Below are 72,089 nucleotides of genomic sequence, written 5' to 3'. Positions count from 1 at the left end.
AACACATCTATCAGTGCAAGACAAAGAAATGTAGAAACATTTGAAAATGGAAATAAAATTGAAGTAAATGTCATATCTTTATTTTAATAAATTTATGCTCAAAATTCACATACACATGCCCTGATCTTTTTGTTAGTGCTACCAAGAATGACAAAGCACAATAAAAATGAACAGAAAAATATTCTTTTTACCAAGTATTTTTGTTGACTTCACTTCCACAGACTTACTGTTTATATCACTGGAGACAATACTGTTTCTATGCAAAAAGTATAAAATATTTTGTATTTAAGTAGTATGAATAATACGTCAAATTAAAACAAATGATGAAACTAAACAGGTAATTGGAAGAAGTATCTGAGCTCCATGTAAGAACATGTTTAGCCATCTATTGCATCTGTTGTGTTTTTTTTTAATTAATTGCATACTGGTACATTTTAGGTACATGAGGGTCACATTCATCAGAGGGAAGCTGCAGCTCTACCTGGTCTACCTTGATTCTCATTCCCTTCCTCCCCTGAATACATCTCTTCTTGAAGCTGGCCATTTCATAACACACAATGGGAATATGGAAACCTAGTTCCAGAAGAAGCACAAGCATACACACCATCAAGCAGCTTATTTGATAGATTCTTTGTAAAATAAAAGTTCTTCAATGCTTCTGCATTGCAGAAAATAGAACTTCAGCACAGTGGACATGTGGAGAACGGCATCTGTGTGGAAGTAGTACCTGTTTGGCTGGTGCTAAGTATGAACCTGACTTTAGCAATGTCATTAGGCAGTAATGGTAATGATCTGCTGTTTTCTTTATGCTACTGGCTATACGCATCCACAGTGTTGTCAGCTAAACTTACTGTGAACTTTAAGACAGTGGTATCAAGTTTAATTCGTGTTATGTTAGGAGGACAACTTCCAATGGTGTATTCTGTACTTAAAATTGTTGAATAAAGATTGTACACATTATCTATAAAAATTTTATAAGAAAATCCAGCATATTGAACTTTCAGGGAAAACAAATATATTTCTATTACACTTATAAATTAGTTTAAGTATATTTCTAGTACATAGTGGTGATATTCAATATTATTAAAATGAAATATTCTAGTTATGTTTAATGTGAATACTACATTGACAGCAAAAAAGGAATCTATGAGGTTTCCACCTGAGGATCTCAATGTATTATTCACAAGTTAATATTTTCTATGTAGCACAGTTGTGATTTTTAAATTAAAAGTATGAAATATACATACTATAAATGCTAGACAAGTGTTCTATTTTGCACTGTTTCGAGTTTGTTTACAGCAAATGCTCCTAATGTGAATGAATGTATGCTATCAAATCACTGTAAAATTTTATTAAAGGCATTAGAAATCCATTTGATTTATGAGATTTACAAGAAGATTAAGAAAACAGATTAAAAGCTTGCCTTCCCAAAATAAGAAACCACCAAACCTGGATAAGCAAAGCCAATAGAGTCATCTTTAAGAGAAGCACAAGTGGTCATTAAATACATGAAGAATTGCTCCACCTGACTAGGTCTTGGAGAAGTGCAAGTTGAAGCCACACTGAGCTTTCATCTTCCCCCAGAAAAAAATGGCTATCATCAATAAATCAAATAACAAATTACTGCAATGCTGAGTGGGAAAAAGAAAGCCTTCCATGTTTTTCATGGGAACAATGCCAAATAGTAGAACCATTAGGGAAATCATTATGGGGCTCCTCAAATAAAACCAGAAACTCCATTTCACCAAGCTATTCTTCTGTGAGGTATCCTCCCAAGACTTAAAAACATCATAATCCACTGATACATGATCACCTAAGTTTGCAGGAGCTGGGTGCTAACCCTAACCTAACCCTAACCCTAAAGCTTGGAAGCAGGATATGTGCCCATCAACAGGTGAGTGCATAGAAAACAGTGGTATTTATACACAACAGAGAACTCTTCTTCCATAAAGGATAAATTTGAGTCATTTGGAGGAAAATGGATGCACTTTGCAACAATTAAATAAAATGAAGTAAATCATACACAAAAGTTTAAATATTACACAAGTTATCCTATGTGAAAAAATAAAATATGAGTAAAGGTAAACATAAAAGTTAGACAATCGGAAGTAAGCAGATCTCTCTCAAACAGAAAGTGGGGTGAAGAGATGGAAGGAGAAGTGAGAGGGAATTAGAAAGGAATCAGGTGTGCTGTGCACAAAATAACTCCCCACAGGGAGTTCAAGCATTAGGTGCTGCAAACATGGACCAATAAGACGCTTAGAGAGGAAATTACCAAATGTTATCAACTCATTAATGGGTGATTGTTCATTTCAAATTAGAGAAGGAAAGGCTGAGATATTGAGAGGACATTTCTGCAGGTGGGTGGAAAGGTTTAACCCCTGCAACTCTCTATAACTTAAACAATTTGGTTTACTTTTATTTGTTTTGGAACAAGTGGGGATGAGACCTATGAGTAGGCACTTCCCAGGAAAAAAAGCAAGCTAACTCAAGTTTAGGATTGAGTTTTAAATCATCTAAAATTCTATTTGAAAAAGATTATTTATCTTTAGCATAGCAACTTCTAGGAGAAAAATAAATTATGTTGGAGAAAATTATAGAGCCAAAATAAATATATACATCAGGAGAAGAGCAAGCTGTTTAAATATATTAATCCCAAATTTATTGAGCCATCCTGAGTACAGATTAGTACAGATTACCTTTGGCCTCTGCAATGACAGAAGATGTTCAGGAGCTTCCAGACCTTTTCTAATGCAGTGAACTGCTGAAGTGTGTGCATTATTTCGTGGACTCTTCATTATTTTTAGAATCTCACATTATTGCTAGAAACTCACATTATAATTAGAACTCTCTCCATAAGCTTTACTGACAATGCTTTAGTATTAGAAAAAGTATAATGAAGGATAAAAATATGATACTGTTGAAGATTCAGTGGTAAAAACATCAGTCGAAGTGAACCAAAAATTACCCTGAGGATGCAAGATGTTATGAAAATTGCCATCTCCCCTGTGGTGCTTCCTGCACCATAGTCTGCCTGCATCCTCCAGGGCACACTGATCTGGCTTCTGCTTTCACTCAGTCCAAGCTTGCCCTGCATGGCTGTTTCTCCCTCACCCTTCACTTTCAATTATTTCAAATCAATCTGGCCAGTGCTTTTTGCTTGTTTCATTCAATTCCTCTTTGCAGAATCTGTAAAAACTTTCTATCATTAAAATTTATGATAATTAAGAATCGTGATGAATATTTTTGGCATAGAGCTGGAACAGAGTTTAAAACATGGTACAAAACATGGTCTCATGGTACAAAGGTAGTTCCAAAAGTCCAGTGAATATATGAGGCAATTTACATTTTTTAATACCATCTTTTCCAAAAATAGTCATACATTTGACCATAAAAGAAGCCCTCTGAAAGTAAAAACAACAAAAATACTCATATAAACAAAATCATTGACATGTTTTCCAATAATAGATGATCAAAATTAAACATAACCAAAATGATAAAGGCAATAATAACAATACAAATAAAATAAATTTGAATGTGTAAATGTTTGAAAGAAAAGGAGTGATGTAACCTTAAGTGAAGTAGAAAGAAACTGGAAAGAGATGAGTACAGGTTATGGCACCAGGAAGGATGTGCCCTCAGCGGATGGGACATTTCATCAGGTAAATCTCACTGTGGCAGACACTTCAGTGGTGTGTCCACGGAGATCACTAAGGACACTGTCTCAAATTACAGGAAACTGCACACCAAGTGGTACTGGCAATAAAGGAGATTGAATATTATTCTGCTTTCAATGATGCTGCCAGGGAAATTAGCAAAATACCAAGGAAGTCCGGAGGTTACATAAAAGAGTTTTCAGTACTATTGTCACTGGCACTCAGGTTCAGGTACATACAAGTGCATGCTCTGTTTTTAGGAAATAAACGTCAAAGGGTTTAGAAGCAAAGAAGCATAACTGTCCCTTACTCTTTAATGGCTCAAGAAAAAGATGACATGCTTGTATTGAAAGTACACAAACTTTTAAAAGCATGTCCAAAAATTAAAATAATCTTTGAAGCAAATGTTTTTTGTTCCGAACTTAACTCACATTGATATGGAAAAGGAATTTTATTTGTTCCCCAAACATAAACTAGGCTATTTGTTTATTTGTTGAATTTTAAATGCATCACATCTTATTACATTTGAATTTTGACATCACAGAAACAATTCAGATACTGATTTTATTAACTAAACAAAGTCAAGGTAACTGCTAAAATGTCTGTACAGACATGAAAGTACACATGTATCTTGTATCACGTGACAAAATGAATAAGAGCTATATTTATATACTGCTATTACTTCAAAATTGTTCTTCATTCCACTGCAGTAATAAATGAAACCATTTGTTTAATAAATCTTGAAATAGAAATTGTACCGACATATATATTTTGGATTTTACTTTATAAAAATAAGGGTATAGCTTCCAATCTCCTACTATCATGCTGATTGATATTTGGTGACATTTTATTTCTTGTCTCTGATATTTTGGCAGGAACGGGCAGTGCATTGACTCAAACTAAAACACCTGAGAGAAGTGTTTTTAAAGACAGGTCAGTGATGGAGTCATTTATTACCAGGCTTCTGCATGATGGGATGGGTGATATAGAGGGCCTGTTCACAGTACTGTGCCCTTTGTCTGAAGAGGACAGGACATGACAAACTCATGGCATGTTTTTGGCTGCAGAACTGGCACTGTGGAAGAGGGTGTGACCTGCCTCGGGGCAGTACATCTCATTTGTACGTGAGAAGTAGTAAGACATGTGATACAGGACATGTTTGGGCTATGCAAAACCTGGGCTAAATCTAAAGCCTCTGTTTTTCACTTGTTGTCATGAGCATTCAGCATGTAACCCCTGATGTTTATGTTTCTAGTTTGCGTTCATGGCCTGGAGAGGTCAGGCTGGCCTTGTCTTCTCTCTCCTTGTTTTTTCTGTTCACACTCACTTGCATGAGATTACCAGCTTAAAACGCTGCCTGCAAAGCAGGTGTGCTGCATCCAGGTTCGCACACATTATGTTACACATAAGAAAAACCCAAGGTTTTTATAATTGAAAACTATAATGCATGGTGTGCTCTCCTTTCTAGGTAAATTGATTCCTGTTATTTTTCCTCTTAGTATGGAGTAAGTTCTTTCCAGTTTTCTCAGAAGTTTATCACTACAGTTTGACACACTCTAATCTCATAGCATTTAATGGTTCCTTTTGTGAGCACAGAATGTCTTTTATTTATCAGCTTTACACCAACTTTACCATTTTAACTTATCTAATAGCAACAGAAAACTGTTGTCTAATTTAAACTGTTTGTAAGGACAGGGTACAGGGATTTGTGAAGGGAGAAAGAAGAAGAAGCATAGATAAAGAGCTGGATAATGAATGCAGTGAAACAGTATCTCAAGTTTAGCATCTTCTGAAGGTTCATCTTGTGTGTGTGTGTGTGTATGTGTGTTTGTGTGTGTGTGTGTTTCTGTGTGCAGTGAGTAGCATAACAGAGAGTGGCGAAGGAGATTTTTGTTGTTTTTTAATGAGAAGAGGATTTTGCTTCTGTATGTTAGCTAGAAAGTATAACAGAACCACAAAATGCCATCTGAAATCTCACTGAACACAATTTAGATTTAAGAAATATAAAAGCATGCCCAGCTAAGTGTAACTTGTTATATCATCTGACTGTTAACATACTGAAAAGACATTATAGTAAATAAGGACAAATTGAAACCATCCGTGTATATCTGCTCCCTTCTGCAGCTCCATGGGAACAAATAAGTTATCTTTCAAAACAGGCCTAAGTCTGCAGAGTAAGAGAAGAAGCAGCACACTGGGGGTGTGGTGCAGTTCTGGAGTGATCTTTTTAGAATATGTGAGGCCTAGGTTGTAGCCTCTGCACTGAGGGGGGAAAAAAGGGCAGGATACTGCAAAATGATAAAAACTAGAAAACAATGAAGACCCAGGACAAGATGATAAATCTGGTGCTAGAGAGCTGTGAAGGTGAAAGTGAAGGGGAATTAAAGCTCAGAGATTGGATGGAACTTCGCTTGAGGAGCTGTGGCATCAGGTCTACCCAGGCTTGTCCAGCCCACTCTGCAGGACAGCGTGTGGAAAGTGGGAGAGACCTCTAGGCAGGTGATAGAATCGAGACAGGAGGTGGCAGCTGCAAGCAGTCCACTTGCGACAGGCATCTGAAGTGAAATCTAAGGCATCCTACCCACATATTACTCTTGACTCTATAGACAAGAAGAGAAAGATGCATATTTCTAACGACTATAAAAAGTCTAGGACAAAAATACTTTAAATTCAGCATAGGAATTCAGTGCATAAAAATTGTGAAATAAAAGATGAGAGAGAGAGAGGGAGAGGGGAGAGAGAGAGAGAGAGAGAGAGAGAGAGAGAGAGAGAGAGAGAGAGAGAGAGAGATTATATTATAACCCAGCACAGACAGTGCATCCGAAAGTGTACCTTGAGTTTAAGAGTAATAGTCTTAAAATCTGATGCTAGGACAAGTGGGGAGGAGAGAAGGGAAAGAGAATTGAGCTGTGTTCTGTGCCCACACCTGTTCTGCACAGGGGATGCAAGCACCATGGCCTGCAAACAGGAACTAAGAAAAAAATTGGCCAAGTGACCACACAGTGAGTCAATCAATCACACCTTACCCTAAATGCAATCCACATCAAGTAAGTCAGCTCTTCTCAGAGGACCTATCAGTTCCAGAAACTCATGCTTAAATATTGACAAAAATCACTAGAAATGTGAAATAAACCCTTATAAAAAAGGCAAATTTAAAAGCTGGGAGAAACAATAAATTAAAATACCTTGCAAAAAAAGGATAAAGTTACACACTGCTATTAATATCTTTGATAGATATAAAGAGGTATTGAATATATCAAAAAGATGGGGCTGGGGATTTAGCTCAGTGGCATAAGTGCCTGCCTTCTGCCTTGCAAGCAGGCAGTTGTGAGTTTGATCCCCGGTACCGATAAAAAGGAAAAAGACAAAAAAAAAAAATATATATATATATATATATATATATATATATATATATCAAAAATACATGTGAATGGCAAGTGATATTTAAGAAGAAATTGTGCTTCATGCATATTATTAGTATTGTTTCAGAGACTAAAATTTCAATACCAATGTTTAAAAGATAAAATTATGAAACTATGTAAGAATATTAAAAACATGACAAGATAAAGATACAAAATACTTTAAAAAATAGATTTGCTATGAGATAGAAAAATACGATGAAAAGAGAAACTATTGATGTTGTGGAAGCCATGTGTTATAATTGAAATTCCTCCAAGAATATGAGCTTGAACGAAAGATTTGCAGCCAAGGAGTTTATTCTGAGCAAGCTTCCAAAGTCCACCGGTAAAGACAGAGAAGTACCACAGGTTTGGAAGTGAAGGCAGCAGAATGTGTCCTGGAAGGCAGGTTACCTCTTTGGGAAACCCCACCCACCATCTCCCAAAGTGTGAAAATCCCACCTCAGGTGTATGTCAACTTTGGCAAGCTAAGTACCTATCTGTGCAATAGAGTTCTACTTATCCTTGGAGGAGAGCTGATTCTAGGGACGTTATATAGTAGACAACTAGACTGTGATATGCAGCTAGACCAACTATGCTATTATAACCAGGAAAAGACAAAATAAAATAAAATAAAATAAAATAAAATAAAATGTACCTCCGGTAGAATAAAGTAAGTATTCACAGGAGTGGGCTGAGCAGTAACAGGCATGAACCATGCCCAGATCACACTCACAGTGCATGTTTTTCCACACTCAGATCATTCATTCTGGTATTGATTCCAGTGTACTTTGTAAATGATTCAAGCTCTTGCTACTTTTAATGTCTTCTGCCTCCTTGCACTGTTGCCCCTGTGATGTACCACCTTGCTTTGGAATCAGCTGATTATGGACTGAAATCTCTACAAACTATTCCCCCCTGGAAGCCAAATTTGTGCAAGGTGATTCCCAGGGAATGGGAGAAGCTTTGAAACATCGTCCCCAGCTGGGAAGAGCCCAGCCAAGCATCCCAGATCACAGGAGGACACACTCGAGGTCCTCATTGGCCTACCTGGGACATGCCCAGAGGTCTCTAAGCAGATAGCAGTTGCCTACATTGGGCCCCAGGGCCTAAAAGTACACGAGGTGATTCCCAGAACATGGGGACGTATTGGGAACATCACTCAAGAAATGGAAATATAGGTAAATGACAAAACAAAAAAGCAAAATGCAACCTCAAACTGCCAGCCCATCCTATGCAAATGTAGGAGACATTAACATAGAAGAAAATGTAAGCCATACCCCTGAAATTCCTGAAATGATAACAACTGAAGTAAAGAAATAACTCCAGGAAGCTATAAAAGAATTCAGACCAGAAATAACCTCCCAGGTAAAATAAGAAATGATAGATATAGTGAAACAAACGCTGAACACATCTAAAGAAGATATAGTTAAAAAGTTAGAGGAACAGTGCAAAGAGATTGAAACCCTAAATGAACAATGTAAGAAACAAACAGAATGCCTAAAACATTCAAAGATATACAGGATAAAAAATACCCTGAGTAGGCAAAACTGCCTTAATGAAAGTAAATATACAATTTCAGACCTTGAAGACAAGTTGTAGCTAGAGAATAGGAAAAGAAAGATCCTTTTAAAATAACAAGGAATCAGGAAATAACAATTCTACAGCTGCAAAGTGATGCAAAGAAAAACAACATAAATTGATAGAGATAAATGAAAAAAGAAAGGGATAACACACATGATATCAAGAGGATATTTAGAGAAGTAATAGCTGAAAATTCCTAAACATGAGAATGGAAACTGACATACAGATCAGTGAAGCAAATAGAACTCCAAATAGCCATAACCAAAATAAAACTACACCCAGACACAGAATAATGAACATTCCAGAAATCCAACATAAGAACAGAATATTAAAAGCTGTTAGAGCGAAGAGACAGATCACCTATAAAGGAAAGCCTATCAGAATCACAGTAGACTTCTCAACACAAACAATGAAGTCAAGAAGAGCATGGAGTGAAGAATTTCAGATTCTAAAGGAAAATGACTTCCAACCCAGACTGATGTACCCTGAAATACCATCATTCAAAATGGATGGAGAAATAAGATACTTCCATGACAAAGAACAGCTCAAGAACTTCATGACCACCAAACCAACCCTGTAAAGAATACTGAAAGACACTGAAGATAGACATAGGAAAAAAAAAAAACACTAAGCAAGGCAGACAGTTAAACAGGTTGGACAGATAAAGAAGCAACAGCATAAATGTAACATGTCGATATTAAACCAATGTATAACAGTTACAACCATTAATGTAGACAGCCTCAATTCACCAATTAAAAGAAACAGACTGGCAGAATGGATCAAGAAACAACAGCCAACCATATGCTGTCTACAAGAAACCCATCTAACCCAAAAGGATACTCACAAACTGAAAGTCAAAGGATGGAAATCAATACTTCATGAAACAGAAACCTCTCAAAAAGCATGGGTAGCTATTCTGTTTGCAGACAATGTGAACTTCAAGACTAGCATTATATGAAGAGAAAAAGAAGGTCACTACATACTAGGTAGGGGGAAACTCCAAGAGGAAGACATAATAATTTAAATATATATGCACCAAATTTGGGAGCAACCAGCTATAAAATATTTTAACAGAAATGAAAAATCAAATAAACAATAGCACAATTATAACAGGAGATGTTAACATGCCATTGATACAAAGAGACACCTCAACTAGACAGAAAATCAGTAAAGAAGTTACAGAATTTAGTCACACCCTGTGAACAAATGGACTTGGTGGACATATACCGAGTGTTCCACTCAAAAGCATTAGCACACATTTCTCAGTAGCACATGAGACATTCTCTAAAATAGACCATATAGTAGCCCATAGAACATATTTAAGTAAATACAAAAAAATTGAAATTATCCTATGCATATTATTGGATCATAGCATCATGAAAGTAGAAATTAATGACAAAAAAAACCTGCAAAACCCCACAAACACATGGGAATTGAATAATACACTCCTGAGCGATCAGTGGGTCACAGAGGAAATTAAAGAAGAAACTAACAATATTTTCAGGCAAACAAAAATACAAATACAATACTGGAACCTGTGGATGCAAAGAAAGCAGTCTTCAAATGAAAAACCACGGCAGTGAATTGCTCACATCAGAAAAACAGGACAAACATAAATACACAACCTGATGTTACACATCAAACATTTAGAACAAGAAGAGCAAGCCAAGCCCAAAGCCAAAAAAAGGGAGGAAATCATGAAGATGAGAGCAAAAATCAATGCAATAGAGACAAAGAAAACAGTCCAAAGAATCAACAAAACAAAAAGTTGGTTCTTTGAAAAACTAAATCAAATTGATAAGCCCCTAGCCAACTTTATTTAAAAGAAGGAAAGAAAAACTGAAATTTATACAATAAGAAATGAAAAGGGTGAAATCACTACAAACCCTATGGAGATACAGAAGATCATCAATACCTATTTTGAAAACCTCTACTCTCACAGGCTTGATAATACAGAAGAAATGGACGAATTCCTAGAAACATGTGAACTACCAAAGCTGGGTCAAGAAAATGTAAAGCTACTGAACAACTCAATTTCTATTAATGAAATTGAATATGTAATTAAATCCTTACCAACAAAGAAGAGCCCAGTTCCAGCTGGATTCACTGCAGAATTCTACAAGAAGTACAAAGACTTAATGCAGAAACTCCTCAAACTCTTCAATGAAATGGAAAAGGAAGCAATTCTCCCTATCTCATTCCTGGAAGCAGATGTTACTCTAGCACCAAAACCTGAGGAAGACCCAAATAAAAAAGAAAACTACAGACCAATCTCCCTAATGAACATAGATGCAAAAATTCTCAATAAAATATTTGCAAACAGAATGCAGCAAAGCATCAAGAAGATTATACAAGTGGGATTCCTCCTAGGAATGCAGGGATGGTTCAATATATGTAAATCAATAAATGTAATCCACTATATCAATAAAGCCAAATGATCATTTCTAAAGATGCAAAAAAAAGTGTTGATAAGGTCCAACACTCATTCATGACACTTACAGAGAACTGGATTAAATGGTCTTTACCTCAATATGATAAAAAACATCTATGACAAACCAACAGCCAGTATCCTATTAAATGGCTGAAAATTGAAAGCCTTTATGCTAAAATGAGGCACCAGACAAGGATGTCCATTATCACCATTCCTATTCAATACAGTGCTGGAAATGCCAGCCAGAGCAATTACACAAGAGAGAGAAATAAAAGGAGTAAAGATAGGAAAAGAGGAAGCTAAATTATCATTATTTTCAGATGATATGATACTCTACATAGAACACCCCCAAAACTCCATTGAAAGACTAGTAGGTACAATAAATAAATTCAGCAATGTAGCTGGGTATAAAATCAATACCCCAAAATCAATATCACTCCTATACAATAATGACACAATCACTGAGAGAGAAATGAGAGAAGCCACACCCTTCACTATAGCATCTAAAAAATGAAATACTTAGGAATCAGTCTAACAAAAGGAGTATAAGATCTATTCAAGTAAAATTATAATAACCTGAAAAAAGTAATTGAAGAGGACCTCAGAAAATGGGGCATCCCTTGTTCATGGAGAGGAACAACAAATACTGTGAAAATGGCAATTCTCCCAAAAATTGTTATACAGATTTAATGTAATCCCAATGAAAATATCACTAACATACCTTACAGATCTATAGAAATCACTCCTAAAATATATCTGGAATCAGAAGACACCTAGAAAAAAAGGCAATTCTAAGCAACAAAGGCAAAGCAGAAGGCATTACTATCCCTGACTTAAAGTTGTACTACAAAGCTACTGTAATAAAATCACCATGGTACTGAAATAAAAATAGACCTGAAGATCAATGGAATAGATTAGAAGATACAACCACAACTAAAAACACACTCAGCCACCTTGTCTTTGATAAAGGAATCAAACACATTCACTGGAAGAAAGATAGTCTCTTTAATAAATGGTGCTGGAAAAATTGTCTCTCCATATGACAAAAACTAAAACTAGACCCATGCCTATCACCATGTAATAAACTAAAGTCTAAATGGATCAAAGATCTAAATATTAAAACAGAAACAGTAAATTCATTGGAAGACAAATTAGGTAAAAATCTTAATGATATAGGGGTAAGTAGAGAATTTATGAATAAGAATCAAACCACATGGGAAATACTTCTCTGAATCAATAACTGGGATCACATCTTATTAAAGAGTTTCTGCATGTCAAAGAAATCTCCAGGATAGTGGAAAGTAAACCCACAAATTAGGAAAAAAAATTAGTGAACTGTTAATCAGACAAAAGCCTTCTGTCTAGAACATATAAAGAATTTTAAAAAAACAGATCCCCTAAACTCAAAGACACAGTCCAAAAATGGGCATCCGAGATGAATACACAGTTCTCAGATAAAGAAATACAAATGGCAAATACATACATGAAAGAATGTTCACCCTTGCCATGGTGACCTGTCAGGGGTACTCACTACATCTTTTCATTCAGAGACATCCCATGGCATGGGATCACCAGCCAGGTCAGAGACACTTGAGATACCTGTGCTGCTTGCTTTCCTCCCATTTAGCAACACTGCTCTGTCCTTCTAACGATTAGCATCAGTCCCAGACAACACCAGAACAGTGCCCCATTCTTGCTGGTTTAGCATTCTTACAAGTAAAGACAGCAAGCAGCAAGCCTGTTCCTGGGCCTTTTGTTTTCTGTGAGCCCAGCTCTGCCCTTGGCTAGAAGATGCTCTTGTGGAGCCCAGCCATGGAAGGGAGAAGAGAGGGGAGAAAAGCGAGGAGATGGAAGGGCAGGGAAGAGAGGAGAGAGGACAGAAGCAAGAGGAGAAAGGAGGAGAGGAGAGGGCAAAGGGTAGAGGAGATGGGAGAGGAAAGGGAAGAGGAGACAGGGAGAGGGGAGGGGAAAGGACAGAAGGGAGAGGAGAGGGAAGAGGACAGAGGGGAGAGGATATGGGAGAGGAGAGGGCAGAGGCAAGAGGAGAGAAGACAGAAGAGGGAGAAGAGAAGATTGGGAAAGAGAGATAGATGGTTTTTTATCGCCAATTTTCAAAATCTGAATGAGCTGGACTTGTAATTTGAAATTAGGAATATTTAACACTTCTGCCCTAAATGTCCACGCGTTCACATTGGGGACACCTAAAACAGAGTTTACTAATGCATACCTGCACAGGACCAGACAGGAAAAATACATCTCAAAGCACCCAGTTTTTTCCACACACTCATTCAATATTTTTGAATCTCAGAATAGAAGCAGCATTGATGGGCGTGGTTCTGTGCTGTGGGCCCTGCCCGTCCTGTGTCCGTGGAAGGAAGGACTGATTACTCTAACTGTCCCAGCTTATTTATTATTATTATTGCTTATTATTTGCTTGGACATAAAATTTCTATTTCACAATGTTTAAAAAGTGTTGTACTGACATGCTCTCCATTTCACTTATTTACCTGAATTGTAGAAGTAATGATAATTCTGAGCTCCACATGAAGCTCTTACATAAGATTCCTTTAGGGACACTGAACTGGGCTTGGTGGCTCTGAGGGGGAGCTCCTGTGACAGTCTTACTGACAAACATCAAAGTAATAGCCCGAATGAAGAACACCATGCAGAGTCAGTCTCTCTCTCTCTCTCTCTCTCTCTCTCTCTCTCTCTCTCTCTCTCCTGTTTTGTTTTCTGTTTGCATCGGTGAAGTTGTCTCAGGGCTCAGCAGCAGGCACTGCAGTGAGAAAATTGGTGACTGGAAAAATTAAATGGACAAAGACGCTGCTAAATGTTCTTGGTGTTATGATGATGATCAAATATCATTTAAAATATCTCCTTGGTGCCAGGAAAAGTACCTTCACATAATTACCATCTATATTAGCTATCTCTTGCTGCATAACAAATTACTTCACACTTGATTGCTGAGAACAACAATCAGATACCTCTTCACAGGGTCTATGGCTGGGGGAAGTTTGGGTGTGGATCACTTTCCTGTTCCCCAAAGCCTTCCTGAGGGCAGTCGGGGTGTTCAGCAGGGCTGGCCTGCCTCAGAACGCGTGGCAGGAAGGACCTGCTTCCCTGGTCATTGGTGTGGGTTTTGACAGCAGTGGGCTCTGGGGTCCCCTGGTGGGGGAGGCTGTGTCCAGGTCAGGTCCACAGGTGGCTCCAGGGGTCTGCAGAGCAGTGAGTGCTGCAGGAGGTAGGGCAATGCCAGCCGGGTTTCCACCCCTTCAGCCGCATTCTCTGCTTAGGAGCCAACCTCCTGTGATCATCACTGTACCCGGGACTTCCTTAGTGAAGCTGCTGCAGTTTTATACACACTAGTAGCCGTCTTCTCCTAAAGCAGAGCACAGTGTTCTTTCTAACCCTGGTTACTCTCTGCTCTGTGTTACACTGGCTGACACTCCAAAGCTGGGTAGCAGAGGTGAGGTTTTACTTATGTAAGTAAATCTTAACCTCTGAGGGGTAACAGGCTTTCTAGTTAATCATATTGTGAATTGTATGGTTTTCTTGTTGAAAGCCTATTTTATAAACACAAAATTACTTTTTATCCCCAGTTTGCTAAGAGATTTTAGTTAGAAAGAGATGCTGCTTTAGGCCAAGCTATTTATATATATATTGGGATTATATTGTCATATATAATATTTTATGTGTAATACTCATGCAGTATTTTGGAACATTACCATACATTAAACTTCATTGATCATTCCTTTTTCGAACCCTTCTTATAGTCCTGGGATGACCTCTGTTGAGAATAGTGTAAGATCCTTTTCTAATATGTTGTTTGACCTTAATTTTTCTTTATTTTGTATCCATTCTCATAAGAAAAACAGACTTTTTTCCTCTAGAAGTGTCAAGTAAGAGGATTTTTTTTTTTTTAAACCTGAGTAATATTGGCCTTGCATAACAATTTGGAAAACACTCCATCCTTAACTTTTAAAAAGCATTTTGGTATAACTGGAATTTTTAATTCTTTTAATACTTGGTTCAATTGACTGAAGAAAGCATTTGGACCTGGTACAGCATTGTGAAGAGAATTTTTACAGAAATTTTTGCTGAGCACCTAGAAACCAATTGCTTTTGAGGCTACGATGCCTCAGCTTGCTGGGTTTATAAGAGCATCAATGTTTTATAGTATTCCCTTTTGTTCATATTAATATGCATAAAATCCATTAAATCTCATTTTTTCATTTATAATATCACTAGTTTGTGCTTTTGCTTTTCTTTTCTGGTGATCATGAATAAAGATATGTATACGTATGCTTTAATTTGTTTCATTTCATCTTTTTAAAACCCAGTGTTTGATGTAATGAATTTTCCCTATTTCTCTTTTAATTCATTTTACTCTGTTTTTCATTATTTCTTTTTTTTTACCAGTACATTGTATTTAATATTTCCTCGTTTTCTAGTTTTGTCTGATGGAAGCTAGTGTTATTAATTCAAGAACTTTTCTGTTTTCTGTCATCATAATATTTACTGCTGCTAATTTTCATGTTACTGATTTAAAGCAGTTTTATTGTTCATGAGTTTTATTATCCTATGTTTCATTTTCTCCTGTAGAATGCTCTGAAATCACTTTTGATTTCTCCTTTCATATATTGTTTATTTGATGTCTCCCAGGTAGCTGGCTCTGTATCAGAGAAATCTGGTAGTTTAATTCCCCAGCCCTTGAGGAGCTCCTTAGAGGTCCCAGCTGTCTCCCATGTCTGAGGATATTTCAGGTGTGTCTCAATTGTTTACTTTCAATTTATTCCACTATGGTCAGTGAACTTATTATGTATGACTTGAATTCTCTTCAGTTTACTAGACTTTTTCATAATTTACATTAATTCATGGCAATGTACTGTGTATGTTTGAAAATCATTTGTATTCTGTATTTTCTTGGTTTGAGTTTTTTGATAATGCAATTATGTCATTGAATATTTAAGTTAAATGCTGTACATCCTTACAACATTTCTTATGTTATTAACTATTCTTTTACCTTATTAACTAATACACAAAACTGTATATGTTTATGGGAACCATCTAGTATTTCAAAGCATATGTACATTGTGGATGTTGAAATCATGTTTACCCCTTTTAAGAAGTAATAGGTTTTTATACACTCAAAATCCCTTTTTCCTAGCTTTGAAATGATGTGCAATACTTTATCTTCAACTGTAATTATCCTGCAATGCAGAGAATGACCAGAACCTCTTTCTCCAATCTAAACGTAAATGTAATAAACAGGGACATATCTGCTTTAAAAAATATAAAGCTCCGTAATGCAACCAGGATGTAAAGGAACATAATGTAAAGGAACAAAAGTGAAGTTAGAAATTAATTATTTATTTTTAAGCACATTTGCTTTGCATCCACGGGTCTTCCAAGAAAGGAGAGACAACCCCTCATACTCCAAGAAAATAGGAAAGATTGGGCTGGTAGGAGTTCCAGCATTCTTGGAGAGCTTTTTAGATTAACAAGTAATGACAGAAAAAGTGAAAATTGTGATGGTGTGATGGGGTGGCAGAGGTCATGTGACTGTGCCCAACAAGGGGTGACATAGGTGACATCACTATTAAGCCGGACCACCCACAGTACAGCTGTTGCCACTGTAACACTCAGAAACCTGATGTTCTTAGCCACCCCACATCACCTTGCAGAGGGAAGAGGGTGGTAGTACAATAAAACACTATTTTTAATGATTTTTTCGTGGATTAGATCTAGCATGCCCTCAAGAGTCTCGTGTGTTTGGAAGGTGAATGGCTCGGGCGACACTGTGGTCATCTCTGGACAGATCCATAGATGAGTTCATAGTTAAATGCTGGGGCCTGCTTGGAAGGGGGCACTGCAGGTTTTACCAGTGTGTCTTTGTCCAAGTTTGTCCCCTCTTTCTCTGGTCCCCAGCTGCCATAGGTAAAGAATTTCCTCTGCCATGACATCCTGCCAGGTGATTTTCATTCTTTGACTATGAGCTGAACTCATTGAAACTGTGAGCCAACATAAACTCCTCTCCTTTAAATTGCAAGTGTTGGGTACTTTGTCTCATTGAGAGACACATGAGTAATGAAACTTTGCTGATTTAAAGAATAGGCCAGGGGACAGGTTTTTAGTATGAATTATTCTTACAGGGAGTCATGGCCAGTAATCTGCTTCCTACACTAAACCAACATGCTGACCCACATAAACCAGAATAAAAAGACAATACAAAAAACAAAAACAAAAACAAAAAACCAAAAATAACCTTCACACCTCCATTTGTACACACTGTGATATTGTTCACAGTCCTTTGGAGAACCAGAGACATGTACCAAGGTATGTACTCTGGTGACCTGGATCCTGTCACAGTACTGAAGTTTCCTGGGAACCACTCCAGACATACACACTCCAGACAGTTTTCGACATGTTGGGAAATTCCATCTCGCGTTTTTTGGAGAAAGTTTCACATGCTTCCCAGATGAATGTACATTCTATTGCATTGGGTGGACCACTGAGGGTATCTAGTAAGTCAATTTTTGAAGGTTTGTTTCCACTCCATTTTTGTTGCTTTCCCCCCCGCCTAATTTGTTTATGATAGTGGGGTATTGAGGTTCTCCACTATAAATGCTTTCATGTTTATTTGATCCTTTGTGTCTAGTAGTATTTGTTTTATAAAGTACAGTGTATTGGTGTTTGATATTCTATACATCTTCAAAAAGGACCATATATTACCCCACAAAACTTCCTTAAGAGAATTGAAGTTATTTATGCATACCATCAAATCACAGTGCAATGAAACTAGAAATCAATGGCAAAATGATACATATGTGGTGAACATCTTTGCCCCTTCTGAGTCTGTTCACTATTACAAGTATCACAATGCACTGAACAAGATTTTAGATTTTAAATTTCATTTATCTTATTGATGTAGTATTGATATAAATTTCCTTTGGATTTGTTATGCTTCTGTAAGAATTTTCAGTTTTGTATTTCTAAATCATATATATTCTGGATTTTCCATAAATGTGATGAATATTCAAAATTGTCAAATTTATTTATTAGGTAAAAGCTAACTATAAATGTATGTTTTGGAGCTTAAGTAGATTTCTGTTTCCTAGGTTTGTGATAAAATACATGAAGGATGATAGATTTAAGCTTGACTTCAATGTTAGAATTTGAAAGAACTAGTTAAAATTAATTTTAAATTGGTTAAGTTAAAGACTTGTTAACAGAATGGATAAGAAGTTATAAATTTAATAGATGGTTTTACTTTTTTCAACTTCACAGTTGAAACCAATAAGGCGTGTTGTATTCACAAGCAGGTAGTGCCCATTGCTGCCTTCACAAACAAGCATACCAGCTCTGCACAGAAAGTGTGCAGCACTCCCAGAAAGGGTGGCACCCGCACTCCACGACATTTGGCTTCAGTTACCACCCTGCTCAGAGTACTCACTCGCACACTCCAGACAGCGTTCAGAAACAAGTGATGGCAGTGGTTTTCAGTCTTGCAGATGGGTCCACCTCTTCTAAATTATATTGCAAAGTCGCACAAGTAGAATGGATTTGACATTTATATCATCTAAAGAGATTTCTGACAACTTAGTAAAAAGTTTTGGAAACCCTTCTGGGCTAACAGAATTCTTATTTTTTAAAGACCGAGCATGCAGCAGCACATACAGGATGTGTCTCTCGCTCAGAATTGTCATCGCTCTGAACCACTTCTTGCCAGGACACTTCTCTGACAATCCTGCAGATCCAACTGCAGCAGAAGCTGGAGCACTGACATTTCTGCTTTGTCACTGTGACTGGGCTGACTCAGGTTAGCTGCCTAGGTGCCAAAGAGTGAGATGGAGTCACAGCACTGCCAAGGTGACCGGCAGGCACACCTAATGCCTGAAATCTAACTCCCTAAATCTAAGTTTAAAAACATGCTCAAAGCTGCAAGTGGAGAAAATAAGCAAGTTCCATGCCAGAGGGAAGATTTTCATGTAAATTAGTATTTTAAACCTTGAAATAGTTTACACAATATAGTCAACCTGCTTGACAAAACATTTAACTTCACTTACACTTCAAACTGTACAAAATAAAATGCAACATTTTCTCTTGTAGAGTTCATCATTAGTTTATCCTCTGTTTCTAAAGTTTAAAGGTTATATAATTATACACCACCTACAGCATTGGACAGCCCCCTGCAAATACTGCCGACATATGCATGTTTTGAACCAATAGAGTATAAAATGGTATTCAAAAGAGTACAACGGCATCTCTAGTTTATTTATGGTCTTCTGTCTAAGACTTATTCTCCACTATTTTGAAACTCTTCACTTGTTAGATCCAAACCCTTTTGCCAACATTTTCCAGGGAAAAACAAAGTATATCAAGAAATCAACGAGAAGGTCATTAATGTAATCAGAATAACTATTTACAGTTCTCATTACAAATAGTATCCCACATGTGGAAGCTCGTTTTCAGGTTCATCCCATTGCTCTGGCTTGCATTAAGAAGAGCTGTTTTCCCTGGCCATATAAATGTGTTCTTCTCATTCACTTATTAGATGAATTTTAACTTGCTACAGTATTTATTGAAATATTTTTTTAATTTTATTTAAAAGGAAAAAGAGAAAAAACAAAACAAAGCAGTGTAAGAGTACAAGTAATACAGAACTACACACACACACACAAAAAAAGTAAGAAATCATCTGTTAATAGATTACATATTATCATCTTAGAGATAGTTGCTCAAATCACAGTATCAAAGCATACAAAGTGGACACTCAAACAGTGAGACTTCGAACAGTTGTGTTCAATGATCCAACCAAAACCATTAATATTGTCAGCTATTTAACACCCCTAAACACACTCGCTGTTGTATCATTTAGAACTCTTTTTCCCCCTCTCTTTTTTACAACAAAATTTACACATTTTGGATTTTATTACTCCTTAGTTCTGATTACTTTTTTTTGGGGGGGGGAGAGAATAAAGTCAAATATGGCAAAACACAGCTGTCAGTCAAACCAAGGATAGACATAGCACATGATGTAAAACAGAGTACAAGGTTATCAACAATGGTTATCAAAAATGTCTCTTGTTTCCTTAAAAAGAATTGTCTATCTCATTAGATATTATAAAGTTGGACAAAACAGTAGAGAATAAGACCAATAAAACTTAAGCATTGTAAACATTACAGGACTTCCAAAGGAGACAATAGTCAAACCAGAATGGGCATCTTAGTGAATCTTATTGCCTTCAAAGTAGTTGCCTATACCCTCAAACTTGATACTATCATACAGAATGGAACAGAGTCTAATCAGTCAAAACAAGATAGTGGGAGTATTACAGGACTTCAAAGCAAGTTAATAGGAAATAAAAAAAGTTACTATTATATACCCTGCTAATTTTTTTAAATTTTCCCCTTAATTTAAAAAAAAACATAAAAAATAACTAAATAATTTTTTAATGAATAAGGCAGAAATTGAGATAAAACAGAACAAAAAATATAACAATACAGGCTAAAGCATGACTGTTTCAGCAACCTAGTGGTTCACCACCAAATAACCCGACTTAATAGTAGTTACCATAGTGTCTGTCTTTTTCCTTGAAATATTTGAATAAAATTTCATATACTATAGCTTCAAGTATTTCCATATCAAGAAGCCCAGAATAAAGCCTTTCCAATTAATAAGTGAAAACTTTATAAGGCTTCAAGGCCACATAATGGGGAATCATGATTACCACATATTTTTATATATTTGAATCATTACTTACATTAGGGAAACTATTCAGTATTCATACATGCGAGATTGATTTATTTCACTTATGAGTATGGTCTCAAGCTGCGCCCATTTATTGATAAATATCTCAATGTGATCCTTCTCTATAGCTGAATAATACTCCATTGTATAGAAATACCACAACTTTTTTATCCATTCCTCAGTTGATGGACACTTGGGTTGTTTCCAAGATCTGGCGATTTCAAATTGTGCTGCTATAAACATAGGTGCACATATATCACTGTGGTATGATGCTTTCAGTTCTTCTGGGAATATGCCTAGAAGTGAAATAGATGGAATAAATGGAATAAATCCCAGCTTTTTGAGAAATCTCCAGACTGACCTCCACAAAGGCTACACCAGTCTCCACTCACACCAACAGTGTAGGAGAGTACCATTTTCCCCACAGCCTCTCCAGCATTTATTGTTGTTGGTTTTCTTGATCCTGGCCATTCTTTCAGGAGTGAGATGGTATCTCAGTGTGGTTTTAATTTGCATTTCTCTAATGACCAATGATGACGAACATTTTTTCATGTATTTATTTGCCATTTGCATTTCTTCATCTGAGAAATGTGTATTCATCTCAGATGCCCATTTTTGGATTGGATTTTTGAATTTTGGGGGTCTGAGTTTTTTTTAATTCTTTATATGTTTTAGACAAGAGTCCCTTGTTTGAGAGAGAGTTCACTAAAATCTTTTCCCTGTTTGTGGGTTTTCTTTTTACCATGCTGGAGATTTGTTTTGACATGCAGGAACTTTTTAATAAGAAGTGGTCCCAGCTATTGATTCTGGGAAGTATTTCCTGTGCGGTTTGAGTCCTGTTCATGAACTCTCTACCTACTCCTATGTCTTCAAGGTTTCTACCCAATTTGTCTTCCAATAGATTTAGTGTTTCTGTTTTAATATTCAGATCTTTGACCCATTTAGATTTTAATTTAGTACATGGTGATAGACCTGGGTCTAGCTTTAGTTTTTGGAAATGAAGAGCCAGTTTTTCCAGCACCATTTATTAAAGAGACTGTCGTTCTTCCAGTGAACATGCTTGGCTCCTTTATCAAAGATAAGGTGGTGGAGTGTGTTTATACTTGTGGTTGTATCTTCAAATCTATTCCATTGATCTTCGGCTCTGTTTTGATTCCAATACCATGTTGATTTTACTACTGTTGCTTTGTAGTATAACTTGAAGTCAGGGATTGTGATGCCTCCTGCTTTGTCTTTGCTGCTTAGAATTGCCTTTGCTATTCTAGGTCTCTTCTAGTTCCAGATGAAATTTAGGAGTGATTTCTCTAGATCTATAAGGTATGTTGATGGTATTTTTATTGGCATTGCATTGAATCTGTATAACAGTTTTGGGAGAATGGCCATTTTCACAATGTTTGTTCTTCCTATCCATGAGCAAGGGATGTCTTTCCATTTTCTGAGATCATCTTCAATTTCTTTTTTCAGTGTATTATAATATTCACTGTATAAGTCTTTCACTTCTTTCGTAAGAGTAATTCCTAAATATCTCATTTTTTTGCTTGCTAATGTGAAGAGAGTAGTTTCTCTTATTTCCTTCTCTGATTTTGCTGTTTGTGTATAGGAATGCTATTGATTTCTGAGTATTGATTTTGTATCCAGCCATATTACTGAATTCATTTATTGTATCTAAGAGTCTTTCAATGGAGTTTAGGTGGTCTTCTATGTAGAGTATCATGTCATCTGCAAAAAATCATAATTTAACTTCTTCTTTTCATATCTTTACCCCTTTTATTTCTCTCTCTTGCCTAATTGCTCTGGCTGGTACTTCCAGTACTATATTAAATAGGAGTGGTGATAAAGGACATCCTTGTCTTGTGCCTGATTTTAAAGTAAAGGCTTTCAATTTTTGGCCATTTAGTATGATGCTGGCTGTTGGTTTGTCATAAATGGCCTTTATTATATTGAGGTAAAGACCATCTATTCCAATTTCCTGTAAAGTTCTTATCATGAATAAATGTTGGACCTTATCGAAGGCTTTTTCCGCATCTATAGAAATGATCATATGATTCTTACTTTTGGCTTTATTGATATGGTGGATTACATTTATTGATTTACATATGTTGAACCATCCTTGCATTCCTGGGATAAATCCCACTTGGTCATGGTGTATAATCTTCTTGATGATTTGCTGCATCCTATTTGCCAATATTTTATTGAGGATTTTTGCATGTGTGTTCATTTGGGAGATCGGTCTACAGTTCTCTTTTTTAGTTGGGTCTTTCTCAGGTTTTGGTACTAGAGTAATATTTGCTTCCAGGAATGACTTAGGAAGGATTGCTTCCCTTTCAATTTCATTGAATAGTTTGAGGAGTGTCGGCATTAGGTCTTTGTATTTCTTGTAGAATTCTGCAGTGAATCCATCTAGGCCTGGGCTCTTCTTTGTAGGTAAGGACTTAATTACATTTTCAATTTCATTAACAGAGATTGGGTTATTCAACAGTTTTACATCCTTCTGATCTGGCTTTGGTACTTCATATGTTTCTAAGAATCTGTCTATTTCTTCTGTGTTATCAAACTTTTGAGAGTAGAGGTTTTCGAAATAGGTGTTGATGATCTTTTGTATTTCTATTGGGTCTGTAGTGATTTCACCTTTTTTATTTCTTATTGCATGCATTTGAGCTTTTTCTTCCCTTTTTTTAATAAGGTTGGCTAGGGGCTTATCGATTTTATTTATTCTTTCAAAGAACCAACTCTTTGATTTGTTGATCCTTTGGATTGTTTTCTTAGTCTCTATTGCATTGATTTCTGCTCTGATTTTTATAATTTCCTCTCTTCTTTCGGCTTTGTGCTTGACTTGCTCATCTTATACTAGCTATTTGAGGTGTAGCATCAAGTTATTTATTTGTATTCGTTCAGTTTTCCTGATGTGGGAACTCAGTGCAATAAATTTTCCTCTGAGGACAGCTTTCATTGCATCCCACAAATTCTGGTAAGTTGTATCTGCAGTTTCATTTTCTTGTAGGTATTGTTTAATTTCTTCTTTAATTTCTTCTGTGACCCACTGATTACTCAAGAGTGTGTTATTCAGTTTCCATGTGTTTGTGAGATTTTTGCAGTATCTTTTATCATTAATTTCTAATTTCAGAGTGCTATGATCCGATAACATGCAAGGGATGATTTCAACTCTTTTGCATTTGTTTAAATATGTTCTGTGAGCTAATATATGGTCTATTTTAGAGAATGATCCATGTACTGCTGAGAAGAATGTGTATTCTGATGTTGTTGGGTGGAACATTCTGTATATGTCTATCAAATCCATTTGTGTTTGCAGGTGTGATTCAGTTTTGTTATTTCTTTGCTCATTTTCTGTCCAGTTGATCTGTCCCTTGGTGTCAATGGCATATTGAGGTCTCCTGTTACAATTGTGTTACTGATAATTTGAGTTTTCATTTCTGTTAGTAGTTGTTTTATATAACTGGGTGCTCTCGAGTTTGGTGCATATATATTTAAGATAGTTATCTCTTCCTCTTGGAGTTTCCCCCTTAAGAGTATGTAGTGACCTTCTTTGTCTTTTATGATTATTGTTGGTTTAAAATTCACGTTGTCTGCAAACAGAATGGCTACTCCTGCCTTTTTTTGGATCCCTGCTGCATGAAGTATTGTTTTCCATCCTTTGACTTTCAGTCTGTGAGTATCCTTCTGGGTTAGATGGGTTTCCTGTAAACAGCATATGGTTGGATTTTGTTTCTTGATCCATTCTGCTAGTCTGTTTCTTTTGATTGGTGCATTGAGACCATTTACATTAATGGTTAATACTGTTAAATGCTGGTTTATTGTTGACATGTTATCTCTCTGCTGTTGCATCTTTATCTTTCTGTTCTGTTTAATTATCTGCTTTGCTTAGTGGTTTTTTCCTTTGTGTATCTAAACTGTCTTTCAATATTTTTTGCAAGGTTGGTTTGGTGTTCATGAAGTTCTTCAGCTGTTCTTTGTCATGGAAGTATTGTATTTCCCCATCAAGTTGGAATGATAGTTTTGCAGGATACATCAGTCTAGGTGGGAAATCATTTTAATTTAGGATCTGGAATACTTCACTCCATGCTCTTCTTGACTTTATTGTTTGTGCTGAGAAGTCTGCTGTGATTCTGATAGGTTTTCCTTTATAAGTGATCTGTCTTTTCTCTCTGACAGCTTTTAATAATCTGTTCTTGTGTTGGATTTCTGGGATAGTGATTATTATATGTCTGGGTGTAGTTTTATTTTGGTTATGACTATTTGGAGTTCTGTGTGCTTCACTGATCCTGATGTCAGTTTCTGATCTCATGCTTGGGAAATTTTCAGCTATTACTTCTCTAAATATCCTCTTGACATCCTTTATGTTGTCTCCTTTTTCATTAATTCCTATCATTCTTATGTTATTTTTCTTTGCATCATCTTGCAGTTGTTCAATTGTTGTTTCCTGATTCCTTGTTATTTTTAAAAGATCTTTCCTTTCCTGTTCACTAGCTGCAATCCTATCTTCAAGGTCTGAAATTCTATTTTCACTTTCATTAAGGTGGTTTTTACAACTTTCAGTGGAGTTTTTTATTTCCTGTATATCTCTGTGCATCTGCATTATGTATTCTGTTTGTTTCTTATATTGCTTGTCTAGGGATTCTATCTTTTTGTTTAGTTCCTGCAATTTTTTATCTGTGTTTTCTTTAGATATATTCAGAATCTCTTTCATTTATTTTATCATTTCATCTTTTACCTGGGAGATTATTTCAAATTTGAATTTCTTTAAAGCTTCCTGGAGTTGCTTGTTAATTTCAGTAGCTATTGTGTCCGATATTTGAGGTGAATGGCACATATTTTCTTCTATATACATTGCTCCTAGGGTTTCTTGAGATGGGCTGGAGGTTTGAGATTGTAATTTGATCTTTCATTTTGTCATTTTCCTATATTTCTGTGTTTCAAGTATTATTTGAAAGCTTCCTCAGGGTCTTTTGGAAATCCCCTTCTATGTTTGCAGCTCCTGAGACTCTGGCACCCCGTTACCCCAAGCCTCTGGGCCTGCAGAACCAATGGCCCTCCTCTGCTTGTTCAGAACTCTGCAGTTCCAGATAAGCTGGGCCTCAGGGACACTGTGCGCCCACCTCCCCTTTAGAAGCTCCACAGCTCTCCAAGCGCAGCTGGGATGCGGAGGTGGATGTAGCCACCTCAAACCCGCCTCTCCACTTCACTGCACCCAGAAGCCTGGAGGGTCCCAAACATTCTGGGCTTTGGGCAGAGCGTGCTGAGCACTCACCCCTGGCTGTGGTGCCTCTGGAACCTGCGATCCTCCCATGCTTGCTGAGATATCCACAGTCCTCCAGACACACGGGGAGGCTGATGCAGGTGCCCCAGATCTGCCCAGCCCCTCCTCTGCACACCGATGGTGAGGTGCGGGAGTCCCAAACAGCCTGGGCTCAGGGGATAGTGTGCGCCCGCCTACTTGTTGGAAGCTCCACAGTTCTCCAAGTGCAGCCGGGTTGTGGAGGCAGATGTAGAGGCCTCAAACCCACTTCTCCACTTCACTGCACCCGGAAGCCTGGAGGGTCCGAAACAGTCTGGGATTTGGGCAGAGTGCACTGAGCACTCACCACTGGCCGCGGTGCCTCTGCAACCTACGATCCTCCCCAGCTTGCTGAGATATCCATAGTCCTCCAGACACACGGGGAGGCTGATGCAGGCGCCCCAGATCCGCCCAGCCCCTCCTCTGCACACTGATGGTGAGGTGCGGGAGTCTCAAACAGTTATTGAAATATTTTTAACTTAGTGCATAGGTGTGACCAATTGTTGAATGTCTTCAGAGCTGGGCATTCTGGCCAACACTGTGCTACCTGCGTGCAGTGGGAACACTTGGTGTTGAGGTTTGCTGTAAATAATCATCCAGTTATCCCACAGGCAGAAAATAAAAGTGACTGTGATGAATGTGCATTTCACATGAAGCCATTTATTCCACTTAGACCCCAGAAGAAAGCAGTTGAAATATATCCACCTGAAAGTTTGATACATTTATATATGTGAGGGCTCCTGGAGAAATAGTTTAGCTTCATATCTCATAGACCCGATTGGTTTCCCTTCCAACACTAGGAAGTCATGCATAGTTTTGCTTGCAGTTCATAATCACCTCTTTTGCATATACATCTCATAGTTGCTCACCATAACTGCATCGTAACAGCTTTGCATCACTGAAAAACTATTGAGGACTGATCATGCACTGGTGTATTATGTATGTGGAGAACACAAAAGCAAGTAAAACAGTTATAGAAACATCTTCATGAAGCTTACTTCCCCAGGAAGAAGACAGATGAGGAGAAAAAAAAGATAAATAAGCAAAGGAGAAAAGCAAGTAAGCTAGGAACAGTGAATAGGAAGTTTCAAATTCAGAATCTGAGGGAATTAAATAGAATGTTCAGGAAAATAAGCACAGAGAGGGTGACCTTCAATATGAAGATGGTTTTTGAATGAAGATACAAAGGAACACCCTAGATACACATGTGTTTTACATATGCACATGCATGTGCACAAACATTATAATGAGAAAAGGTTAATTGCTCTCACTGGGAAAGCTCAGATTCCAGCACTGGGTAAACCCACTGGCTTGGCTTCTGGTGGGTGCTGTTGCACTAGAATGGGAGCCAGTGCAGGAGAAGGTTGGTTTATCTCAGTGAAAGAGAGAGGGACAGAGAGAGAGAGAGAGAGAGTCATTCTGTTTTTTCTTATTGTTCATTCTACATTCATTTTTTTCTGAAATATTCTTTTTTAATTTTTATTAAAGAAAATAAAACCAAGCAAAATAAAACAGAATAAAGCCAATAAAAACAAAACCATATAAGTGATGCAGGACTTCAAAATAAGATAATAGGAAACCAGCAGTGGTTACCATAATGGCTCTTGCCCATATTTTCAGACATAGTAAAAATCAAACAAAACAGAATAGAACAGAACCAATAAAAACATGCAATGAAAGCAATAAAAGACTTTGAAACAAAATAATGCAAATCCAAAATGGCTACCTTTTAATCTTCGAAATAGCTGCCGTGCCATTGAGTATCACAAAATCAAACAAGATAAAACAGAATAAAACCCAACCCAACAAACAATGAAAATGATACAGAATTTTGAAACAAGATAACAGGAAATTAATAATGGCACCCACTCTCAGAAGGAGAGCTCTATATATGCTACACTTCGTATTGTTATCCTCTGAACAGATGATCAGAATACTGGTTTAGACCTCCAAGGTCAGTAAACACTAAACACTTCAAGCATTAAGTTGTGTTTTACCTCAGTAGCCATCATTTCAGCTGTCTTTTTCTGAATCAGCTGGTCACCTGGAGTGGGGGCTGCTGGTTCTCCTTATCTCCCAGCCTGCCCACCAGAAGGGACTGGCACCTGGTTCTCCCCCAGGCAGCATGCACATGGCAAAAGCTTACGGGGCAGGCTGGCTTCTTGTTGACTCCTTGTTCTCTTCTACCAAAGTCTGAGAATGGTGCCAACTCATGGGGAAAGGCTGGCAACTGGCTGTTCCCTCAGTGGCCCATTCATGGTGCCAACTCACAGGGAGGGCTTGCTTCTTGTTGACTTCTCTGATATACTCTTAAAATAGAATCTTACATAAGTTATATCTCATTTTCTCTATTGTAGCATTAAGTGGTATGACTTCTCCTTCAGGTCCTACCATATGGACATTTCCAAAATATGTTTACTTTCTTTTCTTGTAATTAAGCTTAAAATATTTTAAATAATCTTTGTATTTTTTTTAAATCCATTGGATACTTATGAGCACATTAACTTACAAATGTTTATAGAGACTCTTCATGTACTCTTTCACTATTGGTTTTCTAATCAAATCTCTCCTGTTCAGAGAATAGCTTCAATGACTTCAGTTGTTTAATATTCATAAAATGCCTCTGTTATAAACAAGCATCTGGCATAATATGGTGAGTGCCACGTGTGCAATTAGAAAGACTGTTTACCCTGCTGCTCTGGGTGGAGTGCCGCTGTGCTTGGGAGCTGAAGTGTCTTCCTCTCCGAACTCAACCAGCCCACTCAGATGACTTCGTGACCTTGGAAGATGCGTAGTGATCAGTGGTGCCCAGCAGCAGACCTGCTTGGGGTGGCCTCCAGGTCAGGCACTAGGCTGCGGAGCCTGGAGCTGAGTCCCAGTCTTCCTGGAAGCTGCCACTCATCCTTGAAGCACTGTGCCTCTGCCCAGTTAACCGCAAACCAGCTGGAGTTTACAGGAACCATGCTCTGGGTTTGCTTACTCTGAGTGACTTCAAGCTTCAGAGGAACACTCACTTGAAACTGCAGTTTATTCTGGAGGACACAGATGAGAAACTGAGCGAGGGGTGCTTGGGGGCTATGGCACTCCCCACAGCCCCAGGGCCCCTTTGGGAACCACCATGTACTGGGCTTTTAGGATATCTGAACTTGCCTGGACATGAAGGGATCTTCCTGCAGCCAAGGCCAGCTGCTCCAGTTCTTCTCTCCATCCAAGTGCAGAGATCCTCCTGAGTGGCTGGGCTGGGGCCCTCTGAAGAGGGGGTGCCTCTGATTCACTCCTGGATGGGGACAAGGGGACAGAGTGATGGGAGGAGAGGGAGGCCAGCTCCAAGACAGATGGAGCCAGCTCCAAAAAGTGAAGGTAGGGGGGAGTGCTCCATCTCCTCTGCTGGGATGGGGTCAAGATCTGGGTTCACTGAAAAAGCTATCATCTCTCTGTCATCTGTCTATCACTTATAACCTCTCTATAGATATAAGTATCTACTTATCTATATTTATCTGTATCTGTATCTATATCTTATCTCTATTTATATCTAGTCACAAGTGGTATGTATTCCCTTTTGGTTAGGTCTTTTATAATTTTTGTTTTCCAAACACTTATCAATGTCTATCAGAATGTTACATTTTGAATATATAATGGATTTTTCTGTCTCTATAAGATCTATATGGTGTTTTTCACCAAAATCCTGCATTTATCATTTTTATAGTTTGTTACTTAATTGACTCACTCATTTTTGTGACATTTATTTTGCAAATTCTGCTTTGAGTTGTATTAGTGTTGCCCATCAGGATTTTTATCTAGAGAGTAGACTGTGATGTAAGGTGAAACTTCCCAGGTGTTTAATTTGTATATACGCTAACATTAACCACTGTAGTCTTGTAATCCTTGCATTAGTGTGTTAGATCTTCTTATTCTTCAGTTTGTAATAGAATGACTATGTTTACATTTATTCTCTTACACTTTTTCCCTTTCCTTAAAGAATATTGTCTAATGTCTTGGCAAGCTACTTATACATCAACTTACTGTCTCAAAGTTTGTTTCAAAGGTTTTATTTTTACTCAAATATGATGTTTTACTCTACATACTTTAATCGCTTCTCCAAAAATATGATTTTTAGCATCTCTATTACCCCGTACCAGATTTCAACACCCATAAATGTTTAAATCAGTTGATGTGAGCTTCTTGACAGTGGTAGACATTTGAATCTTTCCAGTGGTTAAATCCATCTACCTTTCATTGTCCAGCCTTTCCTGAACTGAAACATGAGTAAGTAATCTCCTGTAGTTATCCTGATTCTGGCTCCATGCCGTCCACTACAGGGCCGCACCAGTGGCTGGACACAACCTTTCAGGTTCCAGTGCTGTGCCATCACTAAAATTCCTTTCTTCACAGATACTTTTCTTCAGATATTTTGTGACAACAATGGAAAATGAACAAAAGTGATGACCTATACAATGATGTTGCCTCCTATTGGGGTTACATTCTGAGGCCCAGGTCACCAGAATTTCAACATAGAAATTTCGAAGATATAAAACTTAACTCGTTAAACTTGAGTGCAGGCTGGCGTATTGCTCCCCACATTCCCCACAGTGTACCTTGCATCTACATGTCCCCCAAAGCCTCATGTTCTCATGGCATCATGGCAGGGGTTGTGGAGCTGTCGGGATCTAGGGTGTGTGAATATGGATTAAGAGTGTGTGGTACTGAATTAGTCCACTGATTGGCATTAGCCTGGTTGTGGGTGTTGGTAATGGAAGCTCCACCCTGGCTGTGGGTGGCACTGATGAATAGGTTTTGAGCCAGATTGTACAAAAAGGGAGAGAAGAAAGGCAGGCTAGCTGCTGCTTACCACTTCACTGCCTCCTGCCTTCTCTGCTGTGAGCTCTTTCTCATCTGTGATGCCACCCTGCCGCTGAGCCAGCAGATTGTGGACTGAATCCTCTACATGCTGAAATGAAATAAACCTTTCCGCCTTTAACTTTGGGTGTCAGGTATTTTGTCTCAACCATGAGAAAGTAATTAGTACCTTAAATATAAATACGGTAATTAACACCATAAAAATACATGTATTTAATTTTATAGTAATAAATACTACAAAAATAGATCTCCCTTAATTTTTAAGTGACACATTAGAGGGTTCCTTCAGTTCTTGAGTGTATCAGGTCTATTCCCACATTGTCTGCTGTTTCCACATTCCCACAATCAGAGATGGTATTGTATCCACCTATATCCTGGAAGATTGCCTTGGGCTGAGCACTTTGGTAAGCCTGGAAGTGGGTTAAAAACTGTGGACTAACACACCATGAAACATTCTTCAATTTACAAAATATGCAAAGCCTGCCACACAGTAAAACCTATAGGACATTATTCTAGAGTAAAGTAGGACAGACACAGAAAACCAAAAATATTATGTAGTTACAAAAACCTTGAATAAAAAATGGAATTCATAAAAAGTGCAATAGAATCACTCTGGTGAGGGAGCTGGCAGCAGGAGTGGAGATGCTCGCCAAATGGTGCACACTTCCAGGGTAGGAAAGTTTTAGATATGTGTGTGAAACAGAGACTGCAACTAATAATAGCGAACATTTGATATGTACTAAGACAAAAGACCTCTAGTAGTCTCACAACAAAAATTAGGTAAGTAGGTGATATAACGGATACATTAATTGGCTTGATTGTGAGAATCATTTTAACTTGTACAACCTGAAACTACAAATTCCCTTGAAGAATGTACAAGGGAAAAATACCTTCGCATTGGTCTTGGAAGGCACTTTATAGATTGACACCAAATGCAACTATTCTTCGCTCAAAAAAGCAAAACAAAAAGCCAATGAATGGGACTGCATCATACAGAAAAGCTTCTATGCAGCTTTGGAAATGATGAACGAGAATGAGTACATACATCAAACCATGTTAGACTTTCAGTATACAAGTCTTGTCAGTCAAAACAATAAAAGCTAGAAACCAAGGCATTCTGTGCAGAAGCCATGCTTATTAACCCAGCCCAAGGAACTCTAACACACAGACATCTGTGCTCCTCAGTATCTTGAGGAAAAACATTCTGTCAGCAATATGTACAAAAAGTTCTAGGATTAGATAATTTATCTTCTTTCTAGAGCCCTAGTATCAGTCACAACCTTCTGGTTATTTTGTGGAAGGTTAAGAATAAAATTTGGAAAGGATCCTTTTGTTTGATATGAGTGAAAAACTTTGCTAAGGTTATATGCCTTTTCTTCATTTTAATCAAACACTGGATATGAGAATTCAGTTATGTGTAACAAAGGCAAATATCATAGCAACACAAAATATATGAAAAGTGTGGAATCTTTTAAAATAATCAAGTATAATACATTTATGGCTAGGAAATTTAACTTGGATATCAACATTATGTGAAAGACATTGGATTATTTATTTAACACTTTCAAAAACCTAAATTCTATGCTATGAAACACAGCTGTATGCAAAAGCAATATTTCCATCTAGTGTCTTTGAGAAATTTCTGGGAGAAAATAACAATGTAAAAGTACAAACTTTAAACAAAAATTCTGGTTAATTAACCAATATAAAGGGAATTTGGTATGTTATATCTTTGGAGCAAATACCAGGACCTATTTATATTGTATATTAACAGATTCTAGAAAAATATTCAAGGAGAAGTGAAAGTAGGGTGTGATGTGACTGATTAAAAACAATGTGTAATTGTGTACTGAAATTGGAAAGCTATTGCCAGACTAAGGAGTCCTCAAAAACATAGGAACTTTCCAGCCAGTGCATATTGTAAACCAATCTTTTATTAAAAACAAAGTAATATTAGCTCCAGGCAATAGACATTAAGCACTTAATGTACTAAGTAGAGATTTACAATTCATCTCACATTAGGCTGGAATTGCTTGCTGTCAAAAATCTCTTTAATAAACTATTTTCTTTCTGTTACTCTGAATATTAACATTCCCAACATTAGCACATTACTTTTCTTCATTGTGATGTTTTGCAAATGTGCTGATGTCTGCGAATAGACAGATTCAAATTTCAAGGCATATGGGAAATAGAACAAAGGAATAGCATTATACTTGCCTGTAACAGGCTCTGAAATGCTCATTAACAAAATGCATTTTGTTACACTCTGCATTTTATTTAATACAATCAATGCCATCCAAATTTGAAGTTATTTTCCAAATGTGAAAACATCAAAAACATTGCAGTAACCCTCCACTCCCAAAGCCTTTGTTGAAGCCGAATCACCATCCCTAAGAAGCCAGGGAATCATTATGCAGCTCAGCATCATTTCTCAAAAAAGGTTGGAATCAGCTAAGAATTGACACACCATGCTTTAATTTAGCTAAGGAAACTGTAAGACCTTTGGCAATAGTAAGCATGATCTCATGATGAAACCACCTCCTTATCCTGGAGTGACTATTTCTTCTGACTTCAGGGCTCTACTCTCAATTACAGCAGACAGCACTGGGCTATGTAAAATGTAAAACTCACTATTCAGAGGATTAACACTGATTTCCTGTGCTAGACACAGAGTATTGGTGGATTATCCGTCCATTAGCTTGGTGTACACTATCAATGGCACACTCTAAGTTTAGATCAGAGACAGTCAACTTGAATCGGTATTAAACATTTTAACTGCAGCACGAAATCTCCATATTTTCATACATGTGGTAAGTATATTTAGAATATGGTCTGATGTACATATCTGTGTTCCTTGTTGGTTTACAGCTACTTCTTTCAACTATGCAGGAGAACGCTAATCCTTCATTGACTTCTACCCCTTTGCTTGAGAACACTCTCTTAAGTACTCTTGGAAACTTTCATATTTTAGTCTACTTGATATATAATGTCTTTACTTCCTACAGAAGAGCTGTTGTATATTAACTCAGTCCACCGTAATGAGACATGTTTCCATATAGTTTCTCATTCAAAAATATCATTCTAAAGAAATTTCTACTTTATGAGATTATCCCCTTGAGTCCATGTTTAGACCTGCACTCTGAGTGGTGCTCCATTGCCTGTTCTTTCCACAATGCCTTGAGATGTGGACAACATGGAGACAACTAAACAAGTTAAGTTAGCAACCTGGGTAAGTCATTTCAGTACACAATCTACACAGAAGCTAGAATGTAATTATTGATAACCATAAGGAAAAGAATGGAGAAAGCATGAAATGGTCTTTTCAGTAGATTTACACTAAACCAGATGAGGTTAAGAGGACAGCACAACAGAGGAATTTCCGGAAAGTTTCAAGAAAGATCATTTTAGTTAAGGCATTAGTCATAAGAGATGGGAGGAAGGAGAAATAGGACAGTTAAAGGTGTTGTACCCCAAAAATGAGGCCTCAAGATGCTATTAAAAAATGGGGCAAGATGCCTTTTAAAAAGCACTTTTACTTAAGTTGGCACCAGTGACACAGTGAAGATGGAGTTTGCAAAGCTGTGTAACTGGGTTAGAATTTTGAAATACATTTATAGCAATGAAGCTGCAAAGTAAAGAGTGACATGATGAGAGCAAAAACGGGAAAAGCCTTTGTTCCCCTTTGCTTGGGGTCAGAGATGTTTTGCAGTTGGTCGTTAGCCCTTTCTTTCCTTAATTTACAGCCCTTGGTCTGTTAATTCCTGGAAAATTTGTTTCTTACAAAGGGAACAAAAGTTGACATAGCACCATTTGTCTCTCACAGAGGGAACAAAGTTTCATGCAGCAAACAAGTTATGAGGGTGGTGATGCATACAGAACAATATGATGACACATCAGTTAATCTATAACTACGTGGTCAGTGCTCCAATTACATGGTTACTGGGGAGATAAACATAGCACAGAATAACAAAGTTCTTTTGCTAATAATAATCTTTTTAACTTTGCAATTTAGCTTTTTTTAGAACAACATTTCCCACTGATTTTTGTCAGGGATCCAAATCATTGGCTCATGGAATTTTCAAACAAAGGTATCTGTTCATAAACTTTTGTCCTTAAAATCATTAGTTTTATAGTTTTAACTCAATTTTTGACATACATTACCAATTTGTTTATAATGCAAGGTCCAATTGTTAAACAAGTAAGTAAGACTAACAGAGGTCCAGAAGCTGCTATGATTAATGTTGTTAACCAGTGAGATAGAGAAAACCATTCTTCAAGCCAATTCTGTTCAGCTTGTCGGGCTTGTTCTCATTCCTGTAGCTGCCTTTTAAAGCTGGCCATACTTTGTCAGATAATCCCAGAATAATTAGCATACAAGCAACAATTTTCTCCTAAAGTCAGAAAAAGGTCTCCTTCTTTTAGGAACAGGAGATCTAGACCCCACTGGTTTTGTAAAACCATCTCAGCCAGTGAACTTAAAGAATCTTCTAATTTAGAGACAGAGTCACTAAGGGCTGTTAGTTCTTCGTCATGAATGCACTTAAGTGTCTATCATTTTGGTATCCAACTATTAGGCTGCACAATTCTAAATCTATTGACCCTGCCATCTCAATTCCCAGTAACACAGGTATGAGTACAGGATTTCTCTTTGATCAGACTGGACTCTTTAAGTCAAAGCTAGGGAACAAATGACTCCTACTATTATCTCCAGAGTACCAGCACACTTGGGGAAATATATGGACTAATATGGAAAGCTCAGGATGCTGCATGAACAGGTGATGCATGCAACAAGGAGTTATACCAGAAATACAGGCAAACCAGGTTCCATTGAGAACAACAAGTTGCCGAATAGCAGATAGGAAAAATTATGAATGAAAGCTGAGGAGTTAAGATTACAGAGCACAGCATAAGGGGAAGTGTGCAAGGAGTAGGAGGCAGAGTACACAAGTTCCTGAAGCACCCTGTACATTGTTCAGTGTGTGCAGGGACCTAGCACCCCACCAAAAAATGGTGTAGTCTACAAAGTAATTTAAAAGTTGATTTGCCATAATAGTCACAGGGGTGTCCATATAGACAGGAGGTTGAGACGGTTGTCAAAGCCTGCAGTCAGCAGTGAGATTGGTGCACTAAGATTGAGAAACTGTTAAGCAATGTCCAGAGGATAAGAAGGGGTCTAGTGGTGGTGCAGAAATGGAAGAGGGCAAAAAGGTCTCAGGAGCATGAAGTCTAGTGGAGGAGGGCAGAAGATGAGTAACAGGAAGAGATTGAGGTAGCTGGGGAGCCTGAGGGCCTGTGGGCCTGTTGGGGGCTGTCTGAACAGGCCCAGGAGTGAACTGAATGGTAATGGTATTTCCACTATATGGGTCATATCTGGAGACTGATAACCTAATACTATAATGTAATTCTGGTTTGCAAACAGGATCAGTTGGGATTGTGGATCTGAAATTCATAAGATTACACTGGTTGAGGGTGCAGGAAGATGGGATCTCCCATGTAGGGAAAAGGTAAGGATCCCCTTTGTTTCCCTGCTAAGAAGTTATAAATTTACAACCCCAATGCCTACAAAAATGTTTTTTCTCTATGGACTCTGAAGACCTACTACTGTGATCAAAGTCTGGCTGTTGCTTTTGGGGGCAAACATACGAGCCAGTGGACTGTAATTTCTTTTGATTATGTAGGTCCCTGCAAGGCTCCATTAGCAACCAATCATGCAGCATGTCATGTGGACTGAAAAACATTCTCTTCCCTCTAATTTTGGCTGGGATGTTACTTAATAGGGCACATGAATCTATCTTAATTATACCATAGACAGTAGCATTGGCTATCAATAATTCACCAGTGAAACAGTAATTTTCCAAGTTCCAAACAGTGAGTTATGAGGTATCTCTTTGGGGTCTCCATAAAGAAGAACACATAAGAACAAGATTATCAGATACATTTGGCAATTTTAAGCTTCAAAGAATCCTTGGAAGATACAACAATCCACTTATCTGTAGGTTGATTGCTGTTGGAGGCTGAAACTGGATTGAAGTGGGAATGATAAATCCAGGCAGGCTTTCTAGTGACTTTGACAGTAGTCAGAGCACTGAGGACCATGGGGTAGGGGCCTTCCCACCACGGTTTGAGAGATTCATGGTGATGTCTTTTGATGAGGACTAATTTCTGCAGGGCTGCAGAACATTTGTCCTCAGAATGGGCTGCAGGCAGAGGACGTTGTTGTCTGAATAACCAGTGGATGGAAGTCAGAACTAGCTGATGGCCCTGAAGGGACTTAACAAGATTTTGGTTAGCTAGATCAGCTAGTTTTTCCTCAGAAATCTTAGTAATAAGAGGAGGAGGTCTCCCATATAGAGCTTCAAAAGGGGAAACATCTGCAACATAGAGGGTACGTTGCACATGCAAGAGGGCAAAAGGAAGGAGACTCACCCAGTTCTCGCCAGTCTCCAATGCCATCTTAGTTGCTACCATTTTTAAAGTCTGGTTCATCCTTTCTATTGTCCTGAACTTTGAGGCCGGTAAGCACAGTGGAGTTTCCAATCAATCTGCAAAGCTTGGGTTAGTTTTTGAGTTATCTGGGCTATAAAAGCTGGACTATTGTTGGACCCCATGGAAAAAAGGAGGCCACATCATGGGACAACCTCATATAAAAGCTTTTTAATTACTATCAGAGCTGACTCAAATTTGTGCCCTTGAATTCCAGGCTTTCCCATTTCTGTAAAGTCTACTTCCCAATGTTCCCCAGGCATAGTCCCACGATAATGAGTGGTTTCTGTTTGTTGCAGTCACTTTGGGTTCACCAGCTGTCATTGAGGGCATCTAAGACTCACAGACTGAGTAAACTTTGATAACTGAGGGATAGAGAAACAATCTCAAAAAGAGCAGCTAGTTTTGATCCTCCTATGTGAGTGGACTGATGAGCTTGTTGAACGAGTTCTCTCCCCATGGCCTCAGGGAGGAGGACTCGATTATCAGGCAGTTGGTACCAGCCCCCAGGGATATCAGGCTTTGTTTGGAGTTGAGCTGCGAAATGCAAGTCTTTTTGAGTGTAAAATGGCTCTGACAGAGTAGGTGGAATCAGCAGCAATTCTGGGGCTGTCTCAATCCCCACTGATTTTGTGGCCACTTTTCGGGCAATGGCATCTGCTAGACTGTTTCCTCGTGTAACAGGATCATTCCCCACTTGATGGGCTTTGCAGTGGATAATTGCCACCTTTCTTGGCATCCAAATGGTAGCCAACAAATCCAAAATTTCGGGAGCATTTTTGATCTTTTGGCCCCCTGAAATCAATAAACCTCATTCCTGATAAATGATCCCATGAACATGGGCAGTAGACTGGGGTTAATAGAATGATGTGTAGTAGGTATTTCTCAGACAGGATAGGCATATGTAGAGAAATCAATATATTCTGACAAACACACTTCTTAGTTGGAAGAATATTTTGGTCAAATTTTGATGTTCTCAATCAGAGGTGGTGAACATTTAGAAATCCAGTGTCAAAACTGGAGTCCAAACTCACCATATTTATCACAAAGCACCAACACTGAAGTTAAACTCATATACTGAGGTTTTAGTTTAGATAAAAGAAGCAACTCTATATTACACTTTTTGTTTTAAATGAAAAACAGTAGCTCACATACCATGGGTTCACCACCACTTTTTACATCATAGTATTTACTAATTGTTGGTAGTTTTCAAAAACAATTCTGTAGTTTTTTAAGTATAATCTATGGAAATAACAAATGATTAGTACTTTTAAAGCAGGATTCCCTTAACACCGACTTTTTTCAAAGTTATAGAAACTGAAACAATTTAACTTGGTGATATTTTGAAAGTTGGCATTTCTTCTTTTCTCAGATCAAAGTAAACATCCAGAGGGGGGACAGTTTTGTACTTAGCTGAGATAGCAGTATCAAAAGAGAATGTCAGAGTTACACCAGGATTTGGTGCTTGAGTTCAGGAATTATGTGTGTACTAAACTCTGTTTCCTTAATAATAAACTAAAACAAACAGCACACAATAAATAAAAAGTGCTTTGTGAATGTCCTGAATTAACTCATATGAAGTTATGTTGTAAATCTGAGTGAACTATAAATTTAGATGTGTCAAATATTGAATTCAAATAGAAAATGATGAACAGTTTCAATATCTACTTCAATGTTCTAGTGACATTATTAATACTTTGAAATTATAATTTCAATTGTAACATCTGAATTTAAAATTCAGATGCATGTGCTATCCTGTAACTCCTTGAACATTTATGCCTCTGAAAGTAACAACTGAAAATTCATTTTGAACCATTAATAATTAGAAACTACATGTAGCTATGTATTGGATAGCTACCATGTTCTATGAATATTTTTGGATTATGGACACATTAAAACATAATATTTATCCTCAATTTTTGAAGCATTTTAACAAGTTGATTCTTCACCATTTGGCACTTCATAATTTAAAGGTTAGATCTCTTAGAAAACATAGTAAACACAACTTATTTCACTTAGGGAAGCACCCAGCCACTCTGACCCAATGACAGTATTGGTATCCTGAAGTTAAAAAACATATGGAAAGCCTAAAATATTGAGAAACCTTAATTTAAATAAAAAGTTTGTGTTACTGTTATCATTTCGCATGCATATAAAATAGCAGGAAGCATTTTAGAATTGTCAAATTAAATGAATTGAGAATATACTTTGTGATAATAAAATGCATACAGAGTGAGAAAATCTTAGTGTAAAGCCAGGGAGCAGATTGTTAGGTATATTTGATAAACTGATCAATTTATTAATGTAATATTCTTTATCGATCTTAATATTACTGCTTGTCTTGAAGTCTATTTTATCTGATAGAATTTTTGCTACTGTGACATTCTGTAGTTGAATTGTTGCACGATATGTTTTTTTCCATATATTTTCCATTTATATTTTCTGTAGCTCTGTATTTTAAAGTGCTGTTTTGTGGACCAAATTTTTCTTTTGTTTTTTTATTTAATCCAACTTGAGAATCTTTGCCTCTTAATGACAAAATTCAATCCACTAACATTTAATAATTTATTTATCCATTATATTTGCAAAATTATTTTCAAGTAACTCTTCTGTAGTTATTTTTATTTCTTCTCTACTTGGTAGTTCAAACTCAGGTCTTGCCTTCTCACAGTTCCTGGATTTTGCACTTTTGTTTCTGTACTCATTTGTGACATTATTTTTAAAATCTTATCATCTTATTATTTTAAAGTCTTTATCTGTTTAATCCATTCATGAACCTTTTGAAAATCACATGCCATATCCAGAGTAATATTCCTTATGCAATAATTAAACACATTATTTAAACCTTATTTAAGCCTTGACTAGAGCCTCCACGTATTGCTGATTTTTCCCCACTGTTTGCTCCTTGTCTAACTCTTTGAGCGTACCCGCTAACACTCTAATCACACACAGGTAGATTGAAGTGCTTTTCTGATGGCTCTCACGCCTGGGAGTGTCTGGCGGTGTCCGGTGCACCCGGATCTGCAGCGCTCCATCCTCTCTGTGCTCTCATGCCCCGTCCCTTCGCTGCGGCGCTGGTGCACCTCAGTTGGTATTGGTGAGGGTGTGTTTTCGGGGTCACCTGTCTGGCTTAGTCTTGCACGATGGCCCTCATCCTCCAGGGCCCCCGCGGTAATCTGCCTGTGCCTGTGACAACCTGGGCTCTTCCCCTAGTGAAGCGTGCAGGGTCCTGGGCCACCTGGCTCCCCGGGCCCCTTGCTGGTCGGTCAGGTGACTCCTGTCTAGCCCTCCCCGTGAACCCATGAGTGAGAATGGAGGTTTTCATCTCTGCTCAGTGTCCAGTGCTCCGCTTACCATTTGCTGCGAGGCTTGCGGTGGCTGGGAGTCTCTGCTGCTCTGCTGGCCCTGCCTCTACCTCTCCCTCACCAATACGCATATGTTCTTTGCAGCCAGATGAGGGAGCCCGGCCCCTCTTAGTGTGACCCCTGGTTTCCTTATGAATGAGAGAGGAGATGCAGGAGCAAACAGACTGTGTTTTGACTGTGCTCAAGGCTCCTACACAGTACTGGGCCTCACTGCAAACCCACAATGCGTGACCTGTAGAGCCCGCGCCCAGCGAGCGAAGACTTGCGTGCTCTGCTCCTCCCTGGCTGTCCCTCTGCTCAGGCATAGCTTTCAGAGGGTGTGGACCTCCGCTGCTGTCCTCCGCGGCATAGCAGCAAAGCCCCGAGACTTGGAAGGACACGAATGATTTCCTTATAATCTCTGTTCTCTGGCGTAAAAATATTATTTTGAAGAAATTTATTTTTCTACTTTTTATAAAAGACTAATATCTTCTTGCTTTTCAACCTTGAACAGAAGAAAAATCTATAGTTTTGCTTATGTTCATATAGATTTTTGTTTTATTTTAATGTTGCAGTGTTCTCAGTCCTGCAGGGAGCAAGTTGCTGTCACTCCAAGTTCCTCTTGGAACTTAAAACTGTAACAGTGGTGACTTTTCATGGGCAGGAAATGAGATTTTGAGTCTTCTTCACTGAAGGTTTTCTGTGGTTCCCCTTGGATGCTCCAGGTGGGCCTCGCCGCCCTCAGCATGATTCTAGGGTTCAGCATGGCAGACTTTTCACAGTTCCTGAAGCCAAGCCTGGCTTTTCACCTGAAGGTCAAGAGCAGAGAATGGCTTTCTGAGGGGGGAAATGCAGCGTGCTGAGCTCCTGAAAGGATTGCACAGGTCTTAGCAGTGCTCTTCACAGAGAAGCTGCTCAGGGTAAACTGGCTGTGATTTCTGCACAGCCCGCTGGCTGCGTGATTTGCTCCCTTGGCTAAGGGCATCCTGTGGGCTGTGCGTCACATTAACCAGTGTTTTAGCAAGCACCACCCCAACACAGCCGCTGCCTGTGCTCATGGGGCTCGCTTCACAGTGAGGACACTGCCCAGGACTGCTGTCTAAGTAGAATATTGAGAATGAGATAACAATTCTGTGTCTTCGATGATTAATTTCCTCCGACCTTGAAGTGGCAATTTAATCCCAACTTCCTTTTCATGTAAATATTAAGGTGCTCCATCTCTCCTTAAAAATCATGTAGTTTGGAAGGCAGCCATTTAGGTCCTTCCAGATGTGTAAACATCTCCCTTAGTGTGAATTACATTATACTAACTACATAAACCCACAGGTGCCTGAAGTTTAGTGAGTTACTGCTCTACTGCTCCGAATGTCCCTCTAACAACTTAAAACAGTCAAGGTGCTTTTTTAAAATACTGAGCTTAAATCCTTGGAGTTTAATATGTTTTCTGCAAAACTTGAAAAGCAGCACAGTACCTCACTGTGACACGTTTTCTCACTACTGACAGAAAAACAAAACTGACAGAGAGCTTGAAAATTAATTAAACTGCACAATACACCCACTTCTTTTAATTTATGACATGTGCTTTAAAGGGGGAAATATGCAGGTTAAGGGTGTTATTTAAATTCATCATGCTAAACAGAATCTCTGAAGCGTACAGCAAAGAGTGTCCCAATACACTTGGTAGTGTAAAATCTGTCAAAATAGTTCCCAATTAGTAAAATGTAAGAGCAGTCCCAATGAACATAATTGTCCATACTTTCAAACTGAATATTTTAAAGACTGGAAACATCACTCTGTATTACTGTCTGTAGCCTTTGCTTGAGTTCTTTACTTTCTGTTGAAAACGTGCTACAATTTAGGCAAGTACATCTAAAGATTAGGTACCCGGTGCTCTGTCAATTGGATGGTAATAGTTGGTTGTGTTATTAGTTGACTGCATGGGAATCGATTTCTAAACCTGTGGTGGGACAACAGTAGCTGACTCAAATGGCTGCGGAGTACCACTGGTTCTTTACCCGAATCACAGCCAAAGCAACATGGCAGTGATTTTGAGAATGGGATCCCATTTTTCACCTCAGGAACAATGGATGGGTCTCTCTTCACTCCCCACTGGCTGAAATCCCACCCTAGAGGCTGAAACTCTACCTCACATCATGCTCCACCCTGGCTGACACCCCATTGCAGAGGCTGCACCCCGCCTCACACTGTGGTCTTCCCAGGCTGACACCCAACTGCAAAGGCTATACTCCTGTCTTACACCACGCTCCACCCTGACTGACAACCAGCCCAAAGGCTGAATCCCTACCCCACACCACACTCTGCAGGTGAGCGCTTTTGGTCAGCTCAGGGTGGCCATGGTTCAGAAGATTCATCAGTAAGATGGAAGGGAGGAAAGAACACACACACAAATCAGAAAAGCCCCTCTGAGTAGTCCCTGAGGTGTCTTTCCAGAGGTGATCCTGTGTAGACAGCAGGAGAAAGGGACCCGGCCTGAGCAAGTGTGTGTGTCCATGGTGGAGCCCAGAGGGCCCAGGACACGAGGAGCTCACAGGATATAGCAGGGGGCATCCCCTCATCCTTGCCATGGGTACCAAAGCAGAGATCTTGAACTCTAGGCTGAGTCAACCCTCCCTCTTCTCAGGAGTTATTCTTGGGGATTTTGTCACATTAACAAAGAGCAGGGGCAGCAGTTAGGACACACTATGAGTACTCATGATAACCTAATTTAGATTAATAATAATAATACTGTGTGAAACTTATAGATTCAACAAGGTGATGCACCATAGCTATTCAAGCAGTCAGGGCTGGTTGTTTTTACCTTCTGATGTTGATGTTATTCCCCAAACCCAGGAGCTCAATGCCATGAGTGTGACTCTGTGTGTGTGTGTGTGTGTGTGTGTGTGTGTGTATGTGTGTGTATGCACACTGCTTTGGCCTTCTCTCCAGTTTTAATATTTGGATCCCTGACCCTCATCGACCTCCTTACACTATTATAAGGCCATTGTTTTTTTTTTTTTTTTTTTTTTTTTTTTTTTTTTTTTGGTCTTTTTTGTTTTTATCGGTACAAGGGATCGAACTCACTACTGCCTGCTTGCAAGTATAACAGCCATTTCTAAACCCATGTGACCACAAAGACTTGGATCCCAGGCTTTGTGGTTGTGATCTGGACTCCAGTTTGGGCAGCTTTCTCGGGTTGGTCAGCTCGGGCAGAAGAAAGACAGGAAAGATGGATGGACTTGCACATGTGCTTGGGCTTCATATTAAGGCACTTTTTTTTTTTTTTTTTTTTTTTTGTCTTTTTCCTTTTTATTGGTACCAGGGATCGAACTCACGACTGCCTGCTTGCAAGGCAGGTGCTTATGCTGCTGAGCTAAATCCCCAGCCCCAATATTAAGGCACTTTTAAATGTTTCCTTGACAAAACTTTCTTTTTCTTGTATTTAAGTACTCTTATATGGAAGCATGTCAGTAATTCAGCACATTTATTTTGCACAAAAATCACCCTGTGTAATCAGCACATTGATGGATGGTGGAAGTGGGGTCGTTTTGTGAACACATGAGCAGTGCATTGAAATAGAATAAAAATGTTGCCATCTTTACTTCCTGATTATAATCAGAAACTCAAACACAGTCAATTTCACGAATGAAGAAATATGAAATTCACTTCTAATTTGATTTTTTGATTACATTTATTGTTAGGTGCTTTAGAATATAGACAAAACATAGGTGAAGAAACCACCATCTGATGTTTTCTCTCTACTCAGCTAACATCAGATATATTTTGTGTCATTTCCTTCACAATTTCTTTGTGTGTGTACACATATACATTTATTTATATGATGGTTCACAACATACTATGTTCATGTAATAAGATAATCATTAAAATTAAATGTTGGTAGTTAAATGATATTTACAAATGGCATTTACACACAATAGCTTCCTATGTCAGACTTTACCTTTATATTTACTTACATCATTTGTGTCTTGAGGACGTGATTTGCATTGTTCTCCTTATCATATTAAGGGAAGGCACAGTATGCATCTTGATATACAGTAAAATATAAATGGTTATTGTCCACCAACCTCAAATCCATCTTGTGTCAGGGGTGGTAAAAGCTGGAACACAGGGAGCTGTACCACTCATGCATTCTTTCCCTTTGGCCTTATGGATATTACCAGTAGACATCTCTAGAGGAAGCAGGGCAGGAGCAAGGCTGGGGTCCTGTCCCTCATGGCTCTGGGCCTGAGTGGTGAGGGTCCTTCCATGCCATATACTCAGGGCCCAACGCAGGGGAGGGGCACTGGCAGATGCTGGACAAGTGGCCTTGGGTCTGGCCCTGGAGGCCACTGTGACCACATGCTGCTCACTGCGGTACTGCTGTCTGGGGAGAGGGTCCGCTGGGCACAGGCTCCCTGTCTGCTGGGTCTGGAACCCGTTGTTCCTGCAGCAAGGCCTGGAGGTCTTGGGCTGGAGCTTCTCTCAGGTGAGGTGGGTGCTGCAGCATTTATTACAGTGATGACCTCCTTAGGAGCCACAGAGGCCTCATCCAGGCTCCAGCTTTGGGCCACGCATCCCTCCTTCCTGTGTCCTGTGCTCAGGTGACAATGCTGCCCTCCTGTAAGATTCCTGGTTGTCCTTATTCTTGGGCTTCTGCATTTTGGTGTTGCTGCCACTGTAAAACACTTTCTATTAATTTAAATCTATCACTTCCAGTAACCAATATGCTTGAGAAGTCTCTGACTAATAAAACACAACTGGATGACACAAAACATTCCAGTAGTAGTTGATTTCCAAAATTACTTGGTAATTCACGTTAATGGGCTCAATGCAGTAATATCCATGTGCAGAGCTGAATGGGGCCACATCTTTTCAAATCAGTTAAGTAAATTCTTTGGAATTTGATCATTGGTCCCCTGTTAGGACTGAACACAGCTGGGAGTACTGATGTAATAGGCCATACCCTTTTATTTCACCAGTAATGAATCAGAGCTCTTGATTTCCCTCACTTTTTCCTGCAAAAAGTTGTGGCAGTTTCCAGGGCCAGGTGGCTGCAAAGGTTTCTCCAATGAGTGGTGCCTCATTCTGATTTTCCTTTCCAAATGCCATGATTTCAGGCATTTTGTGTGTATTTGACATGCCTGTGTTCTCTTTAGTGAGCTGTTTGCTTACATTTTCCATTTAAAAATATTAGGCTTATTTTTTGCATATTTTTGAGTTTCATGATTCTTTTGAATTTGGATATATTATTTGACAAGCGTTTATAACATGCTATCTCTGTTTGCACCCTCCTTTAATCCTACAACATTGCAGCATTTCATAGAGAATATTATTTTCATAAAGTCCCGATCAGCAGGCTCTTCTTCGTGCATAACGCCTGCGTATGCACACTCACTGCTGCTTCAAGGCTGCCCCAGTCCTTCCCCATGGTAAATGCTGTGAGCATCCTTAGGGGCCCTGTTTTGGGGGCCACGTGTGCAGTGACTTCCTCTTCATTTCTTTCACCGTGGCGCACGCTTCCCTCTTTGTCAGGGAACGCTTGACCCTGTGGGGCCTCTGCGCCACCCGCGGATGGGTCCTTCTTTTCAGGCACTTGGAGTGCTGCATGGGCTTGTGCAGCTTTCCTGGGCTCCTGAAGTTGGGCAGGGAGCATCTTCCCCAGGTTTCGTCAATATTGTGTTTGCTCTCGGTGCAAAGGTTGAAATCAGCTCTGAGCATCCACACAGTAACCTTCTGAGCACTTGGGTATGACTGCGTTTAGTCTGTAAGTCAAATTGGGGCGCATTATAATTGAGTCTTACATTTAAATTTTCTAATCCAAGGGCACACACTATCTTTCCATTTAATTGGACCTAGTTTAAATTCAGTCACCGGAATCTTTTTTTTTTTTTTTCCTAAAAATACTTTAAATTTATACTGTGATACTTCATATGCAGCGTTGCTACTTAAAGGGCATTTTTAAAAGATTGTGCACGGCAGCTTTTCAGTGATGGTTGTACAAAGGAAACTAAATTACTACAGCGACCTTGTATTCTGTGTCCTCCTCATACCTCTTGTTAGTATAACTTGGCTTTGTTTCTTTTTTTTTTTTTTTTTTTTTTTTTTTTTTTTTTTTTTTTGATCTTTCACTGACTTTTCAGGTTTTAAATGTGTTTTTGTATTCCATTTTATTTAATGTATTAGAGTTATAATTGGACATTTTTAAAAAACACTTCAATAAGATAACTTCAATGTTCCTACTAGTTTTTTCTCTAATGTATTCTGTACCAATAACAACTTCTCAGGTGGAGTGCTGTGTGGGCTCATGAGCCATTCAGGAGTCAGGAGTGAATATTTACCTAATGACCTAATAAGAATTTTTGCTTTCCCTGTTTCTGGGAATGCCTCAGATTCATTATCAGGGGCCTCTAATGCACCCAGAGCCAGTGAGGAACCGGTGCACTGTCAGCCCTGTGGCTTGCTGTGTGACTTGATCAGTGGTGGCCTTAGATTCTCACAGCAGCACTAACACTACTGTGACACACGGCATGTGGAGCGACCAGGTTGTGTGTACCTTATGGAAATATAATGCCAAACCCACACTACTGCCAGCGTGCTCCCCCTGCAGTGGGGGAGCTCTGGTGCACAGGAGGGCTGGAAACTACACTGCTTTACTAGACAGAGCTGACACTGGGCTTTCTGATTCACTTATTAAAACCAAGGTATTCTCCAGAACAAACATGAACTAAAATATTAATACAGAAAAACAGAAACATTAGGGAAAATGGCATTAGTACTACTTGAACACATTTACCAGATTTATGATTATCAGCTGATAAAACTATGGTCACTGTGGTCAGTTTTCTAAAGGGAAGTATATACAATTATTAATTTCCACCATTATAATGCAATAAATATTCAGAATCTTTGATATTTAGATTCGCAATGTCTGGAAGGCAGCAGCACATCTACCTTATTATCTGAGAGATATGTCATAGCATTGATGTGTAACAAAAAAATCTTGTTATTGTCATTGTAAATGGAAACGAGCTTTGGTTAATTATCAGTGGAAACCTTAATTTAAAAGTCTAGGTTTTAGAGTTAAAATCAAAAGGAAAAAGAAGGAAGGAAAGGAGAAAGGAAGGGAGGGAGAAAGGGAGGGAAGGAGGAAGTAGCTGGGAAACGCAACCTATATGGAGTCATCCTCACGCCCCACCCTTCCTGCAGGAATCTTCTGATACCGGTGATCCTGATCCGCTGACCTTGCTTCACTGCCCCTTCCTTCCCACACACAAGTCCTCCAGTCTGAGCAGGAGACTTAGCTCTGATGCCTGTGCTGAGAAATCCCGGTGACTGTGTTTAGCCCCGCCCCGAAGTCCCTCTGCTCTCAATGCTCCAGGCCCAGGCCGCTTGAGAAGCCTTGTCCTCCTCCTGCTCTGAGCTGCCCTTTCTGCACTGCCCCACCCTCTCGTTCACCTTGCTCTTCCTCCTCTGTCTGCTGTCAGGTGTTTCTCCGCTTCCTTAAGGTTCAGCGATTTAAATTCTACCAAGGGTGATCTTGCCATCTTTTTTTTTTTTTTTTTTTTTTTTTTTATCGGTACCAGGGATCGAACTCACAACTGCCTGCTTGCAAGGCAGGCGCTTATGCCGCTGAGCTAAATCCCCAGCCCCAATCTTGCCATCTCTTTAAGCCAGTGAACCCTGCAGAGGCCTTGCTGCAGTGATGACACTGCAGTTCTAGGAAACAGGGAACCCCGTTGGCGGAGAGGCAGCCTGTGACCTGTGCCCACCTCGGAGGGCCACGTGTGTTCCTAACGTGGAAAATTCCTTCACGCTGTGGCCACTGGGAAATGAAGCCATGCAGCCATTTACCAGTTACAACGCAAGATTTTCAGAAGTAGCTTCTGTTTCCCTAGACAATGGGTGTGAGTGCTGTCAGAGGATCTCAAGTTTAAATTTACAAAAGACCTTAGATGCGACCTGAGAAATGAAACCCAAACTGAGAAAGCTGGAGGAAGGATGGGTTACTGAATTTGAGGATTTACAGCATATTAAATCACAGCCGTGAACTATATGCAATAAGATACAATCAAGAGCTTTCTGTAGTGATTAACCCAGGTTACAAAGAATAAGGTTTCTAAGTCAGTTACAAGCACGGTTTATTTTCTACCCTTCAAAATCATAGTTTTTTCCCCAAAAAACAATTTTTGGGAAGTATTTGCTTTTATAATTCACGGAATACCGAATGTTTCTAAAATAGCTGTGATCTGTATACCTACACCAGGCTTTAATGCTTGTCACAGTCCATGAAGGTAAATGCGAGAAACCTCACACACACCAGGACACTATGATGTTAAAGCATAGAGGTAAATGTCAGTATCAGGGGTGTCACGGAACCCTGTACCTGTCGCTAACTCAGAGCTGTCATCACCCGGCCACGTCTCAGTCACGAAGAGTCACACCGCCTGCAGAATGGGGTGCAGCTGACATCCCCGCTGTGCCTAGCGTCTGGTTCCTACTGTGTGCTTTCATGCCTGCGTGTGAACCTGCTGCCCTACCACGTTGTTTCGGTTCAGGTCCAAGAATGTCCCTGAAGCTCAGGTGCATGGAGGAGACATCGTCCTGTGTGAGGCGTGGCTCTGTGGCAGCGGCAGTGGTGCAGGAGGCCCTGTACCCTCGCCGCTCTCTCCTCTGCTCCTGGCTGTCTCAGGGTGACCACCTTCCTCTGCCACAGCCTCTGGCACCTTCCTAGTCCTCTGGAGCCAGTGCAGGGCGGGCCTAGACCCTGAGCCAAAATGAAATGCTCCTCCTCCATGCCGTGTGCTCCTTCTGCAAGCCGTGTGTGCTCCTCCTCCAAGTGGTGCACACTCCTCCTCCAAGCCCTGTGGGCTGGGCCTTTTGTCCTGGAGATGACAAAATGGCAAAAGGTATGCCATATGATACTGATAAGATATATATATATATATATATATATATATATATACACACACACACACACACACACACACACACACACAGAATGATCAACAAATTTGGCGAAAGTCTGACTTGCTGAGTCGAAGCTTACACACACACACACAAACAGGCACACACCCCTACAGAAAAGAGAAATAACTGTAAACATGTATACCACATTCCTTAGATTAATACAACGTCCTCAGCCCTTTAATCTATGTAAACACTAAATATAAGCATAACAAAAAGAATAAATTTGCCCTAAAGCATTATAGTCATAGGTTTGCTAGGTTTGGTTGGGGGGCTTGGAAAAAAAAAGCAAATTTTTGCATCTCTCTTAAGTTCACATTCAGCAACATTTTGCTAATAGCTTGCAAATGACCATAGCAGCAATATTAACATCATAATATTCAACATAGTACATCTTTTCCCCAGATGGGCACGATAAATATTTATGAGGAGACTAAGGATTATATTGTTGTAGATTAATTATATATTCAGTTTCAGCTGTATGTCTTGAAAATATTGCAATGATCAAATACAGAATGTCAGAACTTCATGAGAATAAGGTTTTTGGATATGATTACCAAGTAATATTATTTTTATGTGCATCATCAACCTTTCGATTTACAAATTGCCTCCGTATAAAAGTGCATTTTATTGACATTTATCGTTATATTGAGCAGAATATAAAAGTAACTGGTTCCAAGGTCAGGCCACCGACAGTGGTGCACTTGAATCCTTGAGAAAGGGAAATATGGGGTAAACAGGTTTAAATTTTCTTTCTTCCCAGGACATTATCTGACTTCCAAAATAGCAAAAAATAAAATGATATCAAGCTGCGAGCAGCGCTCTTGATCATGCAGGACGCGCGAGCCGCACAGGTGGACTAATGACACAGGTGGAATTTATGAGCCGTGCACACACGGGCTGGGGAAGCTGAGCTGGTGGCCTGGAGCCTTGGGCCACACAGAGTGCTGAGGCTGAGGCCTTGACTTCTGCCTTCCTGCATCAGACAGCCACACTGAGCCACGCGAGTCTGCAGTGAGATCCGTGGGCTCCTCCCTCACGGAGAAGAGAAACAGACCCACACCCACCCGGACCCGGGTTGCAAACCATGCACCCACCTGGCACTCAGAGGACGACGCTGTGAAGCAGCTGCCTCCTGCACTCCCCCAGGACAGCCTGGGGATAGTGGTGCATCCAGGGACTTCGAAAGCAGCGCACAACACACAACTGCCAGGTGTGTGAGAGACAGGACAGCGGGACATGCTGCACATGTGATTTACACTGAGAAATCACACAGTTACAGCATGAGATGTGCGGCCCTTACCCCTCTCTGACAGTTATATTTTCTTCCTGCATCTGACAGGAATTCCAGTAGTGTATGTCTCTGTGCTTTGTTTTTGTGCTGCTCAACCTGGATTCTTGAATCTTTGATTGCATGCTTTTCTCCACTTTGGAAAATTCTTCTCTGCTGTACATATTTACATCCACATTCTTTACCTTTTTCATGCCCTTTGTCACTCAATTTTGAGTTGCATGAAACTGTCCTACAACTGTCCTGCAACTGTCCTACAAGTTGCCATAAATTTGTTCACATTTTCTATCTTTCTTCCAGTGAAAGTCTTCCTTTGTCAAATATAAGGCAACTGAGTGTGTTGAAAGATTTTTTTAATATACAACAGAGTACTACTCAGCCATAAGGAAGGATAAATTTCAGACATTTCTAGGTAAGTGGATACAACTTGAGTCCGTACTCCTACATAGAACATACCTGTGTAAATACTGAATTGTCACTCTGGTGTGAAGAACCAAAAGCATAAATAATGACCAAAGTGTGTAGTAGGTATTCTGAAATATGAAGAAACTGTTTAAAAGAAAGGCGGACTACAGAGGGGGAGGGGGAAAAGGAGGAAGTGAAAAAAATGGTGAAAGGATAGAATGGAAACAAAGCTTTATAAATAAGGAGAAGGGGAGGGGTTCAAGAAGAGAAGAGGATTGGAAAAAAAGAGGAAACAGGACTTATCATGGGGCAGGGGATTTAGCTCAGCAGTGCCTGCCTGGCAAGCATAAGGTTGTGAGTTCAATTCTCTGGTACCAAAACAAAGAAACAAACAAAAAAGAGGCATCATGTACAGATACAAGTTTCCTGTGATGAATATTATCATTATGTGTGTATAGGTTGTACCAATAAGCTTAATAATCAATAAAGTGAATTTCTTAGAACATATAGCTAGCTCATTGGTTAATGCACTCTGAAAACCTGTTTTTAATTGATATATGTAGATCATTTTACATTCAAAGTGATTATTGCTAAGGTCTACAATATACCTTATATTCTTAACTATTTTCAATTGATTTTTCTTTTTCTTGGCTTATTTTCCTGCCTTCCGATCTTTTTTGGCTATCTCTGCCTAATTAAACGTTTCACATTTTGGGTTGAATGTATATTTACAATTCATCTAAGCTGACTTTCAAATAACAGTATTATTTCATACATAGTAAAAGTACCTTATAAAAGTCTTTCCTGTGGTCTCTTATTGCACTGTTGAACATGCTGCTTCTATCATTATTTTGAAACAATTTCTCTATTTTAGGTCAATTAAAAATAAAGAGAGTGAAAGATTTACTTTTATTATCACCTATTTCTTCTCTAAAATGCTTCCTTTCTTTAATGTACACTAGACTTTTTGATGTATATTATTTTCCTCTCTAAGGAATTTAATTCTGCCATTTCTCATGAGGCAGGTACACTGAGGAGAATTTCCTCAGTTTTGCTATGTGAAGATGTCGTTATAGCCACTTCACTTTTGAAGGATAATTTTGCAGGGTACAGAGTTGAGGTTTATGTGATTTTTTCCAATAATTTAAATGTTTCTCTCCACTCTTTTTGATCGCATGATTCCTGAAGATATGTGCCATGTAAACTTTAAGCTTGTTCTTTGTATGTAGAGTGCCCTTCCGATCCCTGACTTCTTTGAAGATTTTCTTATTGTGCTTTCCTATCTAAAACTTAAATATAATATGCCCATATGCAGGCTTCTTGATATTTTAAAGAAAGAATACACACAAACACTAATAATGATAACACAACCACGCCAGCTGAGAGACAAAGGTCTGCACCTGAATTATGCAGAGATGGTTCACAATGCCAAGGGCTTGGAATCACCGTGACTCCCAGACTTGAGTGGGAGTGGGGGAGGCAGCATGTGAGTCCTCACGTGGGGAGTGGCTAGAAACGTAGAGGTTCAGAGAGAGAAATGGACAGGGGGAGTGTTCAGAGCTCAGCCAGCGGCCTACAGGAATCAGCCTTGGAATCCAAATTTAGATAGATGCATGTGGGCACTTAAAATACCAACCTCTGAGGACCCTGCACACTGAGTGATGGCCGCCTAAAGACGCAAAGCACAGACACGGAGCATTCAAGAAAACTAGCAAAATAGTCAGAATGTAGCAGGTTACATTTTAAATAAAATACACGATGTAAGTGTCCTGGTCATCAATAATGACTTAATGCAAATTTATAATTCACCTAGAAAGCAAAAGTTAAGACTTTATAAAAATAACCTCCCTTCAGAACTAATTAATGTGTAACTGCAGCACCTCCAAAATAAGCAGACAAAGCCATTTGAAACACAAGAGCTGAAGAGACAAGTAACTCAAAGGAAAATATTCTGATTGTTATTAAATTGCTCATTCTTAACGGAGGGGATAGAAGTCACTGCTAAGAAGGACCTCTCACCACTGAGGAAAGTGAGACACAAGATTATTTATTCAGTGCCCACATAAAATAAGAAAAAATTCAGGCAGCCCCAAATCAGTATTTTAAAGTAAAACTCGCCACTGAAGGATCCACTGAAACTCATACTGCTTTGCTGTGCCAGTGCGCGTTCCCACAGATGCTTTGTGGGGTAAAGGAAAAGCAGTATCCACTACCTGAGCTGGGCGGAGAGCTGACGAGGACACGGAAGACCTAGGTCGGAACACTGCGAGGGGAACACACTGTCATCAGCCACAGTCACTGCCATTTATCACAGGTTTATGACCATCTTATGTGACACAGCTGAAACTTTGTTTTAAGACAGACTCTCACTCAGTAGCTCAGGCTGGCCTTGGACTAAATGGCCCAGGCTGGACCTGAACTCACAGCAATCCTCCTGCCTTAGCCTCCCAAGCGCTGGGATTGCAGGCATGAGCCTGGCTTACACTGAAGCTCTGTACCCTTTAACCATCACTTCCCACTCTCTTCAGCTGCAGTCCCTGCTGGTTACCATTCTGTCTCTGCTTCTGTGATTTTGGCTCTTGAGATAAGTGTAATTACAATCATGCAAATACAATAATAAAATAATAAGCGCTCTCTCCTAAAAATACTCTGCTGTGTGTTCTCACCATGTACCCTTACTCCTTCTTACAGACAGACAGTGAGGGACACTGAGGCAGTTTCTTTAGTGGAAGTGGTGTTAATACTGTGTCAGTAAGCTTGGAAGCAGGGCTACCGCTTTGAGGTCTAGATTTCATTCTTCTGGATAGACAGAGATCTTACTGGATGACAGTGCGGCTCCACTTCGATGCTTTGAGGGCTTCTTGTGCTTTTGCATAGTGCATATGCCCATTTGCACTGTTTATGCTCCATGCATGAGGCGTCATATTTCTCCACAGTCACCAACATTTATCAGCTTTTGGCTTTTTGCTAATATTTTTGATAATAATTCATGTGAATGTGGCATAATTTGATCTTAGATGTCTTACTATGTTTTCCTTATCTGTATTTTTTTGTTCATTTCTATCTGTGTTTCATTCAGGTGTTTCACCACCTTCGCCAAGAAAGCTGATCAGTTCATCAAGAACACTGCTCATTTCTACAATCTCGAAATTTTCTACTGAATACATTTTTAATTCGTATTATTTACATTTCCTTGCTAAAATTACCTCTCTGGTGGACAGGGAATATAGCTCAGTGGCACAGCACCTGCCTGGCAAGCACCAGATCCTGGGTTTGATTCCTGGTAGCAAAAAACTAGCTAAATAAAATTACCTCTCTAGTATTTCACATGGTGCATCTATTGTGTTACATATCAGCAAAGAAATCATGTTGTTTTACATTGTTTCTCTGTATTAGCTGCTTTTTTTTTTTTTTTTTTTTTTTTTTTTGTATAGGGAATTGAACTCAGGACCTTGTACTTGCCGGGCAGGCTCTCATGCTGCTGAGTTAGGTCCCTGGGCCTTGTATTAGCTTCTTAGGATTGTTTTGTCTCCCTAGATAGGAATTCTAATTCTTTTCTTTTTATACATCCTATGATTTTTCTGGCACCGTCAAAAGTGGAAAGAGTGTGATGTAAGACCAAAGACCAGGAGAGCACTGTGGACAGGCACCTGCACTCCGGCTCTCATGCTGACCGCGACACTTCAGCCCAGAGAAGCGGGGTTCAGCCGAGCCTGATGCCCATGGATCTGCACTGTTTTCTTCTCCAGAGTCACTCTCTCCTTTCTGCCCAGTTCCACAGTTGACAGGTGTGTGTGTGTAACTTGATTTTGTAAGTTTCCCTTTTTTTTTAAATATTATTTTGCTTTTTTGTTTGTTGGTTGGTTCTGATTCCAAGAAATGACCTCATGGCCTCACACTTGCCAGGGAGGCAGCACAGGTGAGCTATGTTCCCTGGTGCTGTTTTATATCCTGTCAGAAATAACTAATATCATGTCACAGAAATCACTGCTCCCCATGGATTTTCTGTTGTTCAACCACAGCAATGGAGGACTTGGTGTCCACTGTATGTAACAACTGAAAAACAAAATAAAACAAAACAACAAATCATTTTCTGTTTGTAACCATAGTGACATTGACTTCTTAATTCAGGGAAAGGCCAAGTTCAAGGCCAAGTGAGCGTCTGTTTTCTAAAAGTCACCCAGCATGTGGGACTAAATATCCGAGCTTCCAACCAGAGGAGGCTGAACAACGAGGTAAGTTGTGGTTTTGTTTGTCAGGATTTCTATGTGTATCAGAAACGCAGCAGAAAGAGAGTGGAAGAAGTGTTTTAAATGTTATTATGGGTTGGAATCTTTAACTTTATTACATTGCAATAGCACATACATTTCCCAAATAAAATCAACTAAGTTTTATTAAAGTTGCTTTAAATATTTTTGGAATTTGAGTTTTCAAAGGCTTCAATCTCACATTCTAATATTTACTCAAGATTTAGGTGGTTTTTTGTTTGCTCATTTTGTTTTTGAGCACTGGGCACAGAATCTAGGAGCCACTTGTGATGGCTCTGCCCCTGAAAGCACCCACAATGGCTCTAGGAGACCTCTCTCTAAGAACACAGAGACTGTGTTACGTGCGTGGGTATTCTGTTATGCTAGATGTCACGACCTTTTCTGGAATTTATCTAAAAGTGCAGGAGGAGCTGGGTCTGTCTGAGTTTAGGTCTGATGGTGTTAGCCTGGGTTCAGGGCCACAGCCTTAGCTGGGCACCGTGGGCACACCTGCGACCCCACTCTCCAGGAGACTGAAGAGAGAGAGGCCCTGATTGAGCACCTAAGAGAACTCCTGTCTCCAAATTAAAACATCCCCCAAAAAGCTGGGGACATAGATCAGTGTGAAGGCCCGGGTTCATCCTCAAGCCTCCAAATAAATAAACAAATTATCTTGTAAATTAGGCTAGAAAAAAAAAAAAGTTAGATTAAATTGCTATTATTTGATGTCTTTTCTCCAAAAATATAAATTAGAAACAAGACTAAATAGGGTGTGATTAGTAAAAGAACTTTACATTCCCTTCTTATTCTTGACGCACATTTCATTCATCGCCTCTCTTTTCCATAGAATAATTTTCATTGTTTTATTCAAATATTTTTTAGTAAGTAAAAATTTTTCCTTTCCGTTATATAACTATTTCCACTGAGATTCAACAGTTGTACAGCTCTTTAAAGTCTCATTTTTTAAAAATTATGTGATCTCAGTGCACATTCTCACAGTTAAGCGAGTTTTCCAGGGTAAGATTTCCAATGTGCAACTGTTATCAAGAAGAGCCCTGAGGTTCACTGCTTCTAATGCAGAAAATGTAGATTCCAGTATAATTATAAAAATCTGTATTTATTTGGGTATTACAGGCTTGTCATTGAGATAAAATAGGCATATTTTATGAAAAATTAATGTGACTATTCTTAGAAGAAATGTAAAATAATAGAATAAATCTGGCAGACCTGGCATCTCTATTAACCCTAACTTTCAAAGCTGAAGTCCAAGAAAAGATCAGTGGAATGTGTATGGTCCTCAGGAGAACACATTTCAAGGGTAGCGGAATATTTAAGTGACAATCACATTGTGGTTTAATATTTGCTTTCCCTTGGAAGATATTTTCTCATTTTAAAAAGTGTGTAAGGAAATTCATATTTATCCATTGGCCACATCTTTGATTTCTGCTCGCTTACCAGAAATAGAACACAAGCACCATTGCCTAAGAAGGCAGGTGCAGTTGCAGAAATCTAGGAGTAACCCACACACATTCTACCTTCAACATGATTTGCCATGTATTCTATATGAAAGACTTCTAGAATTAATTTGAAAATTTGTTTTTAATATTATTGACATACACTGTATCGCATAGGTATCAATTTGTCACATTTTAAATGTTGTACTGAGTTAGATCTAGCCAATAACTTAAATATTTTCCTTAACATTTAGTTTAAAGTAGTAAATTCTGTGTGGCTTTTCGCCTAAAATTAGATTTGGCTCCAACTTTTTCATAGCACCTGTTACAGATTGTAGGGTTTGCACAGCCGCCTGGGGTTTGGGTTTCCACTCCGCCTCCCTTCCTGCCACTGGCTTCCACTGAGCAGTGCCATGGGCTGGTCCCGCCTCCCACAACCGCTGTGTCTCCAGGGCCTGGTGTGGCCCATCACACACAAAACCACAGTCGCAAGTGGGGTGAGGGAGTGCGCGGAGGCTCACGTGGAAATGTCGGTGCCCCAAAGCAGGTCCTCTGGATGTGACCACAGCCTGATTTCTTGCATGGGAAAAACTACAGTGAGTTGCTGTTTCATGGGCTGCTTTCACACATTTTAAAATATTTTAGTAGCTAAGAATTTTATTAAAACCTTAAATTGCATGTCAAAGGAAAGAATTAAATGTTGAATTTCTGCTTTTTCAAGTAAGAGTTGACGCTTGTCCCCTTTGTAGGAAATATTCTTTTGACATCCAATCAAGAGCTTAATTATCTTATTAATCATGTGAAAAACAGACACAAATCTGAGAGATATGAATAAAACTTTTCAATTAGATCAAATAACTGTTCTAGTGAGTTTTCAACTTAAAAGATGAAGATGAAGACCAGTTTTTGTTTATCATGATCATAGAATTACCAATTTTAGCATAAACAAAATCATGATATGAACAATCCTCTTACTAAATTTACAAAGAATGTTCTTTATATAAAATTATTATATTATGTCCAACTCATGAAAATATTTCAATGACAAATACCTGCAATGGAAGCATAAAAATTGCATTAATTACATAGTTGGCCTGACATATTTATATATTGTAACATAAAACAGAATTAATGATCTTTCATTTAGTTGAATTTAGTATCAGTACCTCAGTGTGTGTAAATAGTATCTTATCAAATAAAAATAAAGTGGTCTAGTGATTGCTACTTTAACTTAAAGAAATTAATAAATTAAATTTAATAAACGTTAACAGTTTACTATAGAAGCCTTTAGGTAAAAGGTACATTTTTAATTTTAAGAATGTATATCCTAGGATTGTACCAGTGATTTAAGAGCTGAAAAATGGAGAATGTTAAATCTGTGTTCACATCAACTTTAGTTATAACAAAACTGATCAAAAAAATGTGCTTCATTCAGGCTTCTTAAAACCCAACTTACGACATTTTTGTTTGTAAAATACTAGCTTTACGCATATTGGATTTTTCAAAGATCTCTGGATTTTTGGGGGGCTTCAATTTAAGCTTTTGAAAATTAGGACTTCATCTTAGTGTTCTAAGATTAAATTTGGTTGTTTGCTTGCTCTGCTTACTGTTTAAATCATTTACTGCGTGATGAGTGAAGGAATATTTTTAGAAATCAAAACATAGAAGTTTGCTTTTTAATACCCTTAAATGTGAAAACCTGCATTAAGTGTTTTATATATTTACATGTGTAGATTCAAATGAATGAGTTGAAATTTAATGTACACACACATGCAAACAAAACATCTGATCTTGATAAATACTCCATGAAACAGCATTCTTTCATCATGAGAATATTACTACACAAAAAAGCCAAGACAAAGCAATTCATGTTGGGAAGATTTTCTTTGTGCTTGTATTACTTCAGTCCCACTGGTAATGCTTTCTTTAACAGTGATGGTTTCTCATTTTGTTTTATAGAGACTTATTTCCACTTCTCGAAAGTTTCTATAGTGATGTTTGTTCATTAATGTTTTTAATGTTCCTTCCAACATTGCTGCTCCAACTTTTATGGCCTTACTTGCTCAGGTCCTCACAGCTTGACATTTACCTCAGTTATGAAATTTGAGATTTTGTCCCAAACCTCAGTGATGGAGAAGGTAGCATGTTTCTATAAAGGTGGTCGATAAATAAGGTTTGTCCAGTGCTCTGACTCAGAATGGTGCAAGATAAATAGACTCCTTAGGAAGGAAAACAGAGTGCTACAGCATCTAAATAAAAGGACCAGAGGTTCCACATCTCTATTTAAAGTGAGAATCCTGCTGAGCATTCACAATGTGCTTCTAGGGAATGTCCATAAATAATTACCTGCTCCCCGCAGAATGATTAACTTTTATGTACACTGTGACAATAGAGACCTGCAACAACTCATGAACAATGAAGCATGGAAAAGATAAATACCTCTTACAAAAAAGTACCAGCTACACTAATTGTAAACACGCCACTTATTCAAATCAAATGACAAAACCAGAAATTAGACCTAATAGGAAATCCTTGCCCAATTTGCCTTTTGTGCGCATAAACCTTTGTTCCAGATAACTGAGGCTGTATAAGAGCTGCGTTGGTGCAGAAGGGCTGAGGGGTAAATACTGTAGACCTGAGACACAGGAAGAGAGGGATTCAGGAGGTGAGAGTTCTGAGGAGGAAGGAAATTAGTAGTCCTCACTGGATGAATCTTTCTGTGCAGATGGCTGTGCATTTTCTGTCCCCAACCCTAATTCTTAACAGAGTTAAAAAATCATGTGTCTTTCAAGTTCATCTTTAAAGCCAAACCCAACTTTGTTCAGCTATAATCACTGTATTTGTCTGCTTTCCCATTGCCCGATAGAGTACCCAGAACTCAGGAATTAAGGGAAGAGAAGTTTTCACTTGCCTCAGGGTTGCAGAGGTGTCAGTCCATGATCAGGGGCTCTGGGCAGGAGCGTCGTGGAGAAAGGCCTTGTCAAAGCTGCTCAGATTGTGGGTCTGGGAGGCAGAACAGAAGAAGAGTGTCAGAGAGCAAAGGGTAAGACCCGATCTGGACCCCAAAGCTGTCCACGACTGACCCAGACACCATTAGAAGTGTGGTTCATCAGTTTCCGCTGCGTGCTTAGTTCTAGAGTGCCACCCAGGGGATGCAGACACCTACGCTTGCTGAGCTGCTGAGTTGTGCTCCTGGCTGCAGAGCAGTCTGCGCTGCTCTGCTGCTGAACATTGAGGTGACCACGTCACAGTGGAAAATGTACCTCTGTCCACACCTGTGTGAGCACACAGAGCGCACGGGGCAAAGGTGGGGCCATGGCACGGAACACATCCCAGGCTGCAGCCTGCAGGATGGGAGTTGTTCCCTGGAGGCAGCGGGGAGGGACTTCAAATGCCCAGGACCCTCCTCTGCACTGCTGTGGGCTCTATAAACCTGCTTCAGCTGCGGTGGACGCCCAAAGCCTCTTCCCTCAGTAGTAAATGGCACTTCAGTTACTCAGTCATGAACCAGGAGCTCACTGGGTTTCCTTTCCTTTGTTTTCAAACTATGTGTGGGACCCGAGGTTGAACCTCAGGATTTTCCACCAAGCTGCACCCTCAATTGTTAGTTTTTAGGTTGGCTCGAGATCCCGGTAACAGGCTGGGCTCAATCTCCAGTCTTCCGGCTGGGGCTGAGCACTGCGGTCACATGGGTGCAGCAATGCTTTGTGGGTGGGATGGGGCACTTCAGGCTTCGCCCTGCCTGATGCCCTTGGTGCCCTCGCCGGCCCAGGTGTGCAGCCGCGCAACGTGCTGCGGAGATGGGCACGGCTTCTGCATTTTACAGGTTCCTCTGTGTAATAGCAAGAGTTAGAAAAGTAGACACATCTACAGTCATAATGGGAAATTTAACATCATTTCCTCAGGAATTTATACAATATGTAGACGAGAAATTGATGAAAGCTTTAATGCCACAATCAGCTGACCTGACCTGACTACATTTGCAAATCTTTGGCCTCACAGGACCCACATTCTTTTCAGCTGGAGTTTATAAAGCATCCTGAGGTCACCAAGTGTACTTCACTCTAGAATGAGAAGAAGCAGGGCTTTGTCGAAGGGAGATTATTTGCAAAGTAATTAAAAAAGTTACTAGGACCGTGTAAATATTCCATGTGCTTTATATTATGTAAATTATAAGTGAGTGGATTTGAAAGAAAAAGGTGGAAACTGTACTGGATGAGCCAGAAAGTCACAGCTGCAGCACTTTTCTCAGCAGCCAGACAGTTCGCAGTAAGACCTAAGCATCCATAGGACGGACCCCGTCCTGCCGCAATTCCACTTCGCTAAGTCTACACCATATTCAGATTCAACTTACAGGGTAAACACAATGTACAGATTCCTGGGTTTGAGGTTGCTTTAAAAGTTCAATTTTTCTCTTCCCAGGGCTGCTGAAAAATAGTACGAGAAGGAGGAGACCCACAGCTCGGCATTGCTGGTCACATTTCAGTGCATGAGACCCAGGAGTCACCGCACTCCCAGTGTGACCTTCCCGTATCATTTGGAGTCCAGCTGCATCATATGTGAAAAGAACTGGGAAGCCAGTAATGTCAGTCATGCCTCCCATAGTTCCTAACCTTGCATAGCCCTGTACTTTCCATTTAAGAAAGCATTTCAATTATAATCTTAAAATGAACAACTGTCAGCGAGGGGTGGTGGTACAGCCTCTAACCCCAGCACCCCAAGAGGCTGAGGCAGGAAAAGCATGAGTTCAAACCCAACCTGGGCAATTTGGAGGTTTAGCAACTGCCTGACTCAAAATAATACAAAAATAAAAGGGCCAAGGAACATAGTTGAGTGCACATGCTCAGGGTTGAGTTCTCAATACAGCCAAAAACAAAATTAAAAAAAAAAAAATCAAAACAAAATCACAGAAAACACTGGTATATGTTATGTTAGAAGGCAACTTCTACTGTTTATCAGTGAAACCGTACTGGACTTCACGTTGCCTAAGTGCTCTGCATAGATTTGCTGAGTGAGTAATTACTGATCACTGATCACGGGCAAAAGGGTAAAAATGGAACAAAAGCTATGTAGTGAGTGAAATGTATGTGCCTAGCAGTCAGTAGAGAAGACAATGTTTCCTAACTGAGCAGATTATAATTGTTTTCCATTTCAGTAATTCTCCTGAGTGGGTTTGGGTAAAGGGTTTTGTGACTGAATTCTAAACATTTAAAAATGGAATGCACGGAATGCATGACTCAAATTAGCTTTTTAAAAATTACGCATCATCTAGAACAGGTCAGCAAAACAATCAGGAAATAGATCACTGTGTAGGGCGGGAAATGCCCTGTTTGTCTGCAGGAAGGACCAGGCGGGGGCCCAGGGTTTTCCATCTTTTGATTCTGTGCGTGGTTACAGCTCAGGCTCCACCTGTCAAAGCTCTTAGAAGAACTCCAAAAAGGGAAGACTTCATCATCCATAGAAAATCATGATAAACTTAATTCAGAAAATTAACATATGTAAATGACTTTTGTCATCTATTGCAGCAGTGTTTCATGTGTATTTTAGTTATCTAATTATTTAACCTTTTTCTCATTTGTCACAGTACTTTAACTTCTATATGATTCCAAAGTATTTTTGTCATTAAGATCTTAAATTTATTACAGAGAATGAGTTTTCATTTCATCTGTTCTTTATATTTAGCCTCTGTTAATAATCAGCTTTGATTTTAAGGATTTTTGTTTTCTTTTGTTCATTTTCATGAACTTTATGTCTACATAATCAGGATTGTTAATTACCTCATTAGAATTTGTACTTTTTAAACTTTAACTGCTATATCAGACAGTTAGATGTATTAACATGAGGAAATACAAGGGAGACTTTTTCAGATGTTTGAAATAAACCCAAGGCTGGGACACAGCTAAGCAGTGGAGCTCTTGCCTTGCATGTGCAGAGCCCTGAGTTTGATTCCCAGCACCACCAAGAAGCACAAACAAGTAAATAAAATAAACACAGTTCAGTGCACTCTGATGCCTGTCAAGGTACCTGTTTATGTGCAAAAAATAAAAGCTTTTGTGTAATCATATTTTAAGTGCACTAATGTTTTCATAAGTAAATAGTCTGAAGTAGGAAGCAGTACTTCCTTTCTGCAAGTACACTTAACTAATTTCTTTTTTTTAAACTTTCTTTAAACAATGTATTTTTTATTAAGACTTCAAAAAGAGATCAGAAATTTATGTATGATTTATAAAAAAAGAAACAAAAACATTTTAGGATAACTTGTGTTTGAGGGAGTTTTCAAAAATATATTTAGAGCAATAATTTTATAGTATTTTTACATGAGTAATTTTCAAAGTATTATCAAAAGTCACTTACATATGTATGGTTTTACTTAATTATGATTATTTTCACACATTGAACAACAACTATGAATACCGAGTGCTTTCCCACATTGCGTAAATAGGCTTGGGACACAATATGACATCACTCAGAAAGTTAGCACCTCTGTCAGCTCAATTCACTTAACTAATTTCTGAAAACGATGCATGATGACTAATCTGAGGGAAAATCCAGAATAAAATAAGGCCTTTGCAGGGGCCGAGGAGTTCAGCAGGTCCACAGGGAGGGCCTGGCAGAGCACCAGGAGGGGCCCAGTGAGGTCCTGGGGCTCCTCACAGGGGATCCCAGAGAGAGCCTGCAGGGGCAAGTGGGGACCTGCAGACAGAGCTGGGCAGCCGGCAAGAGGGGAGCCCGAGACCCCGGGGACTGGTAAGCGAAGGGGCTCTGCTGACTGCAATTTCAGTCCAGCCACACAGACTGCAGACTTCTGGCCCCAGACTGCAAGACCACAGAGCTTTGTACTTGAAGCCCACTACATTTGTGGTAATTTATTGGAGCAGCCACGGGAAACTGATGCCCACAGATCCTGTCCTTAGGGTTCCCCACCTTCCCTTTGGGTAATATTAGCTGTGTTCAGGTTACAGAGAGACTGCTCCCCTGAACCCCACTTTAGACTCCCAGATCATCTGTATTCCTGTGATTCTTAAAATTCTTTAAAAAGGTGTATGCTTCGGGGCTAATTTAGAGGTTTCTCCTGTCTTTTTTATCTGGGTCAGTTACTCTGCTTGCAATGAATATGAGTATGAACTCTCTTTGGAAATATTTTGGTGTGATGCTTTGATTTATTCTGATTTTTAAAACTTTTGCTTTTTCTTTTTACATGGTTTAATGAGGGTTTATCGTTCTTGTCTTTTATTTTTCTTAACAATTTAGATGTCAAGCACTTTCAATGATTTCCATGGGAACATGTTATCTTCCAGGCTGACTGCAGAGTGGTAGGCAGCAGCAAACCGACCTCAGAACTTTTCAAAAGGAAAAGGAATGAGGATGGGAGTAAGGTGAAATGGAGGACAGGGAAAGGGGAAATAAACACTAGATAATTATACCACTACTGTGTCTTAGCACATCGGAACAAAAGATTTGTGCTAATACCATTTAGAGAATTTTTATGCCTGTATCTTGAAGTTGCTACTTTAAAGATAACAATATGCAATGTATTAACCCTTGTTATTCTCCTATTACTTTGTTAAGAATTTTGTTTTAATGTTTTTCATAAAAAAGAAATAAACAATGAACTCCACATTGTCGATAAGTCATTGAGTTTTTTCATAAAAAAAGAAATAATGAACTCCACAATGTCGATAAGTCAATAAAATTAAATACATCTAGTGCTATAAGTAGTTAACAGAAGGGGAAATAATGAAATTAGCAACTGGAAATACAACCCCAAAACAGAAATGAACTCATATCTCTCGGTAATAACTCTCAATGTGAATGGCTGTTTCCCAAATAAAAGACACATTGAATGGATCAAGAAAAAATTACCGCAGTATACAGTATACAAGAAATACATTTAATTTATTTGAAAAACATATAGATTAAAAACCAAAGAATGGAAGATACATGCCACATAAGAGGAACCTGGAAAATAGAAGCAGTTACATCCTAATTTCCAAAAAAGTTGATTTCAAGCTAAGGCCAATATGAAAAGACAAAAGAGTTCATCACATATTTGTTACGGGGACAATTCAAGAGGAAGAGATAACAACTGCAAACATGCACAGCAAACAATGGTGTATCCAACTTCATAAAACAAAAGGTAGCTGATGTGAAAAATCAGGTAAACACCAATAACCCACTGTCACAAGTGAACAGATAAACTGCACAAAAAGTCAACGTATATTCAGATTTAAGCAGTGCTGCAAACAAATAGACATCTACTCTGTAGATAGGGGAATCTACAGAATATTCCATACCACAGCAACAGAATACACTTTTATCTGAGCAGCACAAGGGACTGTTTCTAGAATAGATCACATACTAGTTCAAAAGGTATGCTTAAGTAAATGCAAAAGAATCAAAATTATTTCATACATAGTAAAGACCATTCTGCAATGAGAATAGAAGTCAACCTCAAAAGATGCCACAAAACTATGTAAGTACATGGAAATTAAATAACTCTTCAATAGCAATTACAGAGCCAATCTTTTATATAAAGAACTCCAAACACTGCACCAAAAGACTCCTAGAACTAACATTCCAACTCAATAATAGAACAGGATCCAAAATCAACACTTGAAAATAGTAGTGTTCCTGTAAACCAATAGCAAACTCACCAACAGGGAAATTAAGAAAAAATACCCTTCACATTAGCATAAAAAGAAAATACTTAGAAATTAGCCTAAGAAAGTAAGTGAAACACCCTTACAATGAAAATTACAGTACTCTGAAGAAGAAGATTGAAGAAGATATCAGAACATGGAATACTAGCCTCTGTTCCTGGGCAGACAGAACTAATATAGCTGACATGGTGACACTTCCATGTCTGTTAAGTAGATTTAGTGCAATCAAAATCAAAACACCAATAACATTCCTTACCAGATTAGAGAAAGCAAGCTGGAAATTCATATGGGGCCAAAAGAAACCTGGGAAAAATAATTCTGGGCATAAGGGCAAGCGTAGGTTATCATAATATACTAGACTTTATACTACAAAACTACAGTGATGAAAAACAGGATGATATTGACCAGAAACTGGACTCATGAGTGTCTGGGACAGAAGATACAGAAACAACTCCAGAAATGCTGAGATATGTTATCACTAACACAGGAGCCCTATTCTTTGGCTAAAGGAAAGGTAGGTGGCTCTCTATCAAACGGTGCTGGGAAAAATAGACATCCCCAGGCCAAGGATTAAACATAATCTTTGTCTCTCATTGTGCACTGAACTAAAATAAAAGTGGATCAAGATCTTAGCATGAGAACAATAACAATCTGACAAAAGACCAAATACATAAAGCTCTCAAAGACACAGGTATAGGGAAAGACTTTCTGAGCACAACTGTGGTTATTACACAGGAACACTACAAAGAATCACCAATTTGGATCAATCCATTTAAAAGCTTCTGCACAACATAAAAACCATGGAAAGTATAAAGGGTCCACTTACACAATAGGGAAACATTTTGCCAACTACTCCAGAGACAAAAGACTAGTGTCTAGTGTATAAGAATTTGAAAAATTAGCCTGCCCCATTAAAGGGCCCACTGTTTTAAAAATGGGCATCTGAAAGAGGTACTTCTCAGTAGATGAAATACAAATAGCCAATAAATACATGAAAAAGACATTAATTGTCCCTGGATGTTTGAGAAATACAAATTAAAAAGAACGCTGAGATTCTCAGTCCAGAAAAATGTCTACCACCAGAATTCAACCAATAACAAACATTGTCAAGGCTGTGTAGATAATGTGACACTTTTCAGTTGCTGATGGGACTGTAAAATCATAATTCCACTATGAATATCAGCATTTTCCTAAAAAGTAAAAGTAAACATTCCATTTTACACAGCTATTTTGCTTCTAATTAGCTTCCCAAAAGAGGTACAGATGTTATAACACATCTATGCTTATCCATATTTATAGAAAAATAATTCATAATGGCTAAATCTTAGAAGCAACCTATATGTCCATGAAAAGATGATAAATTAACAAAATGTGGGGGATGGGGATTTAGTTTAGCAGAATAAGTGCCTGTTTGGCAAGCGCAAAGTCATGAGTTCGATCACTCGTTCAAAAAAAAAAAAAAAAAGTGGTATTTATGTAGAATGGAGTACTACTCCAGTTGGGGCAAATAGGGGCAAGACATAAAAAATAAACTTGACAGCTGAGTAATATTGCATTGTATAAAAATACCACATAATTTTCACATACTCTGCAGTAGATGGGCATTTTGGTTGTTTCCAAGATTTAGCTATTACAAGTCATGCTGCTATAAACATGGGTGCACATGTATCACTGTGGCATGACCTTTTCAATTTTTCTGGAAAAATACCTAGGAGGAGAATAGCTGGATTGAATGGAACTTCCAATCCTAGTTTTTTGAGGAATCGCCATACTGATTTTTCACAGTAGTTGCACCAGTTTGCACTCCAACCAACAGTGGAGATGACCCTCCTAAGTGAAATACATAAGACCCACATTTGTAAATATCACCTGTGTCTCTAGCCTAAAAAAAATAAAAACCTGAAAGAGTAATAAGATCCAAAATGTATAATGGAAGTTGTGAAAGTGAAAGGGAGAGAAAGTGCTCTAAAAGATACAACTATCTGTATGTTTAAGTGTGTAAGATAAATGACTGTACTTCTACATTTTCATGAGATCATTGAATAGAATGGTTTGCACTGTGAATGTCTGAGTATCTGTCCACCTTGGATCCTTTGATTTTGTAACTTGAACAACTATTTCTAAGAGGATAATACATAACTCATTAACGAGTAATTTCTTAGTGTTAATATTTTTCTTTGAAACTATGTATTACCTCTACCTGTTTTTCTGTTTTGTCTTTTTTTTTCTTTAAATAAAATAAATAAACAAATTTGAGTCATTTGTAGGAAAATGAATTCACCTTGAGCTCCAAATGCCCAGTGAAGTGAAAAGACACACTTGCTAAAATTTCATGTGGCTTCTCTGATATGAAAAATTCAACAAACATATATGAACCATGAAACAATAGGCAGACAATAGGGTAAAAGACAGAAAAATGTAATCCAGCATGTATCTAAAAGTGGACCTTAATGCAATTGTCTTACGTTTCATATTTGTTTGACTTATTGTTGCAGCTTTTCATTTGTATATAAGATAGTTCAATATTGAAGGCCTTATAAGATAAACAAATGAATCTCATGCTGTAAAAATAAAAGAGATTGGAGGAAGGGAGAAAAAAGAATTGGAATGTGTTATGGGCATGTATCAAATACCCAAGGGAATGCAAAACATACTAATAAAAGCCAAATATATAACACATTAAAGGTCACATCAAACAAAATTACATTCTGTACAAAAGTGTGCTTAAAAGTTTTTATATCCAACCTCTTTTTGATTCATTACTGTATGAATCTATTATTTTTATTCATTGTCAGTCAATGAAATTTAAAAATATGGTGTTTGCCCTGATCAATTTAGATTTAAAACTGTCTTTGACCTTTCTTCCTTGTAAAATCTTTTATTTAAACTACCGTATCTTTTGTGAGAAGATGCTCTTCTACAGCTGTATCTTCCTGTAATTTCTTTATAACAATGTATTCCTGTTAGATTCTTTCACGTTTATTTAGAAGACAACAAATGTCTTTTACTCAGAGACTACTCTGAAATAAACAAGTAAATATGTGTTCCTTGCTCTGAATAGTTACTTTAATGTTTACCACCACTGCTGATGACGACTATTTTATAAAGGATTTTTGGCAGACATTAATTTTCAAAGGAATTTTATGGATTTTTGTGTTATTGTATCTATATATCTATTAATATAAGTGTTTGTTTTCTATTTTAACTCGAGAAATTATTTTATCTTCTAATACTGATGCTACCATTGTTTAATCTCTTAGAAGTTTTAGACCAAGTGTTCTGTTTGCCTTTGTCTCACATTTTCCTCATTGCACTGGCTTTGTTACATATTTATATTACCGCGTTTCAGTTACATTATCATCACTTCGGGACATATTTCAAGGCTGAGTGTTCTCCTTATTTTGTGGTGTCACTTTTCATCTTAATCTTGAAATCCTTTCCCTAGTTCACATGACACTTTTTAAAATAGATCCTCAGCATTTTCTTAAATCAGCTTAATGATTACTGCCAACTCCGATCTTCGTGAGTCTGGAAAGTTCCACGCTAGAGATGAATGGCTGTGGCCTGTGCAGCCTCGCGGGTCAGCTGCCCTGAGAGAGACGCAGCCCCGCACCCTGCTTCTCCAGCCTGACTCCTACGCCGCTGTGCAGCAGGGGAATCCAGACAGCAATGGAGTCCTCCACCTGCCCGCCGTGAATCTGTTTCCCGAGCTGGGAGAAAATTATTCTTTGCGTCTGTTAGAGGCTCCTCAGAATTTTCATATTGTTTATAAGATACACACTGAGTGTTTAATAATATTTTGATAATAATACCTTATAATTTAAGTTGTTACTCCTTTAATGTGCTCTGCATATGGGACAACATAGTAGAATATCCAGAAAATACGTTCTTTAGCACGAAGTATACAATGTAACTTACAACTACTATTTTGTATCGTAAGTATAAATGTTTTTTCTTTAGTAAGATAATAAGAACAATTAAGCACACCCTGTAAGCTCTTCAGAAATTATTTGTTTCCCAGTTTAGCAACATAAGTTGCAAAATGACATAATTAGAAAATTTTCAAAGAGCTTTCTAATGTGTGTGGAATTCTCTTTCTGGAGAGTAAGTTGCACGCGCAGAGACTACTTCTGCTGTGAGCTTTTCCCAGGTCGCCTGTGGACGCAGATGAAGTAAAGTACACAGATCGCAGAGCCTGCTTTGCCAGTTAGGTAGATTCCTAAAAGAGATTCAGGTCCTGGATATGAACAGAAACCATGCAAATTTAATTTACCTAACAGTAATTAGGTAATCATTGGCATAATTTTCTTGTGTGTGGCAGTGAAAGTTGAACTTATCATAAAGCACAGCTTTAAGGAAGATAATTCACTTTTTTAAAAAAGAAAACACAGCTATCCATGCATAAACATGCAAATAAGTTATGGTATTTATCATCTGAAATGTCCTTTGACACTTTCTGTCTTTGCACCTCCACACATTTGTGTGATCTCTGTGCTTTGAGTGTGATCTGGGTCTAGCATCTCTGCCAGTGACCATGAATTTGAAATCAGATTACAGAAAGATCCTCTCTCCTCTCTCCTCTTTCTCTCACCCCACTCCATCTCTCCCTCTCTCCCTCTCTCCTTTCAACTTTCTCTCCCTCTCCCTCTCTCCTTCTCTCCCTCTGTCCCTCTGTCCCTCTGTCCCTCTGTCCCTCTGTCCCTCTGTCCTTCTCACCCTCTCTCCTCCTTCTCTCTGTAAGATCAAGTAGAACCAACCCACAGCTGGAACTGAAGAACCTTTCAGGCAGCAGCAGCAGGGCTCTGATGAGCTAACAGGCTGATGACTAAGTATGCAAGCTGTGTAACCTAGAATGGCTCCTCGTTTGCACCTAGATTATAGCCTTGTGAAAATATCCAGTTCACAGGCAGCTTACTTACACATGGAATCTGTAAGATAATCAGTGCTGTTTTAGGACACAAAGTATTGGGGTAGCTTTTTGAGGCGATAATGATTAATGAAAATCTGAAAAAATATTGATCAAACTTTGACTTGCTATAGTTTTGTTCTTATGGATATTAATTTTCAATAAGTCTATGTTTGCTTCTCCAAACTTCCCAAATGCCTCTCACAACCAAGTTTCACAGGCTTCTGAGCCACATGATCAGGTAAAGGCAGGGAAAGATGCCACTTCTCTGATACAAATTCTCTTTTCCCTGCTGATCCCCATTTATCAGCATCTGTGGCTTAAAGGAGGAGAATTGCACATGGGCATATGGTGCCAGACCTTTTGGCCAGCTTTGTATAGATGTGGTGGGGGAGATATAACAGGTGCTCAAGCTACAGCATGCAGGATGCAGAAGGAGCTTGGGAGGCGGTGAGGAGTGAAGTGCTTCTTCCAGCTTGTTCCTCTAGTATCCTACCTCACCTGACAGGCTCCATCTCTGAGCAGCACACTCAGCCATGAACTCAAAAAAGGCTTAAATTCTCTGATAAGTACAGGACTTTCCCGAACCAGTCACTAACATACAGGCGAATTTTGGGGAACACTTTAGATCCAAGTAATAACAGTGACTACAATGTCACAGCAATTAGGACTTCCTCTTTTGGTGTAACCATCTTTTGAGACTTAGGCTTTCAGTGAAGATATATGCTCATGCATAACTTTTGTCAGTTTTTGCCAGAAAGAGCTATTTTGATTTAAAATGCTTAGAGCAATTGAATCCGATGTGTTATCAAGTGCAAAAGAAAAGCCTGTCAGATTCAATAGGCTGTAATGAGAAGACCCAGAGGCAGTGACCCCTTGGTGGGTGTGACTGGTGGGCTGTAAGAGGGTAAGAGGCCTGCAGCTCTGTAATAATTGGCTGATCCATGGATTTGCATTGCAAAGCAACATGGTGAACCGCTCTGAAGGCACAAGCATCTAATGGATTAGATTAGACTGCAGGGAAATAATTTCATAGCAGGGTTCTGTTATAATTTTTAATAAAATATGTAGCAATATTAAAAATAATTTAGAAGATATAAGAAAATCGATCATAGAAACATGTTTCTATTTACTAATGTTACTTGTTATTTATCAAGTAATTAATGTAATAAAGTTAAAATTAAAAAGTAAGAACCCTGGAAATAGTACATTCACAGATTTAAAAAAGTAGTTTCATCATTTATTTGAAAAATAGAAGGACAGTGTACGTAATTTGGGCTATATAGTACGCAGCTCATCCATAACATTTTGCTTTTATACCAGTTAGAAGCAGTCACATTTTAGTTGGGTCAATTCAACACACAGCAC

The sequence above is a fragment of the Cavia porcellus genome, unplaced genomic scaffold (assembly GCF_034190915.1).
Source record: "Cavia porcellus strain 051 isolate PalLab524CR breed Dunkin Hartley unplaced genomic scaffold, mCavPor4.1 scaffold_14, whole genome shotgun sequence".
NCBI lineage: Eukaryota > Metazoa > Chordata > Mammalia > Rodentia > Caviidae > Cavia > Cavia porcellus.
The sequence above is the reverse complement of the archived record's forward strand: the minus strand, read 5'-3'. Positions refer to the sequence as shown.